Genomic DNA, 66780 nt, shown 5'->3' with positions numbered 1-66780 from the left:
CAGGAGCGGACAGGTGGAGACAGGAATGGACAGGAGCGGACAGGAGCGGACAGGAGCGGTCAGGAGGGGACAGGAGTGGGCAGGTGGGGACAGGAGGGGACAGGAATGGACAGGAGGGGACAGGAGCGGACAGGAGCGGACAGGAGCGGACAGGAGTGGAGAGGAGTGGACAGGAGGGGACAGGAGGGGACAGGAGCGGACAGGAGCGGACAGGAGCGGACAGGAGCGGACAGGAGCGGACAGGAGGGGACAGGAGCGGACAGGAGGGGACAGGAGGGGACAGGAGCGGACAGGAGGGGACAGGAGTGGAGAGGAGTGGACAGGAGGGGACAGGAGGGGACAGGAGGGGACAGGAATGGACAGGAATGGACAGGAGGGGACAGGAGCGGACAGGAGGGGACAGGAGCGGACAGGAGGGGACAGGAGGGGACAGGAGTGGACAGGAATGGACAGGAGGGGACAGGAGCGGACAGGAGTGGACAGGAGCGGACAGGAGCAGACAGGAGCGGACAGGAGGGGACAGGAGGGGACAGGAGGGGACAGCACGTCTGTCCCCGAGCTCCCCCCGTGCTCGGGGGTGGGCACCACGCCTGGCTGTTCGCTGCCAGGCTGGGGTGCCCTGGGACAGGGGTGCCCTTCACTTCTTCAGACATTCCCAACACATCCCTATGAGCTGATGACTGGAGCAGGTCACAGTGCTGTGTTTGTCCGAATTACAGGAAATAATACCCTTCAGTGGCTCCCAACCTAAGGGCACAGCAAGTTTTCCAAATACTTACATTTTGGAGATCTTTGTTTTCTAAAACTCACTGTGAAAACCATTATTTTTTGACAGAAAGTTTAATCAAGTGTTGGACTGTCCTGTCCCTTTGATTTCAAAATATTTGAAGAGAACATCTCTTTCTCAAAGAAGCAACATGAGAAATGAATCTCCAGAGATACCTGGGCTGCAGGTACAGACGTGTGTCCTTGTGCCAACCAAGGACAGCCCAAAACTCACCAGACACACAGAAAATATTACCTTTGGAAAAGGAGTTACCTGATGAGTCGTGCTGTCGATTTCCAAACTGAAAACGTAAAATAAAGTACAAATTAAAACACCCAACAGAGGTATTGCTAGCACGTGGAGAAACCGGAGCCCAGCCAGAAGAGAACCCCAGAACAAAGGGAGAGTAAGAGCTGTAGCATTTACGTTACTGAGTACACGAGGAACTTTTACCATTGTCACATAAGTTTTGTATTAAAACATGACTTTTAAAATTACATTAAATAGCCGCCTGGAATTAAAACTGTGTTAAAGAAGCAGAATGAAAATCTTACCCACGGAAACTAAAGATTTCTCTCCATTTGCTCAGATCAGAGATTCTGCTGGTGATCTCCTCCAGCTCCGTCTGTGCAGTGTGCTCAGCCTGCCGGTCACCCATGGAGCAGCGGGTGATGCTCTGCGTGATGAGCTGGGAAATGTTCTGGGTGATGAGCTGGGAAATGTTCTGGGTGAAGAGCTGGGAAATGTTCTGGGTGAAGAGCTGGGAAATGTTCTGGGTGATGAGCTGGGAAATGTTCTGGGTGATGCTCCAGGCAATGCTCCAGGTGCTGCTCCAGGTGATGCTCCAGGTGATGCTCCAGGTGATGCTCCAGGCAATGCTCCAGGTGATGCTCCAGGTGATGCTCCAGGCAATGCTCCAGGTGATGCTCCAGGTGATGCTCCAGGTGATGCTCCAGGTGATGCTCCAGGCAATGCTCCAGGTGATGCTCCAGGTGATGCTCCAGGCAATGCTCCAGGTGATGCTCCAGGTGCTGCTCCAGGTGATGCTCCAGGCAATGCTCCAGGTGATGCTCCAGGTGCTGCTCCAGGTGATGCTCCAGGCAATGCTCCAGGTGATGCTCCAGGCAATGCTCCAGGTGATGCTCCAGGTGCTGCTCCAGGTGATGCTCCAGGCAATGCTCCAGGTGCTGCTCCAGGTGATGCTCCAGGTGATGCTCCAGGTGATGCTCCAGGCAATGCTCCAGGTGATGCTCCAGGTGATGCTCCAGGTGATGCTCCAGGTGATGCTCCAGGTGATGCTCCAGGTGATGCTCCAGGTGATGCTCCAGGCAATGCTCCAGGTGATGCTCCAGGTGCTGCTCCAGGTGATGCTCCAGGCAGTGCTGTGGGGGCACTGGAGCTGCTGGCCAGCCGCCCTCCGACCCTCGCTGCTGAGAGGCACCGAGCTCCCTGCCCTGGCCGGGCTTTGTGGGCAGTGCCCCTGTCACAATGTGATGGAGCTGTAGGAGAGCCCGGCCCTGCTCTGCTCACTGTACAGCAGCATCAATGTTTAATGATGAATTTAATAAATAAAGAGCAGAGTGGGATGACGGCAGCGGTGGCTGCTCAGGGGGGGCTGGCTGAGGGTGGCAGGAGTGTGGGGTGGGAGCAGAGGCATTTCCAAGGACACAAGGAGGTCCAGGGACCGTGCAGGGGCTCCCCCAGGGTCTGTTCTGGGGTCCCTCAGGGTACATGATTGGGCTCCCTCACAGTTTGCATTGCACAGACCACACCTGCTCTTTCAGCCAGTCAAACACACAAACATTGGCTTAATTTTATTTTGCTGGTAACAAGTTGTTGTTTGCCTTAGAAAGAGCTGGTGCTGGGGTGCAGGGTGAGATGTGGGGTTGGTGGGGCCAGGCTTTGGGCATAGTGCTCCTGTGAGGACACCCAGACCCCAGGCTGGGGCTGCTCTTGCCTGCACAATAAAGGAATGTGTTTGGCTTTGCTGTGTAGTAAACAATACCACGAGATGCAATACGAATTATGCTTTAAAAACACACATTAACATTAGGAGGAATATGCATATAGATTAAGAAGAAAATGATGAAAAAAGCTGGGAGTTGTGCTGACTTGCAGAAGCCCTTCCACACTGATAAAATCCAGGGAGATGCAGAGGCAGAGTACCTTGGGAAAGGATACAGCTGACAAACCTTTACAATAACCCAGCAGTGTTTTGCCTTTCACAGTGAAAGTACAAGAAATGACATCCAAGTCAGTAATGCCTCATGGGCTGCAGGATGCTGAAGCACAGAGGGCTGTGATAGCTGGGTCTGAGCTGTACCTGGGGACTGGGTGGATGCTGGCTGCAGCCCTGCAGATAAATGGAGCAGGGGCTCTCCCCCCGTGTTTGCTCTGAGGGCTGTTTTTGTGTCCTGTGGGGACCATCTCATCTCCAGGGCACCGAGGTGACCCCCGAGAGGCAGTGTTTGGTGCTATGGTGCTCTGCCTGGGGAAGCAGCTCTTGCTTTAGCTGCCTTGGGGATGCTCAGGGGGCGAGGCCCGATGTGTCTGTGTGTTCTGGCTTTCCACCCCAGACCCTCCTGTGTCCCTGCTGAGCTGCAGCCTGAGTGGGAGCCTGTCTCTTGTGTTATTGCTGCCCTTTGCCAGAGGTTCTGACTTGGTTTATTGGCATTGTGTGATGGGAACTTGCAGGGCCGTTCTCTGGAGGTACCTGGGCTCACTCCTGTGCCTCTGCCCTGGGAAATGCCCTTTGCCTGATGTGCTGCAGAGGGTTCATTCAGTGCTGCCAAGCCTGGCTGCCTCCCTCAGGTGAGCAGGAGCACGTGGCATCTGCCCTGCATCTGTGCTGTGCCAGCTTTGTGTCCAAGCTGCAGCAACTGCTGGGAAATGAGGGCTCCCAGGGCTTTGGGTTTGGTTTGTTTAGAGGAAAAACTCCAGAGAGTTTCACAGAGAGAAATGATGCTCTTGCCATGTGTGTGAAGCCAGACCAAAGTGTGTGTGTTTGGGTGTGCCCTCTGAGCTCTGCACACCTGAGCTGGAGTCTGGGGAGGGTTGGGGCAGAGCCTGGGCCCTGTCCTCTCCCTCACTGGGTGTCCTTGGGCTCTGACACGAGCTGCATCCCTGCCTTCACCAGGGCTAAGGGCAGAGCTGCTGCTGCAACTCATTGATTGGACTGTCCAGACTCAGTGGAACACTACTGAGATTCCTATTTTTTTTCTTCATAGCCACTTTTTAAACAATTTAAAGGAAAAGATGTCATAATAAGATCTTACCCCAAAAAAGAAGGCTTTTCCATCCAGACATTACCATACAGCACGTTTTCTTTTGTTCACTGCTTACACCATATTGACACTTATTTGAAACTTCCCTTTTTTCCCCCTTCTCTACAGCTAATAATTCACAAGTTGGTACATCTGGTCATTGTTGATGCAATAGTGACAAATTTCTTTACTTGAAATGTCCTTAAATCCCATCATTTTAATACATCAGGTCAGCTGCTCCTGTGATTGTCCCTGAATCTTTTGGTTTTGAAAAGGGAAAGTCAAATCCAGCAAATCTGATCAGCAGGGCATTGAGGAAGTGCACCAGGGAGCAAACCAGGATGGTCCAGAAGGAATTCGCAAACTGTTCACTGTGAGTCTTGAAGGTAAAAGTTCCCTCTTTAAAATTAGCAATTTTCTCTGAAAGGTGGTGGATCTTCACCTCTGAGGAGAACAGAATCATGATGAGGCAACCACAGGAACCTGCAAGGGAGGGGGAGATGCTCATCACCTCAGCAATCCCTCAGCCATGCTGTATGATGTATGCTGCAGCTAAAAACCACATGGAGAAGGTTTGTATGGCCACTTAGCTTTAACAGGGATTATTTTTGGAACCCAAGCCAATGGCTATTGAAATGGGTAAGCTTTCCTAATTGAATTTGGCCCAGGAGCAGGAATATTTAGCACTGCTGCTTTAGTGCCCTGAGTTAGTGAAATATCTGTGCTCAGCTTCCTGTTGCTCATTGTCCCATTGAGCATAACGGGGCTCCCTGCGTGCCTGAACATAAACACCTGCTGAAGTCCTTTGTTAAATTATGATTGTAACGTGTAATTCCTTGTAGTGTCAGGGTAAATCTGCCTGTCAGCCAAGCCAGCAGCCCAGAGAGTGTGTGTGTGGCAGAGGGACAGGACCCTCTGTTATCCCAGCACGGCAGTGGCTCCTCTCAGAGACCACGAGCTGCTGCCAGCCTCTTGTGTGTGTCTGTCACCCTCCTGTGTGTGTCTGTCACCCTCCTGTGTGTGTCTGTCACCCTCCTGTGTGTGTCTGTCAGCTCCTGTGTGTGTCTGTCACCCTCCTGTGTGTGTCTGTCAGCTCCTGTGTGTGTCTGTCACCCTCCTGTGTGTGTCTGTCACCCTCCTGTGTGTGTCTGTCACCCTCCTGTGTGTGTCTGTCACCCTCCTGTGTGTGTCTGTCAGCTCCTGTGTGTGTCTGTCACCCTCCTGTGTGTGTCTGTCAGCTCCTGTGTGTGTCTGTCACCCTCCTGTGTGTGTCTGTCAGCTCCTGTGTGTGTCTGTCACCCTCCTGTGTGTGTCTGTCACCCTCCTGTGTGTGACTGTCACCCTCCTGTGTGTGTCTGTCAGCTCCTGTGTGTGTCTGTCACCCTCCTGTGTGTGTCTGTCACCCTCCTGTGTGTGACTGTCACCCTCCTGTGTGTGTCTGTCACCCTCCTGTGTGTGTCTGTCAGCTCCTGTGTGTGTCTGTCACCCTCCTGTGTGTGTCTGTCAGCTCCTGTGTGTGTCTGTCAGCTCCTGTGTGTGTCTGTCACCCTCCTGTGTGTGTCTGTCACCCTCCTGTGTGTGTCTGTCACCCTCCTGTGTGTGACTGTCACCCTCCTGTGTGTGTCTGTCACCCTCCTGTGTGTGTCTGTCAGCTCCTGTGTGTGTCTGTCACCCTCCTGTGTGTGTCTGTCACCCTCCTGTGTGTGTCTGTCAGCTCCTGTGTGTGTCTGTCAGCTCCTGTGTGTGTCTGTCACCCTCCTGTGTGTGTCTGTCACCCTCCTGTGTGTGTCTGTCACCCTCCTGTGTGTGTCTGTCACCCTCCTGTGTGTGACTGTCACCCTCCTGTGTGTGTCTGTCAGCTCCTGTGTGTGTCTGTCACCCTCCTGTGTGTGTCTGTCAGCTCCTGTGTGTGTCTGTCACCCTCCTGTGTGTGTCTGTCAGCTCCTGTGTGTGTCTGTCACCCTCCTGTGTGTGACTGTCACCCTCCTGTGTGTGTCTGTCACCCTCCTGTGTGTGTCTGTCAGCTCCTGTGTGTGTCTGTCACCCTCCTGTGTGTGTCTGTCAGCTCCTGTGTGTGTCTGTCAGCTCCTGTGTGTGTCTGTCACCCTCCTGTGTGTGTCTGTCACCCTCCTGTGTGTGTCTGTCAGCTCCTGTGTGTGTCTGTCACCCTCCTGTGTGTGTCTGTCACCCTCCTGTGTGTGTCTGTCAGCTCCTGTGTGTGTCTGTCACCCTCCTGTGTGTGTCTGTCACCCTCCTGTGTGTGACTGTCACCCTCCTGTGTGTGTCTGTCAGCTCCTGTGTGTGTCTGTCACCCTCCTGTGTGTGTCTGTCACCCTCCTGTGTGTGACTGTCACCCTCCTGTGTGTGTCTGTCACCCTCCTGTGTGTGTCTGTCAGCTCCTGTGTGTGTCTGTCACCCTCCTGTGTGTGTCTGTCAGCTCCTGTGTGTGTCTGTCAGCTCCTGTGTGTGTCTGTCACCCTCCTGTGTGTGTCTGTCACCCTCCTGTGTGTGTCTGTCACCCTCCTGTGTGTGACTGTCACCCTCCTGTGTGTGTCTGTCACCCTCCTGTGTGTGTCTGTCAGCTCCTGTGTGTGTCTGTCACCCTCCTGTGTGTGTCTGTCACCCTCCTGTGTGTGTCTGTCAGCTCCTGTGTGTGTCTGTCAGCTCCTGTGTGTGTCTGTCACCCTCCTGTGTGTGTCTGTCACCCTCCTGTGTGTGTCTGTCACCCTCCTGTGTGTGACTGTCACCCTCCTGTGTGTGTCTGTCAGCTCCTGTGTGTGTCTGTCACCCTCCTGTGTGTGTCTGTCAGCTCCTGTGTGTGTCTGTCACCCTCCTGTGTGTGTCTGTCACCCTCCTGTGTGTGTCTGTCACCCTCCTGTGTGTGTCTGTCACCCTCCTGTGTGTGTCTGTCAGCTCCTGTGTGTGTCTGTCACCCTCCTGTGTGTGTCTGTCAGCTCCTGTGTGTGTCTGTCACCCTCCTGTGTGTGTCTGTCAGCTCCTGTGTGTGTCTGTCAGCTCCTGTGTGTGTCTGTCACCCTCCTGTGTGTGACTGTCACCCTCCTGTGTGTGTCTGTCACCCTCCTGTGTGTGTCTGTCACCCTCCTGTGTGTGTCTGTCAGCTCCTGTGTGTGTCTGTCAGCTCCTGTGTGTGTCTGTCACCCTCCTGTGTGTGTCTGTCACCCTCCTGTGTGTGTCTGTCAGCTCCTGTGTGTGTCTGTCACCCTCCTGTGTGTGTCTGTCAGCTCCTGTGTGTGTCTGTCAGCTCCTGTGTGTGTCTGTCACCCTCCTGTGTGTGTCTGTCAGCTCCTGTGTGTGTCTGTCACCCTCCTGTGTGTGTCTGTCAGCTCCTGTGTGTGTCTGTCAGCTCCTGTGTGTGTCTGTCACCCTCCTGTGTGTGTCTGTCAGCTCCTGTGTGTGTCTGTCAGCTCCTGTGTGTGTCTGTCAGCTCCTGTGTGTGTCTGTCACCCTCCTGTGTGTGTCTGTCACCCTCCTGTGTGTGTCTGTCAGCTCCTGTGTGTGTCTGTCACCCTCCTGTGTGTGTCTGTCACCCTCCTGTGTGTGTCTGTCACCCTCCTGTGTGTGTCTGTCAGCTCCTGTGTGTGTCTGTCACCCTCCTGTGTGTGTCTGTCACCCTCCTGTGTGTGTCTGTCACCCTCCTGTGTGTGTCTGTCAGCTCCTGTGTGTGTCTGTCACCCTCCTGTGTGTGTCTGTCAGCTCCTGTGTGTGTCTGTCAGCTCCTGTGTGTGTCTGTCACCCTCCTGTGTGTGTCTGTCAGCTCCTGTGTGTGTCTGTCAGCTCCTGTGTGTGTCTGTCACCCTCCTGTGTGTGTCTGTCAGCTCCTGTGTGTGTCTGTCAGCTCCTGTGTGTGTCTGTCACCCTCCTGTGTGTGTCTGTCAGCTCCTGTGTGTGTCTGTCAGCTCCTGTGTGTGTCTGTCACCCTCCTGTGTGTGTCTGTCACCCTCCTGTGTGTGTCTGTCACCCTCCTGTGTGTGTCTGTCAGCTCCTGTGTGTGACTGTCACCCTCCTGTGTGTGTCTGTCACCCTCCTGTGTCTGTCAGCTCCTGTGTGTGTCTGTCACCCTCCTGTGTGTGTCTGTCACCCTCCTGTGTGTGTCTGTCACCCTCCTGTGTGTGACTGTCACCCTCCTGTGTGTGTCTGTCAGCTCCTGTGTGTGTCTGTCACCCTCCTGTGTGTGTCTGTCACCCTCCTGTGTGTGTCTGTCAGCTCCTGTGTGTGTCTGTCAGCTCCTGTGTGTGTCTGTCAGCTCCTGTGTGTGTCTGTCACCCTCCTGTGTCCTGGGGCAGGCTGTGCTGCTCCAAGTGCTGACCTCGCTCACAGCATCTGGAACCCTCCTGCTGTGGGACCAGCTCCATCACTGGCATATTTTGGTGGGTTTTTCCTCCCTTTTTGTACTCTGGTGTGGTTCCTGGCTCTGACTGTGTTTGGGGTGCCAGTGATTCCAGCCCAGCTCTGGGGCCCTTCTGCCATGGCTTCCTGCAGCCCATTCCCATCCTGCCACCCACCCTGGTGTGGGATCTCCCCACTTTATCTCTCAACTTCAATTTGGAAACACGTGTTTGATATGGCAGAGTCGCCCTCCTTCCTGCCTGGCTCGCTTTTGCCAGTTTAGAGTGAGCCCAGCAGAGCTGAAGTCGCTCTCCTGGCTGAGCAATGGGTGTTGGTGAGCGCTGGCAGCCCCAGCACAGCCCGGGTACTCACAGGAGATGGAGCTCCAGAGGTACAACCCCAGCACAGCCCAGGTACTCACAGGAGATGGAGCTCCAGAGGTACAACCCCAGCACAGCCCAGGTACTCACAGGAGATGAAGCTCCAGAGGTACAACCCCAGCACAGCCCAGGTACTCACAGGAGATGGAGCTCCAGAGGTACAACCCCAGCACAGCCCAGGTACTCACAGGAGATGAAGCTCCAGAGGTACAGCCCCAGCACAGCCCAGGTACTCACAGGAGATGAAGCTCCAGAGGTACAACCCCAGCACAGCCCAGGTACTCACAGGAGATGAAGCTCCAGAGGTACAACCCCAGCACAGCCCAGGTACTCACAGGAGATGAAGCTCCAGAGGTACAGCCCCACGGGGCCGTGCAGCGTCTCGTAGGGGCTGCCAAAAGCATTGAACATGAAGAACCCTGCTCCCACCAGGGCAAAGACAATCAGCACTGCACAGAAGAGAATGACACTAACGTGGATACTTGCAGGGATAATTCTGAGCAAATCTGGAAAAACTGAAACCAAAACAAACACAACATTATTACACACATTAGACAAAGTTGTCTCTGATGTCAGCTGGTGGTTCCTGCTCGTTTGTGATATTTGTTTTAGTCCTGCTCTTCTAAGTGCAACCAGGTGAAGTAATTAACTAGAAATGGTTTTTCATGGATGTTTGGGGGCAGAAAAATTCTGTGACACTCAGAAGCATAGACTGGCCAGGAGAGAGAGAGACACCAGCTCCAGGGAAAGCCTCTCCTCCCTTCCTGAGGATGGTATTTGGTCCTTAATGTGAACAGCATCTTCTGGGCAAAACCAGGAATTTGTGTTTGAGGAGGCAGGTCTGGCACAAGGTGCCACCGAGGCCTCTCCCCGTGCCAGCACTACAGGGCTGATCTCCCTTGGCTGAAGGCTTGGCCCTCCGCTCTTCTCTGCCACTGGGACAAGAAATCTTTCTTTAGACTTTGTTTTCATTTCTGTTCATGAGGTCCCACAAAGGGTTGTGACATGGGAAAGAAAATTATGCTGTGATTATGGATGCACAAATACAGGAATAATTTATTCTAAATATTTTAATGCAGTTTTTAAGCTACTATTTCAAATTGTGGTCCTGTTTGTCTAGGACACAGGGATAGTCGTTCAGACAGCAAGAGAGAATGATTTATTAAAATTACCATTTGGCAAAGATGGGTGTTTTGGAAGGAAGTGTGAAATACCCTTCACTGCTCCTGATCCATGGGGACATGACTAAAGAGAGGTAACAATGCCTGGTGCTGCTTTGCTGTGGCTGCAATGTGTGCAGAGCAGAGCAGCCTCCATCAGAGACTCCTCCCTGTGAAGCCTGGAGCAGCAGACTGCTCGGCAGCTCCCTGCAGGAGCACCCACAGCACCGGGGTATCCAAAGTCCATTTATCTCCCTGAATAACTGAAAGGGAAGTCAATGAAACAAATGTCTGCGGAGCTCACGAAGCTCAGCAAGGCCAAGGTGCAGGACAGGACAATCCCAGCACAAACTCAGGCTGCTGGGGCTCAGCAGCTCCCCGTGCCTCGGCCAGAGCCCCCCGAGCCCGCAGGGTGAGCAGCAGGGGAGGGGGTTCTGCCCCTCACCCTGCTCAGGTGGGACTCCATCCTCAGAGCTGCCCCAGCCCTGGGGCCCCCAAAACAAAAACAACCTGAGGGAGTCTGGAGGAGGCCACGGAGCCAGGCTGGGAGAGCTGGGGGTGTTCAGCCCGAGGAAGGGAGGGCTCTGGGGAGACCTGAGAGCCCCTTGCAGTGCTTCCCTGTGCAGGATTCCAACATGGAACAGCACTAGTTCCTGTGACACTATCGGATGTTGTGGGAAAACGTGCAAAACCCTGCGTTTATTAATACAGTTTTATATGGTTTGTTTTAAGAAAACGGGTTATGGTATGGTATTGAATCCTCCCCTGGGCAGCTGCATCTACAGCTGGTTCTGTTGTTAACATTTTATATGTGATGTGTCAGGAAAAATTAATTCCAGAAACAATGTTGTCTTGAAAGGAAAAGGTTCCTTCATAGTCCAGAATGAACCCATGTGTGCTGTGTATGGCAGAGACCTTTAGAAAATGAACCACTGACCTAGAAACTGATGGGAATGAGTGGGAACAAATGGAGCAGAAGTTTTTCCCCAGCTGAACTGGGTTTGCTGGCAGAGCAAATTCATATTACAATTAAGAGATACAGTGGTCAGAAGGGAGCATTTAATGGGAACAAGCACAGAACTAAATAATTTAGCCTATTTTCCGTGTCTGCTGTCCTCAGACACGCTGAAGTGCAGTGAGTGCATTAAGCTATGGCTCTGTACTTTATAAGTTTGTCCTGCTTTCCAAAATGCTCCTGGTGAGCTTCCAAGGTACCAAGGTGATGGGAGGGGGCTGCTGAAGCCCCAGGGAAAGGGATCAGCATCTTGTTCTCAGTGCTCTCTGAGGTGAGTGCTCCTGACCCTCGCAGCTGTCACTGACTTGAACCTGTCAGCCCCAGAGCTGCTGGCAGCTGGACCAGCCCTGGCTTGTCTCACCTCCAGCAGTAAACCAAATCCTTGGGATTGCATAGACTGCTCTGAAAATCTGCCCTCAGTGCAATAACTGCACACTGGGATGGCACACAAAGCAATCAAAAGGGAACTTCAGCGGTATAAATAGACTAGTGATGGAATTCAGAGAGAACAAATACTAATACTACATTAAATTAGCTTGGTTTACTCTTCTGGGAGAATATTATATAGTAAATAATTTCTGGCAACCTTCCCTTGCATTAAATCACGGATTTGAGCAATTTGTCCGTGCTGTTGTAGCAGAACAATTATAAACTGTGTGCTGGAGTAATTAAAGAGAGGTATTGTACACACAGCAACTGAATTTTCTGCTGCCTGTTTGCGTGCTGCTGGATACAAATGTGTCTCACTTCATGATTTTTTTGAGTCATCTTCTTATCCTTGAATATTAATAGCTTATGAATGTAAAGTGAAGCCATTACTAATACTTTGATATTCTGTGTGTCAGGTACCAAGTCAGCCAGCATTCCCCAGACAGTCTCCCCCAGTCTTTCTTCCAATTAATGCCACAGATTACAAACTTTTGGGCTGCTTTCTATCTCAATAGCAGCCAGTGCCCCAGCTCTCTCCTGAGGTTTTTGCTGGTTTGGTTCATTCTTGACAGCACAGAGGTAATGTCGTAATGCTGGCACACAGAGGAAGGTGACAGAGATCAATTAAAGCCCCCAAACACTCTTCAAAAAGTAATAGTAAAAATCTTTTGGAATGTGGCTATCTGCGTTACTGCATGACAGATTTTTGAAGACATTAACCAGGCTGTGCTATATCATAAATGAAGTTAGTGGAGATCAGAGCCCGGCAGGGCAGCGCGGCTTGGCGCAGCCCGCAGCGGGGTTCGGTGTCAGGGTTCGGTGTCGGGGTTCGGTGTCGGGGTTCGGTGTCGGGGTTCGGTGTCAGGGTTCGGTGTCGGGGTTCGGTGTCAGGGTTCGGTGTCAGGGTTCGGTGTCAGGGTTCGGTGTCAGGGTTCGGTGTCAGGGTTCGGTGTCGGGGTTGGGTGTCAGGGTTCGGTGCCGGGGTTCGGTGTCAGGGTTCGGTGTCAGGGTTCGGTGTCGGGGTTCGGTGTCGGGGTTCGGTGTCAGGGTTCGGTGTCAGGGTTCGGTGTCAGGGTTCGGTGTCGGGGTTCGGTGTCAGGGTTCGGTGTCGGGGTTCGGTGTCAGGGTTCGGTGTCAGGGTTCGGTGTCGGGGCTGGATGTCGGGGTTCGGTGTCAGGGTTCGGTGTCAGGGCTGGGTGTCAGGGTTCGGTGTCGGGGTTCGGTGTCGGGGTTCGGTGTCGGGGTTCGGTGTCAGGGTTCGGTGTCGGGGCTGGGTGTCGGGGTTCGGTGTCAGGGTTCGGTGTCGGGGTTCGGTGTCAGGGTTCGGTGTCGGGGTTCGGTGTCAGGGTTCGGTGTCAGGGTTCGGTGTCGGGGCTGGATGTCGGGGTTCGGTGTCAGGGTTCGGTGTCAGGGCTGGGTGTCAGGGTTCGGTGTCGGGGTTCGGTGTCGGGGTTCGGTGTCAGGGTTCGGTGTCGGGGTTCGGTGTCGGGGTTCGGTGTCGGGGTTCGGTGTCGGGGCTGGGTGTCGGGGTTCGGTGTCGGGGTTCGGTGTCGGGGTTCGGTGTCGGGGTTCGGTGTCGGGGCTGGGTGTTGGGGCTGGATATTGGGGTTTGGTGTCAGGGTTCGGTGTCGGGGCTGGGTGTCGGGGCTGGGGACAGCCCGGTCCCGGCAGGGCTCTGTGACCCCCCCGAGCCATCGCTACTCACATGAGAAGTGCGAGGGTCTCCCCCCGAGCCCGCACTGCCGCACCCGCTGTCCGGAGAAGAGCCCGTACTGGATGTCGCCGATGAACTTGTGCAGCTCGGGGCCGCTGGCGTTGACGAGCAGCGCCCCGGTGGAGCAGAGCAATGTTCCCCGAACCCACAGCTGCCTGCCCACGGCCGCCGCCGTCCCCAGCGCGCAGGCCAAGCTCAGCAGCCCGGCCGTGCAGAAGATGAGCTTCTTCTGCTGCGCTGGCATGGCAGCACCCGGGGCTGCGGGGACGCGACAACAGCCCGGGAGGCGCTGCCCAGCTCCTGGGTACGGCAACAGCCCGGATACTGGAGAGCCCCGGCACCCGGCCAGCCCTGTCCCGAGAGCCCCGGCACCCGGCCAGTCCTGTCCCCAGAGCCCGGCCAGTCCTGTCCCCAGAGCCCGGCCAGCCCTGTCCCCAGAGCCCGGTCAGTCCTGTCCCCAGAGCCCGGTCAGTCCTGTCCCCAGAGCCCGGCCAGTCCTGTCCCCAGAGCCCGGCCAGTCCTGTCCCCAGAGCCCGGCCAGTCCTGTCCCCAGAGCCGAGTGCCCGGGCAGCCCTGGCTGGAGGATGCTGTGAAGGCTTTCCGTCCCTGTGCCCTTCTCTGTAGAGCTTTGCAGATGTTTCAGTGCATCCCCTGTCACTTGATAGCGAGGGTTTAGGATGACAGATCTCTGTAATTTGATGAGTGCTCTGCTCGTCCCAGCCCCCGGGGGAGTGGGTGAGTTGGGGGTTCAGACGACAAACTTGGCTGCTCCATCTGATTATCTGCTGTCCATAAAGGAAGGTTTCAGAGGGTTTATTTTTGCAGGGTTTCTTCTAAAGCCAGCAATGCTGAGCTGCTCTCTTGTATTTTTTGGTTGTTGTTTTGTTTTCTTGCTTTTGGGCTTTGTTTTTTCTTCCATCCCTGTGTATTTATTTTTTGCTGTTTTTAAGGAAATGCCCAGGTACCATACAGCACCCTGCCAAAGCAGGAGGCCCCTCTTCAGTATCCAGTTGCATTTGGGCACTTGCTTGTCCTTGCATTCCCTGCCAGGGCTCTCTCTGTTAAGCACAATGCTGTTTTGGCTGCAGCGTGTAGGACGCTCAGGCAAACTGCTCACTCCAGCTTTCAAACACACACAAATACATTTCCTCTTACAACTTGACAGAAGACCCAGCCCACCCCGAGGCTCAGGAACACACGGCACCTGCCTTGCTCTTCACACGGCGTCCCTGGACTGTGGCCAGGGCGAGTTCCAGGGGCTCCGTCTGCATCCATCCACCGACTGCCAGGGGCTTCAGCAAACACAGTTTGGGCTTTCTCTCAATCAGATCAGCTTACTGCTTTGTTAACTGCACGCACACGCTCTGCAGGTGGTTCAAGAATATTGTATCACCTGGGCTTAAAGACTGAGTCTAGTTAACTATGTGGGTTTTAAGGCAAACTTGAAATTAAAATGAAACAAGGCTGCGTAAAAAGGATTTACTGATTTGGTTTGGGGTCCCGTCGCCTCGTGTGCGTTTGTGCCAGATGCCTGTCCTTGCTGCTCAGTGAGGGGCTGAGCTGCCCACTCCCCTCACATCATCCCTGGACCAAGCAGCCCTCCCTTGGCAGTCCCAGCCCTCCCTGCTCGGATTTTCTCCGCTGGTGCATGGGCTCAGCCGTATGCTGCAGGTCGGTCACGGCTCTGCTGCTCCGCTTTCAAGGCTGTGGCCGTTCAGTGTGTTGGAGAACAGTGGGCTTTGGGTGGGGCAAGGTGTGCTGGCTGTGGTTTGAAATGTACCCGTGTCCATTCAAGGGTGAGGGATGTTGGGAGAACGGCTGGGGAGGTCTCTGCACCTGCTGAGGCACAACGGAGGAACCTCTGGAGAAGCTGCTGGTGTCGGTGTGTCCTCTGCACCCCTGCCGGGGGAAGGAGTGGTTCTGCTACCTGGCATGGCCAGGCTGTCCCTCTGGGATGGAGGGCTTGCTCCATGCATCTCCTCTGTTCTCCTCACCATGAACCTGCCCCCGTGTGCCTGCTGAGTGAGGCTGGGCAGTGACAGCACCAACCTCTGCGAGCTCTGGCCCGCCAGGGTTCCTTTGCTGTTTCCAGCCTGTCACTGATGCCTGGTGCCAGACACTTGGTGTTGGTTTTGTCAGATTTGTGAGCGGTTTATATTGCCTTACCGACTTCTACAGTTTTCACGACTGTGGAACAGAAGAGCCTGTTTGCTTTTGTACGTTGCTTGGCAATCACAGAAATAACAAGAGAGTAATTATTTTCCGAAAAATGACGAGCTGTGTTTATTTGCCTTCCTGAGCCCTGATCTAGTGAGACTTCTCCAAAGCCTGCTGCTGTTTGCTCAGTGTCTCCCCAGGGATTGCAGAGCGATGTCCTGCTGCTGGTACCAGGAGTCTGCAGATGCTCATGGGATCACAGCATCATGGAACAGGTCACGGACCTCTGCAGATGTCATCTGTGCCCTCCCTAGGCAGGGTCAACCAAAGCAGGTTCCCCAGGAGCATGTGAGGCCCCAAAGCTCGGGGCAGTCTGCTCCAGTCAGAGCTCTCCTGGTGGCAGCTCCCTCTCTGGGGGCTGCAGCTTGCCCTGGTTGTTGCAGTGCGGGAAGTCCAGAGCCCAGGGCAGGCAGGGCTGCTCCCAGGGAAGGTGTGTGGGGACAGTATCCTTGTCCCTCTCTGCTGAGGGGGCCTGAGCCCCGAGGTTAGATTCTCTCTGGTTCTCAGTGTGCCGTGACTTTTCTCCTCTTAAACACGGATCTGTTCTGGGAATGCTGCGTTTGTCTTCGTCCTGGGCTGTGCTGTGACCTGTGGCAGTGTCACAGTGGCTCTCTAGTGGCAACACAGCTGGTCACCTTCCTGCTCAGCCTCTTCTGTTTGGGTTTGTGTGTGCCTGTTGTGCTCTTTTCTCCCCCCTTTCCCTTGTGCCATCAGCCGTGTCTGCAGCTCAGCCTGGATTCAGACAAGCTCCCATCCATGTCCAGGAGCTCCGGACACACGGAGCCCCGGACAGACACACGGAGCCCCGGACAGACACACGGAGCCCCGGACAGACACACGGAGCCCCGGACAGACACACGGAGCCCAGGACAGACACACGGAGCCCAGGACAGACACACGGAGCCCCGGACAGACACACGGAGCCCCGGACAGACACACGGAGCCCAGGACAGGGATCCAAAGCCCCGGACAGACACACGGAGCCCAGGACAGACACACGGAGCCCCGGACAGACACACGGAGCCCAGGACAGGGATCCAAAGCCCCGGACAGACACACGGAGCCCCGGACAGACACACGGAGCCCCGGGCAGGGATCCAGAGCCCAGGACAGACACACGGAGCCCAGGACAGACACACGGAGCCCAGGACAGACACACGGAGCCCCGGGCAGGGATCCAGAGCCCAGGACAGACACACGGAGCCCAGGACAGACACACGGAGCCCCGGACAGACACACGGAGCCCCGGGCAGGGATCCAGAGCCCAGGACAGACACACGGAGCCCAGGACAGACACACGGAGCCCCGGACAGACACACGGAGCCCAGGACAGACACACGGAGCCCCGGACAGACACACGGAGCCCAGGACAGACACACGGAGCCCCAGGCAGGGATCCAGAGCCCCGGGCAGACACACGGAGCCCCGGACAGACACACGGAGCCCCAGCCCTGCCGAGCCTCCCCATCACCGCTGGATGTCGGCCGCTCCCCGCGCTCCGGCGATGTCACTGCGGGCACTGCTGGGGCCTCTTTTGGTCTCTTCTTTCCTTCCCTTAATGAAGTTCTGCTTTTCCCCGGCGGAAGAGCCGTCAGTCACAGTGCGCTGTTTTCGGCCGGCAGCTCATGCACGCCTGTAAGGATTTTTATTTTGTAAATAGGATGTCCACAGCTCGCACTGACATTGTTATTGTTGTTAAAAATGTTCTTTGAAGGACAGCTGTCTCCTGCCTGTGTTCTGATGTGAGCCCAGCTGAAGCACGTTTGGAACCTATCTCCTGTCTGTTTCTCCAGTTTTAATGTCTTGGTTTGAGCCTTTATCATGGATCACTCGTGTTTCAGTGGTGGGCTTGGCAGTGCTGTCTTAATGCTTTCACTTGATGATCTCAAAGCCTGTTCCAGCCTGAATTGTTGTGTGGTTCTCTCCCACCTGGCTCTGGTTCCCTCCAGGCTGTGTGCAACCCAAAACCCAGCGCTTGGTGTAGCTGACTGAGGCTCAGCTCCCTGTCCATGAAGTTTCAAATAATAATAGCAGTTGCTGAATTGTTTTGGGAAGGTCTGAGGGCCCTGAAAGATGTAACATCCCAATGAATACAGTGGCAGGGCTGCTGCCTGGTGAGGGTGGCTGTGAGCACCGAGCAATGAAAGGACCTCCTGTTTCTGGTTCTCTTTGACTTGTGTGGCTTCCTCAGAGATATGCCTGAGTAGGAGGACTCAAAATCTAGAAAACTATTCTGTGTCATAAAACAGTAAATTCACTTTCTTTTTAGATGGGATTGCAGAGAAAACAACTGACCTTTTTTCTGGCCAGAGATATTTTCCATGTGACATTTCCTTGATTCAAATAATCTCCTGTGCACAGCTCCAGAATGATTTTCACAGTGGTGATTATTGTGAAGGTGTAAATCCAGTAAACAGTCTGTATTGCTACTGTACAGTTTCAAACTGGAATACATTTTTTTGCCCCAGTCCAGACCTGGGGCCCCTGTGGCTTGTCAGGAGTCCCTGTGAGGGCAGGAGTCAATTTGGGCAGAAATAGAATGCTCAGAAGGGTGAGCTGGAAAATGCAATGCTGCCTTTCCCATGTCTGTAACAACTCCTCTGTGAGTTCACCTGTCATTTTCCTAGGGCTTAAACCCACTCCATTTTTTAACCTTTGAACTACACGTATTTTATTATCTATTATAGTCTGTCACAGATACCACTATGGAAGGGAACTGAGTAGCTTTTCACCTCTGTAGAGGCTTTTTCACCTCTGTATCCTTTCTAAGAGGTTTAGAATGGTTGGTGAGACTCTTGAACAGTCTGCTGTGTAGCAAAGTACAGCTTGGTTCAGTAGAGCCTGAAATACACCTCAGCAATGGGGGGACACCTGGTACGTGCAGCTTGGTAGCAGAATTTCCTACCCAGTGTGCAGCAGTGAATGGAGAACAGAAGGCAGTGATTGATTTTTAAGGACTGATGTTGAATTTCTTGAAATCACAATGTGGGATCCTGAAACTCCATGGATATTTATGCAGTTAGGGCTCTGCTTTTAAAGCTTAGGTCTCTGCACTTGTATCTAGTCTTGTTTCTGATGTTGTCTTTGAAGTCCATCTGAATTCTTATGATGCCAAGAGATGTTTTTCACTTTAGAGTGAAAGAGTCCTGTTCTGAATGTGGTTCTCACGAATGGGAGAAATGCAGAGAGCTGATATTTGTCTTTCTGAACTCACTTTTCTGGAAATGAAATAGACAAACAAAACTCCCCAGCCCACTGTGGGAAAGGAGCTCTGACGGGTCTTGGAGTCACAAAGCTTCGATTTAACATTTGTAGCTACGTGGGAGACCCAAATCTGAGTGTGCTGGGCTGCCTGACAGCAAAGAGAGACAGGATGAGCAAAAGAGTATCTGCAGAATCAGAGTGCTTCCCCAGGCACTGAGCAAACAGAGCATGTTCTGAGCAGTCTTGTAATCGTTTTTATAATGCATTAGCATTGCTTTGGTTGCTCACGTTGCTTCGGTTCCTGTCTGGGTGTTTTCATCCTTAACTATTTCAGGAAATCCAACACCAAGGTCCTGCTCATCTAAAGGAGTTAAAGTACAAAATCTTTCTGTAATGAAAAAAATTATTCTGTGACTTAAATAACTGATAGTGACCTTAGGAGGAACACACAGCTTCAAGCTTGCTTTTTCTTATGCCCTCAATGCTGTTCTTTGAGGTGGCTTTTCAAGCCCCTCTGAAGTGTGGTCTGAGCTTGTCCAGGCTGGACCAGCTGCAGGAGCAAGGCCCCAGGTAAGACAGATGCATTTTGACAGATGCATTCTGAGTGTGTGTGAGAGTAAATGTTGGATGGGAGGAAGCCCTGAGGTACAGTCTTCGTGAGACAGGGAGCCATGTGGCTCCAAATTTGTTATTTCCAGTCAAAAGCAAAAGAACCTATTTGATGGTCAGACCCTTCCCTTGTCTCAGCCACTGCCAGGGCCCTGTGTTCCAGGAGCCCAGTGTGTGGGGATGCTCTGGTGGTGCCAACCTGCCCGACCAAAGTCTGCATCAGTGGAGAGCAGATAAATTGTACCCAGATTTACATGGTTTGCAGAGCAGAACGACTGCAGATGCTGCAGTAGTTTAACAAGCTGGAGAAGGCAGTTTGTTCCTCGCAGGTGTCTCGTGCCCTGGACAGGCTGCAGTGGGTCTGGGTGAGGGCACTCACTGTCCCCATCCCTCGTGGCCAGGGGTACAAGCTGAGGGGCTGGGACCCAAAGCCCTGCTGCCACAGCCACGGTGGCTTCCCAAAAGCTCAGCCTGACCTCTGGAGCTTTTGGCACTCGGACTTTGGGCTGTTCATTCACAGAGATCTAAACAGGCTGTAACACACAGAGACTGAAACCACCTACCTGTCCTGGTGGCCTGGGGTCCTCTGGGCATTGTCTGCACGGGTCTGATGTCCCTCAGCCACTGCTCTCCCACCCCAGTGCTGTGTGACCTTCTGCCCAGGCTGCCTCTGCCTGCTCTGGTTTCCAAATTGATGATTGATGCAGTTAAACTCAGTAACTCAGTGCTCAGACAGCTGAATCATGTGGAAGTTGCCCAAATGAGCAGTGACAGAGAGAAATAAGTGCTCATGGACCAGGCCAGAGCTCCCTTTCCTGTTCCTGGGGGAGAGGCATGTGGGGTCCCTGGCATCAGTGGCTGCTCCTTTGCTTTTGTCTTCATAAGCCTGAAACTCTTTTTCACCACTTCCCTGCATATATCTCAATTTCAAATCTGTCTGAAATCAGGATTTTGCAATGTAGTTGGTCCTCATTAATTTTAATACTCCTGCATGAAATTCTAGGTTCTGGGAATCTCATGGTGTTTGTTTTAAAGTTGCACCTTAGTTGGCAGATTTGAAGACACCTTGGGATTCTGCTGATTGCAATGCACATTCTAAATCTTTGGCTATTTCCAAAGCACTATTAAAAATAAAAATGACACATTAGGGAAGTTGGGGAAATATTTCTTTTGTGTTTGATTGGTCTGAGAAACCATGGGAAAAGATCTGACACCATGCTGGGGGTGAGGTACTGACAGCAATACTGAATCTCCAACTGCTGGCCCTTGGCTGTAGTTAAGAATCCACAGGAAATGTCTGGGTTTAGGTTTAGTCATAAACTGAAAGTTCAGACCATATTTGTTAAAATGTTTGCAAAGCTTCATAATCTGGAATGATTCTGTGTCCAGTTGTGAGCAAACATCGACTCATTTTATTTTCTGCTCGTGCAAAGCTGATCTTCCTATACTTGTAGGGTTTTTTTAAAACCCAAACTGCAGCACTGGCAGCTGTTTCTGTGTGTCTCAGTCAGTTTCTCCTTTTCTGTAGAGTCACTTAACAGCTCAGGGAACTTTTCCAGGTCTATAAAGACAAAGTGATGGTTCAGTAAACCTTTACTGCATAAAGGCCTGCCCTTCCTGCAGAAGTGTTGTGGGAAGAGAGCAGATACTGGAATGTGAGTGCCCCAAGTGTGTGAGGAGCTTGCTTGGGGTGTGTGAGGCCTGATGTGCTGGGAAAGATGTAAAAGGATTTATTTACCCAGTCCTAAAAAAAACCTGGCCTCAGTTCATCCAGCAAAGTAAGGAACAAGGCTGAGGGGATGGATCAGAGGCTTGGTTTGATACTTGGGACTTGCCACTCACAGCGTGGGATTGCAGCAGGATCAGGGGCATGGGACCATTTCCTGCCTAGGGAAGCTCTTGGAGGAGGATTTTTTCGACATAAATGAAAAGCTGGAAATGTAGCATCCCTTTTGAACACAGGTTTTGATCACTATCCATCCCCCTGGTGCCTGCATATAGATTCTTGTCATTCTAATATCAATAATCTGGTATTAGGTGGTGGGGTGTGAAACGATTGCACAATATAAATAATTTTTTCAAAGCCTGCAAAGCAATTAAAAAGTTACCCAAATTTATATTGTGGAAGTGTTTTCATCTGTCTATGCCAGCAATCTTTCACAGCTGCAATTATGTAAATTTACGTAGGCAAATACCAAGGCCTGCCATGTAGGGAACCAAATGTTTTTGCCATAAATGACAAAAGATCTCCCACAAAGCACCAGATTCCCTTCTGCAGCAGCCTGGTTCCCTTGCTTGGAGGGCAGAGCCTGCAGAGCCTCAGTTTGACAGAGTCAGGGAGCTCTGAAAGAACCATATAAATATCTTTTATGTATTTTCTTTAACAAACACACCCAGAACACATTCTCCTGTGTAGTCCTTGTGGGCAGGTTCAGGCACTGGGGCTCACTGGCACCAGGCTGGAGCTGCTCTGCCGGTGGCTGGGAAATCCCTGGAGCTGAAATTGCTGCAGGAGCTGTGTGTGCAGCCAGGGGAGGTGTCCAGAGCCTCAGCTGGAGCACAGCCCTGGGCAATGGGACAATCCTGCTGGGCTGCTGCTGCTGACCAGTGCTCTTGGATCAAGAGAAGTCACTCACAGCCTTGGAGAAGATGAAAGGACCAAATGTTTAAAAATTTTTCCCCCTTAGATCTGTTTGGACTAAAATGAAATGCAGTGACAGAAAGGTGAAGGACTTGTTATTTCTGTTCCTATAGATACTTTGTTAAGTAAAACGAAGACATTCAGCTCCAGAGCTACTGTCGAAAGCCTTAGCAGGTACTTTAGGCCCCGGTGTGTTTTCCCTGTACAATAATAAAATCAATTAAAATCAATTTAATCAATTTTAAAAGATCAATTGAAATCAATTTAATCAATTGAAAAAATAAAAAAGCTGCTCTGAAAAAGAAAGTTATAAAAGAGATTATATTTGCATGGAGCAGGTTGGTGGCTTTCAGCTGTTACCTTGGTACAGACAGAAATACTTCACTGAGGTGTAAAAATCATGGGAAAACCAGCAAGCCATTCTTTCTAGATTTAAATGTCCCAGAGTTTTCAGACAGCTGTACTTGTGTGTTCCCAGATGGCTCTGTGATGTTCTTGCCTCCTTCTGCACCAGCAGGAGGGCGTTGCTGCAGTTCAGTGCAGACACGTTCATGTGAGCCCAGGGAAGCAGACTGGTGTGGTTCTGTTCATGTGAGCCCAGGGAAGCAGACTGGTGTGGTTCATGTGAGCCCAGGGAAGCAGACTGGTGTGGTTCTGTTCATGTGAGCCCAGGGAAGCAGACTGGTGTGGTTCATGTGAGCCCAGGGAAGCAGACTGGTGTGGTTCATGTGAGCCCAGGGAAGCAGACTGGTGTGGTTCTGTTCATGTGAGCCCAGGGAAGCAGACTGGTGTGGTTCTGTTTCTGTAAGCCCAGGGAAGCAGACTGGTGTGGTTCTGTTCATGTGAGCCCAGGGAAGCAGACTGGTGTGGTTCATGTGAGCCCAGGGAAGCAGACTGGTGTGGTTCATGTGAGCCCAGGGAAGCAGACTGGTGTGGTTCATGTGAGCCCAGGGAAGCAGACTGGTGTGGTTCTGTTCATGTGAGCCCAGGGAAGCAGACTGGTGTGGTTCATGTGAGCACAGGGAAGCAGACTGGTGTGGTTCATGTGAGCACAGGGAAGCAGACTGGTGTGGTTCTGTTCATGTGAGCCCAGGGAAGCAGACTGGTGTGGTTCTGTTCATGTGAGCCCAGGGAAGCAGACTGGTGTGGTTCTGTTCATGTGAGCCCAGGGAAGCAGACTGGTGTGGTTCATGTGAGCCCAGGGAAGCAGACTGGTGTGGTTCTGTTCATGTGAGCCCAGGGAAGCAGACTGGTGTGGTTCATGTGAGCCCAGGGAAGCAGACTGGTGTGGTTCTGTTCATGTGAGCCCAGGGAAGCAGACTGGTGTGGTTCTGTTCATGTGAGCCCAGGGAAGCAGACTGGTGTGGTTCTGTTCATGTGAGCCCAGGGAAGCAGACTGGTATGGTTCATGTGAGCCCAGGGAAGCAGACTGGTGTGGTTCTGGGTCTGTTGGACACTCCTCTCAGAGAGCCACTGCCTGAAGCTCCACACTGTGCTGTTCAGGGACTCCTCTCTCTGTACCTGGGACCCAGATGGGATCAGATGCAATCAGGGCATCGGCTGAAACAGCAGGTAGTGAATATATTGGCACATGCAATTCTGGGTTCAGACAGAGAAGCAGCAGCTGGTGCTGTGCTGAACCCCTCTCCTGTTAGTTGCTGGTTGTCTCTGTTTCTTTGGGACATCTGCATTCATGAATAACTTCCTGAAATGTGCATTACTGTAGAGACACAAACCTACACTATGTTTATACTTTCCCCAAGCGTATTTGATCTTCTGGATTTAGAAATTTCAACCTCACTTGAAGCTTTCAGCTTGAGATGCAGTTTTTGATACAGCTTTTCTCTGAAGGGGAGGCAGAGGTAAAAATAAATAATGGGGTCGAGGCAGATGTTTGCAGCAGACAGCACCAGAGTGAACTCCTTGGCGTAGAAGAGCGATTTCTGGGACTGGCAGGTGAAGTGGGAGCTGGTCTGGCTCAAGGTGTACGGGGTCCTGCAGAGGTGGTAGGGCACAAAGCAAATGACAAACACAAACATGATGGTGAATATGTTCCGGCTGGTTTTCCTCTTGGCCATGTCTGAGCTCCTGTGGAATTTTTTGTAAGAGCTGTATATTTTTTTGGATATAGAAGTGTAGAATACGATTAGCAGGAAGAAAACAATCCAGAAAATCCCTGTGCAAATATAAGTTGTTGCTTTGTGCCATTGTCTGCCAAGCTCACTTTTAAGACCTATACATTTTCTGGAGTCATTGTCTTTAGTGATTTCATTAGTTAAAATCATATTTGGAAATGACAGAATCATCAGTAACAGCCATATGATTATGGAGACCACCTTGCTGTAGTTAACTGTGTGAACAAAGGAGGTGAACAAAGGCTTCACGATTTTGTAGTACCTGTCAAACCCTATGAGGCCAAAGAAGGCGATCCCGATGTACATGTTCATGTAGAACACAACCGCCGAGTACCTGCACACCAACAGGTTCAGCCCCACAGGGGCAATTTCTGAATCTGCAAGGATTTTGAAAGGAAACGTCAGGCTCATGAGGAGGTCGGCCACAGCGATGTTCTTGAGATAGACAATAAAACTCTTTGTGCTGGGAACGTAGAGGAAGACCCAGGCTGCCACGGCGTTGAGCGAGAGCCCTGCGAGGAAGATGAAGCAGTAGAGCAGCGGGATGACTCTTGTGGTTATCACCGTGCTGTGGCTGCAGTTGTTCCCCCAGGGGCTGCTGCTGGAGTTGAACATCTTGCAGTATCTTCATTCCTAGAAGCACAGAACACAGTATCTCAGTAGGACAGCGTGGTGCTGGGCTTTCTGCTAATTACTCTAAGTTTTCTACCCTCACTTCCAAACGAGCTGGGTGTGCCTCTCAGAAATGAGCACGTTCCCACACCTCAGCATTCCCAGCAGAGAATTTTCTGAGCGGTGCCATCTCACTCCCTGGGGATGTTCCAGGGCACGTTGTTGCTTTGATCAGAGGATCCATTTGTTTCTCTGTCTGACTTTAACCCGCTGCCCTCCAGCCCAGGGCTGCCCCTTTCCTGCAGGCCTGAGCCCACGTGCTGTGAGCTGGTGACTCAGGGTTAATGAGATGTGTTAAAGGACTGGTATTTTAAACATTGATTTACCATGAAACATCAGGAATATGAATATTCCTGGCCAAAGCATTCTGTAAAAGCTCCTCTTCTGTTGGTCAGGACTGGAGATACGTTGCCATATGCTGGGCATCTCCAGGTTCCCTTGCAAGGAACTTGCATGTGCAGCTGGCAGAGTTTGCTCCAGCAGCCCAGCACACAGGAGCGTGCCTGTGTGCTGGTTTGTCATCTGGGAGCTTGAGTTGGCTTCTCAAGTCAGTCAGATTTATATTTTAAAGGATTTCCAAGAAGAAATCACATCTGCTGTCTGCTTTTCTTTGCCAGAATGTTTGTGGGGGTGGATTATACTCTGTGGGGAGGGCAGAACAAATATAGATATAAATATAATGCTGCTGTATTTGGCAAGTGAAGCCCTGGGCAACTGGAAAATATGTACTTAGAAGCTGGGAAAAAACCCACCTTGTCTTTTAGAAAATAATTTCCTTTTATCCCCATTCTGAGTCAGTAGCTGATGTCTCTGTGGGGCGGGTTGGAGCCCGAATGCAACCTTGCAATAGCCAGAAATGGACATTTTTTCTCAAATAGGTAAAATGGTCTTCTTTGGTGTATTGTTTTCTGTACCTCTTGCAGATGGTGTAAAGGCTGATCAGCTCAGGTGTGTTCTGGAGAGGAGCACGGGGCAGGTGTGATACCCTGTGCACACCCAAAGCCTGCACTTCACCTCCTCCTGGTCTTTATCCTGCCAGAGCAGCCATCCTGTCTTTGTGTTCCAGCTCCATCAAGGCATTTGTTTTTGTTTGCTGGGGTTTTAAAAGAAAACAACGGTTTGGAGAGTGGGCATTAAACTACCACATGAACAGATGTGTTTGAGCTGAGGTTATGTGGGTAGAGCTTGGGGTGATAATGCTGAAATTAGAAGCATCTTCTGGAAAGGCACTAATAGCAAATGGCATTTTAATGTAAATAGTAACACACTGTATTTAAAAACTGTTCTCTTCTGCTGTGTCCCTGTTCACTTTCTCCCTCCAGGCTTTCTTATCAGGACCCTCTCTCTGCACATAGTGTGTTAAGAACCTGTCCCCAGCCAAGAACACACAGGTGGGTCTTTCTGTGCTTGGATTTGGGAACAGGTATTAAATTAGAAGTTCATGAAGTATATTTTGTGCTGAGGCATCATACAACAAAGGATTATTTCAGAACTGTGTGACTAGAGATGTGGACATCTAATCTTTGTAAAGTCCATTGAGTCTGTGCAGCATGGAGGACACCCTAGACAAATTTCACATTTGATACCAGCAGATTTATCAGCTGCCTGTCACTGAGAGGGAGCCACAGGCCAGGCCAGACTCTGTACATTTTCCACATCATTGGCATGCCCTTACCTTCCCTCAGCTCTGCTGTGGTACTTCGCTGCAGGTCCAGAGCGCTGTCCCTTCCCAGGCACGGGGCCTCTGCTCTTGCTGGGACACCTGTGGGAGAGACAGAGATCCTGGCTCCTGGCAGTGCACCCCTGGGGGCTGAGGGGCTCCCACAGCCCAGCACTGAGCAGTGCTCACACATGGCTCCAGATCCCTCGGGGAGCCTCAGGCTGCTTAGGGACAGATGTGGAGCAGCCGTGTTCAGGCTGAGCCCTGTCACTGCTGGCTGGGGCTGGGGGCTCCCCTGTCCCCTGCTGCTCTTGTCCTGCTGCTGTGAGCAGCCCAGCAGTGACAGCAGGCACTGCCACCTCCCTGGCCTGTCCCCTGTCCATGGAGCCCAGGTGGCTCCTGTGCTGGCAGGAGGCAGAGGGGACGTGCCAGTGCCAGCGTTTGGCAGGGCTGGCACACACACAGCCTTTCACACTCCAGCAGCCTTTCACACTCTGCTCTTGCTGGACACTTGGGCCAGCCTGAAGTGTGAATAATGTCAGCCAGTTGTGCAAAACCAGCAAACCTGATTCACCAGATGACTGAGACTGATTGGGTAAAACATAGAAAAGTTCTGAAGTTTCTCAGCGTGCAAATCATGTTGTCTTGGCACAACACACAAAAAGGAAGCTGCATAAACCTTTAGAAATGCTCAGTCCCTTCTGAGGTCAGACTCTTGTGCTGTCCCCTGTGACTCTTCCACAGTAGCATTAAGGCAATTCTTGACTTCTGTGACATGGCTGTCAAGTTTCAAAGTTCACCCTGCTTTACTGAACATAAGAATAATATTTATAAGTTGTGTTATTTGTTTATTTACCCTGAATTTACCAGAGGTTGTGCAGTTCCAAGCACACATTTTAGCTATTTATGGAAACTAATGCAGCTGTTTATTAAATATGTAATATAGTCACTGGGCCAGGAACTGGTGACAATGGTCACTATCACCAGAAGCTGTTTTTTAAATGCAAAATGGAGTTAATCAGGGGATGTGATCACGCTGGATGGTACCTCTGACGTGAGGGGGAAGATGGAGAAGGAGGAAGCGCAACACACTCCACAGCCATTGCAAGTCGTGCTGAGTGTGCTAAAAGAAGAATCTTATTTTAAGATTTTCCCTCTAATGTGGCAGGAATGTTGGTCCTGGTGGAACTCGCAGTGCTGTCCGTGCTGGTGCAATCCGGTGGGAAAGCTGCAGCGGGTGTCCCTGTGGGGCAGGAGGGTGCTGAGGCTCAGGAGCTGTGCTGGGCACTGGCAGGGGCTGGCTGAGCGTGCTCAGGGCTGCTCTGACCCTTCTCTGTGTCCCCAGCGAGGAGCCCAGCCTGGCAGCCTGTGGGGTGTGGGCTGCCTGGAGACACTCCCCCGGCTGGAGCTGCTGCTCTCCTCTGGAAGGCACTGCTTGCAGTAACTCTGGAGATATCTTGGTATATTTGACGTGCTGCAAGCTTGCCAATAGACTAAAATTTTGTTATTTATTGTTCTTATTATGACGTTTGTCGTAAGGCAATGTCTGTTTTTTAATACTTAAGAGAATAAAAGTATGCAAAATATACTAAAAGGTTATTTTAGCCTCTGGAAGTGGCATGCTGGCTGGTAAGTCGTTCTTGTTTGTCATGGAATGTAGTGGAGGAAAATGGGATGAATCCCAGAATTAGGATGGCAGAAGAAATAGGTGTCATTCCCATGGCAGGAGGCAGCTGGGGAGGATGTGCCCTGGTGCAAGTGGGAGGAATTAGGATGAGCAGGTGGCACTCCCGTTGCAGGAGGCAGGAGGATGCAGCGTTACCCGGGTCCCCTCCTCCAGCAGGGCTCCAGGAAGGGCTCGGTGGGTGCAGCAGTGACCACGGGAGTGCCTTGCCCTCTCCTCCCAGCTCCTGCTTTCCAGACCCCCAGGAGTGCTGTGCAAGGACAGGGGACACAGAAAGCCGTGGCTCTCCTCAGCTGCTCCTTGGCTTGCCTGTGACAGTGGCTGAGAAGGGACGTGTGGCCCCGTGAGCCTGGTGGCACTGGGGGTGTGCTCTGTCTGCAGCAGGAGGGGAAGGACAGCTGGGTGAGCCCTCTGTCCACATCAGCAGGACATCCACTGCAGATCCCAACAGGCCAAATGCAGGATGCTGCAGCGAGGTGAGCGCAGGTATCACACAGGTGAGACCATCCTGATGTTCTCCTGGCAGCGGCAGTGAGCTCCTGCTGCTCTGAAGGACACGGAGAGGAGAGCCAGCAGCTACACACAGCACAGGAGATAAGGTTGTGTATTTTCCATCAGGGCCATGGGCTCCTTTGGCCACGGTGGCAGGACACCTCAAGGGCAGAATTGTTTATCTGTCTTGCAAAAACCACCAGGAACTGTTCCATTTCTTCTTCCTGTCCGGCAGTCTCCGTGCTCTTTTGAATCTGAAATCTAACAGCTTTGTCTTCCTGAGAAGCTAAATCTTCCATTCTCTTTTTATTTCTGAATTTTAGACAAGAGCATGCATTATTGTAGTCTGTGAAGTATCTGTGCAAAGCCTGGTACCCACCTGATGCTCAGATGGAACCTTGGGCAATGCTTTGAGCTCTTTGCACACAGCATAATTCCAAATACCGAGGTTTTAAAATTAAGTCTCGAAATTCCCCCACTGAGATCTCACATCAGTTATCATACTGGATTTAGGGAGTTGTGGATGTGAGAGGAAATGTTAGGTCAAGTAATAGTTTAAGAAGTGAATAATAATAATAATAATAATTATAATAATAATAATAATAATAATAATAATAATAATAATAATAACAATAAAACTTGCAATGAAGGAAAATAACAAGGAGAGCAATAAACCCCAACAAAAACAAGTGGATCAGCTTTCCTGGTGTGCCCCTCTGCACTGGCAGGGCATGTGAAGCTGGGAAATCCTTGACTTGGTGCAAGCCCTGCTCAGCAACAGCTAAACCATCAGGGTGAAATCAACATCGTTCTCATCCTAAATCCAAACACTTTTCTGTACCAGCTACTGGGAGAAAATTAACTCTATCCCAGCTAAAACCAGAGCCCTGGGTCAATAAAACATTTCATTGTCCTAAAACTGGGTTTTAAAAGTAGTAAAATGTGGCTCAAGGGAGTTTTCCCCTTTATTATTATATTTTAATAGTAGTAAAATAATATATTTTAATAGTATTTTAATAGTAGTATTAAAATAGTATTTTAATAGTATTTTAATGTCATTCAAATATTTTATTTTAACTTCTGTTTTCTGATGTTTTAAACTATGAGTTTCATATAGTTACATTTTCTCAGTCATAAATTAAAACAAAAGTAGTTGCTTAAGAAAAATATATTTTTTAAAGCAGATGAGAAGAATCCTTGCCTGTGGATCCTCCATCTGCTGGCACAGCTGGAGCTGCTCCATGGCTGAAGCAGTAGTTTCTGTACCGCTTTCTGTAGATAGTTGTTTAGTTAAAACTGCTCACTTGTGCTATTAGGTGTTAGTAATTTGCAGAAGGCCTGGATGCTCACCTTATTTGCCGATTTTAAAAGTAAAATTGCGGTGGCAGCTACTTAAAAATACTCGGGGATGTTCGAGAGCGTTTGCAGGGGACAGGAGCAGGTGTCTCACCTGGACAGGGGGGTGGGATGGATGCGTGGTCCCTCTTCTGCTGCGCCGCACCCAGAGCTCGCTACCTCGGCAGCTGCACGGGATGGTCCTGGCCCTGGGGAACCGGTCCGGGATGGTCCTGGCCCTGGGGAACCGGTCCGGGATGGTCCTGGCCCTGGGGAACCGGTCCGGGATGGTCCTGGCCCTGGGGAACCGGTCCGGGATGGTCCTGGCCCTGGGGAACCGGTCCGGGATGGTCCTGGCCCTGGGGAACCGGTCCGGGATGGTCCTGGCCCTGGGGAACCGGTCCGGGATGGTCCTGGCCCTGGGGAACCGGTCCGGGATGGTCCTGGCCCTGGGGAACCGGTCCGGGATGGTCCTGGCCCTGGGGAACCGGTCCGGGATGGTCCTGGCCCTGGAGAGCCGGTCCGGGATGGTCCTGGCCCTGGAAAGCGGATCCGGGAATTCTGCTGTCTGCCGGAGCCGGTCCCGGAATTCTGCTGTCTGCCGGAGCCGATCCCGGAATTCTGCTGTCTGCAGGAGCCGATCCCGGAATTCTGCTGTCTGCAGGAGCCGATCCCGGAATTCTGCTGTCTGCAGGAGCCGATCCCGGAATTCTGCTGTCTGCCGGAGCCGATCCCGGAATTCTGCTGTCTGCAGGAGCCGATCCCGGAATTCTGCTGTCTGCAGGAGCCGATCCCGGGAATTCTGCTGTCTGCCGGAGCCGGTCCCGGAATTCTGCTGTCTGCCGGAGCCGGTCCCGGCGCTGCCCGCCCGCCGTGCCCGCGGCCCCGCTGCTGCCAGCGGAGCCCTGCGGGGACTGAGGAGCAGAAAGGGGAAGGGCTGGCGAGCAGGGCCGTGCCCCTGGCCGGCTGTGGCCGGGCTCTCAGCCTGCAGCCGGCCCCGCAGCTCCTCGGAGACCGGCGCTGAGCGGCTCTCGGGAGCGCAGCCGGCACAGCAGCGAGCGGTCCGAGCCGCCGGGCCGGAATTTGCTTTTCCCAAACTGTTCCCAGGGCTGGCTGCGACCTTTGGTGTGACACATCCTGCCCCGAGAGCTGCGGCTCTGTGATGGCAGGTTTGAACTGCAGCCACGGGCTCGCGTGGTGCCTGCTCAGGCTGGGAGATGGGTTCTGGGGATACGTGATGGGTCTTTGCTGTTTGGCTGTTTCCTTTCTCTTCTTTTTCGTGACCATCTTCTATTTTAGCCTTAAACACCTGCTTGGCTTCCTCCCTTCCTCTTCCTCCCAAAAGTTTTGAGATCAAGTACAGAATTAACAGAAATGTATGGTAACGGAAGAGCTAATATCTTCTCTGTGGATATAGGAAAGGAGCATATTCTGAGGGAGAGCTGAGGTTTGGGGAGATAAATTGAGGTTTAAATGTTTATTTAAAAGTATGAAATATGTACATTGTGTACCTTAGATCAAGTAAACATTAAGTGCAGGACTTGAGCTCTGCTTGCCAGTGTGTCACCTAAACCCTATGGAAAATACACAATTCCTCATGGACTTTGCTTCTGTGGGGGTTTATCTGTGTAGAAGAAGGGCCCAAAGGCACGAGGAAGCACATGTATCTTCTCCCTGCGTGTTGCTGCCACGTCCACATCCTTCACTTGGGGCCATTGTGAGTTACCCTGAGTCTCTAGGCCCTTCCTTCCCCCAAATGTCTCTCAGTGCAATAAGGGGTGAGTATTCTTGAGAGGCAGAATTGTCTGTACATTCTTGTCAGTACTCTTGCCCCTCTCTCAATCCTGAGACTCACAGCTCAAAGCTGTAGTGGTCCATCCATGATTTTGGAGTGCTGGGTTTGGGTGTTGGTTTCATTGACAATTTCATACTTCCCCTATGGGTCAGGCAGAACAAACAGTGCACGAGGCTTCTCAGATGCTCCCCGGAAGGCACCGGTCAGCCAAGCTTTTCCTCTCTTTCCATGCACCCTGTGGTCATTTCTTGAAGCAGGGATGAGAGGAATGGATCAGATAAGGCTTTGCTTTAAAATCTGTGGGCTCTCTAAGATAGCTAGGAGCATGGGAAGCCCCAAAGAAGAGGTAGTGCAGTGTTTTCCAGTGCAAGATGCCAGCCTGTGATGGATTAAATGTTGCAGCACAGATAATTTTTGCAGTGAGAAGTAAGCAGTTGTCCAGGGCAGAGGATTAAGGGCTTAAGAGTGGGTGGGGTGGCTGAGCTCTGTGTACAGCTTCACCCCATTGGAATGACTTGGGCCAGCAGGGCAAACCGAGGGGGAGCTCTGTTGTACAAACATGGGTGCTTTTCCAAAATGCCAGCCAAACCCCAAATTCAAGGATCCCAAGATATGGCTGCTGTTTCTAAAGGGTTAGAAAGAGGCAGTGAGCATGGTCACTAGAGGGCCCTGCACTTCACCATGCACTTTAGGTGGCTTAAGAACAAACTGATAATGTATTTTACCTTTAGCCATACAAGTCTGTTTCTTCCCTCAAAATCCAAAGTTCCCTGCTGCTGGCTGTTTTATGAAGAGAAGATGTTAACACTTTGTCTGAGCTCAAGGCCTAGGAAGGGAATCCTTTCGCAGGATCCTGCTGTTGGACTTCTGTCCCAGAGCCAGAGAGGGGCAGCACTGCTGGTGCGTCCCAGCTGGTGACAAAACCACTGGGGGTGATTTGGTTCTTCCCGGGGCTGCTGCCAGCAGGGCAGGGTGGGGTGGCAGCTCTGCAGCCTTTGCTGACAGAGGTGGGGCTGATGGCTCCTGGCTCGAGCTCTAAATGCAGGATCCTACAGCACCAAGGCACTGCCATGTGGAAGGGGTACCTGTGACTATGGGTCTCTTCCAGACCTGCTGACAGAGCTGTCAGTGCTTCCAGCCCTTCCACTGGACATGAAATCATGCAGACTGTAGGGTACCAGTGGCCAGCTCTGGGAATTGCTACAAGCAGGATGAACGAGACAAATATTTTACTAGGATAATCCCCCTAGAAGGCCAGCTAATTAAAAAAGTATTGCAGGACTTCTCGTTGGGTTTTTACCCTGTCAAATCTGCCAGCAAATGTTTTGTGCTCAGTTTTGTTTGGGTGATGGGTGGATGTCTGTGCATCTCGTGGAACAGCCTTGTGAGGCCTTACAAGGATGTGTTTGCAGCTCACTTGTCCAGCCCATGCCACGTTCAGGTGGCACCAAACACCACACAGATGTTTTGCCCTACGGGGTGGCAGGAGAGGGGTGCTGAGGGAGGGGACTGTGCTGGGCTGAATTAGAAAATGCTTCATGTGGGATTTGATGAAGTAATTTTCTTTACTTAGTCAAAGTAGGCTTTCCTGCAGATTGTCTCTCTGCCACAGACAGCAGTTTTTCTAGTTGCACATTGGTACTTCAAAGACCATTGGCCTAACCTTTGCAGTTTCTCCTGTGTCTCTTTCTCAAAAGACAATTGTGTTTAATGCACCTCATTTTCTGACTTCAGACTTCAGACCTTTTCAGGAAATGGGGAACTTAAATAACTCCTGTGTCCTTTTCACTTTTTTATTATTTTTCTTTACCTTTTTCTCTACTATCTTTTTCTCATCCTTTCACCATTTCTGGTCACAAGGTTAATATCTGGTCACAATTATCCTGATCACAAGCCTAATATCTGGCTCAACAGTCAGCACAGATGAGGACAAAAAACTTACCAAATGGTGTCTCTTCTGGGGAAGGTGAGGAGGACAAGCCCGTTGATCTGTCCCTGCAATTTTGTGTTGAATTCTCATCCCCCAGTTAGATCCAAAATTGGGATTTTATACCTGAGTAACCACTGATGTGCAAAGTTCTGTGGCTGTGGCTGTACTCAGACCTTGCACTGTTTGTGGGTGCATTTCACAGAACAAATGAACATTAGGGGGTGGATTGGTTTACAGAGCATTTCTTGCTAACACAGACCACAAGACCACTGCTTAATCCATTTTGAGAGGCTGGTGGGTGCAAATGCAAAGACAGATTTTTAGAAATTTGGGTGAGTTTAGTTTCCTTTTTTAGGATTCCTGTGAAGCTGCGCTGGTGAAAAGTCACAGGAAAGATCATTACTAGAGAAACCACAGAAGCAGAGTGCAAAATAAATGTAATGACAAAAGTCCTGCACCAGTAGTGATCGGGAGCTGGCTCTGAGTACAGGTTTAAATCACATTTCTCCCACAATTACACCCTGCCATGGAGAGCTCTGCCTTGGCTATTCAATCAGAGTATGTAAGATAGAATTACATTTGAGTTACAAACACTGTAATGCAAATCTTCCTGAATGTAAAAAATCCCAAATATTTATGAATTGTTCAATTGTTCAGGAATTGCTCCTTGCATTCTTGGGTCAGATCTGCTGTTGTACTTCCACCCAGAAAACTGTGTTTCCTCTTAAAAATGGGACTCTGGGACTGCACAGCCACAGTTTCTATCCATGTCTGCCCTGATGTGGCTCTCTGAAAGGGCAAGGATAGGTCAGGGCCTGAGATTTTCTGTACAACTTCCTTGTAGCTTTTTCTTTCAAGATTAACTTTTAGAGACCAAAATTCCATGTCAAATCTGGATAAATGAAATGTAGTTATCTGGTATTTGGGGATTGGGATATTGTTGTATAATTCATTTTTAGCTCTGGGAAAATACTTCCCAAACAGCATCTTCAAAGAGCTGTTGTGAATGTGAGTGTGTGCACAAACCAGTGATCAGGACTGTCACAGACACACCCTGTCAAGCACAGGAAACTGCTCTGGGGGTGACTGTACAGTGAAGTGTTGTCTGCACCAAGGGCTCAGGCTGCAGTGCCTGTGCTGGGAGTGCATGGCTGCTCTTCCCTGCTCAGATTTCACACGGACATCACTGCTGGGACACTTCCCAGAAACTACTGATTGCTTTAACCCTTTGGTCCCTGGAAAGGGGGCACCACGCTCCAGGCTGTGCTTTGAAGGGCAGCATCCCAGCACTGGAGTGGGAAACAGCTGGGTCCCCAAGGGTGAGTGGGGTAACAGATCCTTCGGTGGAAAGCGCTCATGAGGGATCAGCAGCAGTGTCTCTCCTAGCAGGAAACACCATGAAAATGCATCCTTTAGTTCCAAATATGTGTGTAGTGAGAAAGGTGGCACGTGTGCGTCCTGCCAAGAGGGCAAGAGGGCACACAGCACACTGAGGGATGCAGGTGCACATCTGGGGGTGTTTTCAGCCACCCCCACACTGCACCAGCAGCTCCACCCTGTGCCAGGACCATTCCCAGAGCCTGGTCTGCTCCACCCTGTGCCAGGACCATTCCCAGAGCCTGGTCTGCTGCCTCCTCTCCTGCCTTCAGGGTCCTCTGGCTAGGGACCAACAGGAATATGGCCCCTGAAGTGGCTCTTTGGTGGGCTTGTGTGGGAAATCCACTGTCCACTTGGGAAAAGGTCACTGTGAATTTAACATGGCAATTATCAGGCACAGTTTAACAAGCCATAAACCCTTGGTGATTTACACTTATAAAAGGGAAACCAGAAGCACTCAGTCTTGATTTGCTTTAACCATATAAGACCTAAGAGGACAGTCTTTGGTTAGGAATGTCTGCACGCAGAACTGATCTTCCAGTCCTAAATACTATCATTCCATTTAATTTGGTGCTTGTGAGAATTTAAACTACGCAACCAAGTCTCTAAAATGCTTTTCTTAATATGCTTTTGTATGTGCATGGACTGCTTTGGGTGCAAGATGGCAGATTTGGTCCCAGAACTTGTCTGGTGTGTGTGAACAGTTTTCTACAGAGATGATTGGGAAAGAGGGTTTATCTGTGGCATTTTAGCCATTTGGAGTATTTTTATTTAAAGTAGGATAAACATCCAAAGTATACTGTCTTTCCAGAAATGTTCTCCCCTGATCATGTAAATGGCTTCATAATACTTGCATTAATCCAAATATTATCATACTTACATTTCAACTTCTTAATTATTTATAAACCAAAATCGAAACCTAAACCAATAGTATTAAAAAAAAATAGAGAAGAAAGAAACCTGTCTTTCAGTGGAAAACTTCATGAAAGATGTTCTCATGCAGAACTTAATCTTGTTATTTGAGTGCTGCATTTTCAGGGTTTTGTTGTCAAACCCTTTTTTTTTGTGTATTAAAGGGAAAGTCCTGTGTGTAAGGTGCTGGCTGATGGACTGTTGCCATCTCCTGCTTGTGCAGCTGCACTGCATCCCGGGCTGGCTGGGAGCACAGCCTGCCCAGGGCACCTGCCAGCTCCTGCCAACCCACCTTCACTGGCTTGCTTATCTTCTGTCCGAGCAGCTTTTGCTCGAAACAAATCTGATTTGATCCCCAGTGAGTCCAGCACAAACTGATCCACATGAGCATCACTGGCTTGGGAGGATTCAGTGCAAGCACGGGGTGAGATGGTGTTTGAACTGGTTTCTGAACCAGCCAGCCAAGCTGCCTACCTACCAGAAGAGCCCCGAGCCCCGCGGAGCCAGCCCGGTCCCGCGGGGATGGGATTTGAGGTGCACGTTGGTGAGCTGACACAGAAAAGCTGAACACAACTGCACATCCCTTAATGAGCCTCCATGGTCAGAGACATACAGAGACATTTATTTACATGATATACAAGCACTCTCACCAGCCAGCAGAGTCTCTGCAGGTGCCCTCAGACGTCAGTGTACTCGTGGTAGATGCGCACCTCCGACCTCCTGACGCTCTGGAGGGACCTGATGCTCTCGCTCCTGGTTCTCATGTTGGATTTCCTGAACAGCCTTCGTGAGAATGATCGACACATGAAAAAATAAATGATTGGATCCAGACAGACGTTGCATGCGGACAGGAACAGTGTCATTTCCTTACAATAATATAAGATTTTATGTGCAGAGTCATCTAAAATTTTGTCCAGATGACTAAAAGTAAAGGGTATTCGACACAAATGGTAGGGCAGAAAGCAGGTGAAAAACACGGCCACGACAACCCTTATACTCTGGTTGTGCTTCCGCTTTCGGCTGGACGAGCTAATGAACTGTTTGCTGGATTTATAGATGTACCTGGAGATGGCAATGTAACACCCTATCAGCACTACCAGCACCACCACGAACATGCAGGTGTTGATGTAGATGACAGCCGAGTGCCACTTGACTCCCAGGGGAGACTTCAGCTTCAGGCAGTCGTCGACGTTTCTCTTGGTGGGGTAGCCGTTGGTGAGGATCAGGTTTGGCAGCGCCAGGAACGCCATCACCACCCACACACAGGCTGACAGGATCTTGGTGAAGGTGATGCTGTACATCCTGGAGTCTCCAAAGGGCTTCACCACCTTCAGGTAGCGGTCGATGCTGATGAGCCCCAGGAAGACGATGGTGGTGTACATGTTGGCGTAGAACAGCACCGTGGTGTAGCGGCACAGGAAGGAGTTGAAGTGCCACGGCCCCAGCCGCGAGTCCTGGATGATCTTGAACGGGAACGTCAGCGTCATGAGCAGGTCTGCAACCACAATGTTCTTGAGGTAAAATATGAAGCTGGTTTTGTTTCTGATGTGGAAGAAGATCCACACTGCCAGGCCGTTCAGCAGGAGGCTGGCCAGGAAGATGACGAGGTAGAGCACGGGCAGGACGATGGTGGTGAACTCGTCACGCGCGGAGCGCCCCAGGGAGCTGGCGTTGGGCGAGCTGCTGTTGTCTGGGCTGAGGTGATTGTCTGTGGGAATGAGGGAAAACAACAGGTTAAAGCTCTCTGGTGTTTTACAAACGGGGCCAGTTTAGAGCTGTCCTCTCTCTGGGCAGTCTGAGGCTGTTCGGGGGAACCATAAATCACAACTGCAGGTTGTCAGCTCCTGCATTCTTGACAGAATGCGACTTGTGAGCCGAGATGTTTGTCATGAGACAGGGCTCTGGAGAGACTCCTCAGGCCTATCAGAGCGCTCATTTAAACTTAGTTTACTTAAATGTATTTAAAAATCACAGTCTCTGGGGGATTTTAAGATTTCCTATGTAAATGTTTGTGAAAAACTTATAAACGCTGCCATAAAATGACAGTACATTTTGTTTCATGTTGTTTATGCTCTGACCTTGGCTGGTGAGGCAAACCAGGCTGGCTGTGGGGCAGTGCTGGGCTCTGCTCAGGCAGCCCATGCTGGAATGACTAATTTCTTTCAAATGTTGGTAGGAACTGACAGTAATAAAATAAACACTTATCAATCACTTATATTTACATTGCTATTTTACCTGGCAGTTTTCCATAGGACAAATTGTACCCCATCCTTTGCACTGCTGTAGGTTTTCAGCTGAAATGCTCTTCAGAAGTCCCACTGGCTGCCGTGGATTTGGGATGCAGCAGGGCCTATGCCAGGATGATGTTCTGGTAAAAAAAATTCCAAATTAAAACCAAAGCAAAATAGGAGAGCCCACCTTTGTGTTCCCTGCCTGGAGAGGAGCTTTGTGAAAGGAGCTTCCACTGGAATTCCCAGTGAAGGGCTGGCTGAGGGCTGGGTACTGCACTGTGCTTCTGTTGTCAGGTCTTCATTCTTTTCTCGCTCATTTCAGTGATGGATGACCATGAGTGGATTTTTTTTTTTTTTAAATCATCACTCACTTCTTGAAGTAAAAAAGTTTAATCAGGAATTATGATACTTGTGTGTAACTTCATAGTGTATCCCCCACACCGGGGTGGAAATGGTGGAAATGGCAAGTTCCTGTTCCTTTTCTATAGAAACTGGCACACAAGGAACACTGAAACCTGCAGAAACTCATTTATGCCATGATGGCATCGTGGTGTGTGACATTGTTGAGAGGGATTTTGCCAATACCAGTTTTAAGGCTGTGCTCCAAATAGTTCTTTCCTCTATCAATATGCAAACACAGGAACTTTGCTGGGACTCATATTTTGCTTACAAGTTTTGATAGGAAAAGTGGCTAAATGGTTCTGATCTCACCAATTCCACTAGACCTGGCTGTTCTCATGGAGATGAAGAGAGGATGGAGCTCCTCCAGCTGTTTTGCAGATCAGAACCTGTTTTAGCTGCCATGCCCATGTAGGAACAGTGTTGTGTGGCACTAGATGGCACCAAAGCAAGTAATGGTGTGTGAAAGCATCAGTAAATACTTTAATTTGGATATTTTAACCTCTTTATCAGTCTGGCTTCTTGGCTGGCCCTGTTTGCTCTGACAGTAAAAAGACTGCCAAGGGTGTTGCAGGTATTTTGTTTTCAGTGGGTCTGAGCAGCAATAATCCATCATGCTTTGCTGCTGTTGAGGATCTGCAGCTCTCTTTTCTGCCCAGGAGGCACAGAGATCAAAAGAGGACCTGATTTTATGAAAAGATGCATATCTAACTCCTTATGTAAATAAGGTGCTTATTTCCCTTCTTTTCAGAGTTTCTTTTAAGTCTGCATAATTCCTGGCCCCTGGAAAACTCCTCGTTCTCAGGCTCTTCGGGCAAGTGCTCTACTAAACCCTCAGTCCAGAGAAGTCAGTGAGGTATTGGATGTGTGGTCTGGGATTTGAGTCAGAGCAAGAGGTGGCTCCTGTGTCCTCTGTGGGGCTGGGGATGGATCTGTGTGGAGAGGACTGCACACGTGCTGCACTGCACAGTCCCAGCCATGCCACTTGTGTCCCCTGGTCCGTGAAGGTGTGACGCCCTGGGATTGCCCAGGGACATCCAGACCTCTGGGAAGCCATCCTGGGAGCTGTGTGCTGCTGTGCAGGCCACCTGGGACCAGCCTTGGCATGGATGTCTCTGTGTCTTCTTGTTCCTGATGCTTTTAATGTCAAAATAGGTTCCAAAATGATCTCAGAAAACTGTGGATCAGAACGAGAAAGCAGCAAATTCTTCACCAGTGTAACCTGTGCCAGCTGAGCTTCGGGCTGTGTGCCCTGCCAGCACTCCTGACCTCAGCAGAGGCTCTGGTGAGTGCAGGGTGGAGGAGAGAGGCAATACCTGCGACTGTGTGCCCTCCTTACACACCAAAGGCTCTCCTTGGTGCTGCTGGAGCTCAAAGCTTTAAAGGCTTCACCAAACAGGTCTGGGCAGACGTGCAGGGCAGTGCTGCTGCGATGGTCCTGCTGCACAGAGCTGCTGTGGGATGGAAGGTGAGGTGCACAGCCATGGTCCTGCTCAGACTCAGAGCTCCAAAGGTGTTTCCAGCAAAGGTGCTGTGGTGGGCAGAGTACTGAGAGCAGTGTGGCTTCATTATTTACATACTGGGGTAGGTGATCAAGTGTAGAGCTGAGGTATCTGTACTCAGTAGTTTCATTCTTTCTGACAAAGCCTGCTATATTGCAGGCTCCAGGAGTAGGAAAAAATATTATATGGAGAATTCACTCTTTTTCATGTGTTTTATTGCACAGGAGATAAACTGTGTTCTCTTTAAAGAGTATTCATGGGTATTTTGTAAATGCTCACTGACTGCATACTCTAGTTGTGGATTTCTCACTTGTCTGAATACAGTATTTTTGTGTTATAACGCTCTCTTGTCCAGTTACCAGGTCACTTTCCTCATCCATTTCACCCTAAACTGCTGTCTCAGTCTGCTATACAAACACATTCTGCTTGGGAGTCTTTGAAGATGCCTTATCCAGGCAGCTTTGTAAACCAGAATACTTTTTACTTCTTGTAGCTTCTGTATTTTGTCCATGGTTGGTGAGATAATCCCTTGCTGCTGATGTGGACAGGCTGGTTTATGTGCATGACTGATGTAACCTCAGAGAAGAAATGAAATAACAGGCTGCATGGCAGCCTTCAGGGTCAGGTGGGTAGGGAATGACTGCAGAGTTTTTCTAGTGACTAAGGCTCTAAGTTGCCTTCCTGTTTAAAGAAATTGTATATCCTCAAATCTAATATTTTTTCATCTTATTTAAAACTTTTTAGAATTAGGAAACTCTCTTTGTGACCTAGACCAGCTATTCTAGGTCATGGGGCTGCAGAGTCTTAAGTAATAGTTTTTATCTGAGCCCATAACTTGTTGATGTCTGCCTTCTTGCCAGTCCCTCTGCATTTGTCACCATAATGTTGGGTAAATGACAGAGTTAATGTAGCAATAGACGTGTAAGGCAGACAGTAAACTTGCTGTGGGCTGGCTGCAACGCTGTTTGTTCTTTTCCGTTGCCCATCAGAACCAAATCACAGAGCTGTTTGTGAAGATTTAGGAGGAAAAAACATTGGTGCAGGGTAAGAGCATGAAGCAGCTGCAGGCAGCCATGGAGCCTGTGTCACCCCACACCTATCCTGTGTCCCCTGAGCCTGCTCCCATCCCATGCTCCCTGAGCAAGCCTCGATGTTCTGGTTTTCCCTGCTTGCATCTCTTTATTTTTGTGTTGTCTCTCGTTCACTACAAGTCTGGTCCCAGTAGCCAGGGCACTGCCACCTTTCCCTTCCTTGCAGGCTTCTGTCAAAAATGGTCCATCTACCTTTTGGTGAAGTAATATGTTAATGTGCTGGTAATGCACCGTGGAATAACCTGAAATTCCTGTTTGAATTGCTGCCTACATCAGTGAGCTACCCTTCTGCTGTCTTGTGCTTCGCACACTCGAATGGCTCAGGTGTGTTTGTAGCCAGTGCATCCTGGTGCTGGCCCTGCCCTGGTGGGGTGGGAGCTCCTGGGGCCCCTGAGCAGTGCTGGAGCCGGCTGTGCCCCCTGCTCTGGCTGAGCACGGGGGTGTCAGAGGCAGCCAGGGGCACGGGTCCCTTCCTGCAGCGGGCAGAGGGGAGAGCAGCCCTGGCCTGGCCGTGGGGCCAGCTCCGGGCTCCAGGTGCCAGCCACGCTGCAGAGAGGCTGCAGGGAAGGGCTGGGGTAGAACCGTCCCCAGCTGTGGCTTATGGTGCCTGTCTTCTCAGTCCTGGCCAGAAATGGGAACCTGCTCAGAAAGCTGCTCGTCTGCTCCAGCATCTGGCACAAAACTCCTTCTGCGTTTTCAGGTTCCTCCTTGAACTTCCCCCCTTCCAGCCCAGCTCTCCTCTCACTTGTTTCAGAGCAGAGTTCTGCTCGGGGAAGCTGCTGTGCTGCCGGCTTCTCTCTGCCTTCGGCTGCTGTCCCCAGGGCTCTGTCCTGTCCCTGTCCTGTCCGTGTGTCCTCAGGAGAGCCGGGAAGGGCAGTGGTGAGGGCGCAGACCCGCGCTGACATCCTCGCTGGGATAACACGGGAGCAGCAGGCTCTGTGCTGGGACACGCTGCTGGCAGCAGCTGCTGCTGGCAGTGCCCGCTGTCCCCAGGCTCCTGTGGCCAAGGGGAAAGTCACCTGTGAGCTGCAGAGCCCCGCACGGGCACCGACAGCACGGGCTGCTCTCCCCCAGCGCCCTGGGACAGGCGGGAGTGCCCGGGCCGGGTGTCCCTGGCGTCAGGACAGCCCCAAGGTGTGCCCAGCATCAGGACAGCCCCAAAGTGTGCCCGGCATCAGGACAGCCCCAAAGTGTGCCCAGCATCAGGACAGCCCCAAAGTGTGCCCAGCATCAGGACAGCCCCAAAGTGTGCCCAGCATCAGGACAGCCCCAAGGTGTGCCCAGCCTCTCCCTGTGCTGAGCTGAAACCTCACAGCCTGCCTGCACCTGTAGCTTGTTGTACGGTTGTACAAACAACCGGCATAGCAAAGCCCTGGAGTAAGCATTTGATAATGCCATCTAGCATGCAAAATTCTCATTTTGGGGGAATATGCCCTTAGGATTACAGGATTTCCTCACTTTAAAAGGAAATAGTAAAAGCACAAATCTAACTTTCCCAAAACCACTTTTGGGATATTTTGTCCAAATGTAGCCATTAATTTTTTTCTCATTTCAAGTGAATTATTATGAACTCTAATGATCCCCTGTGTGAGATAGCTGACAGGAGATTTGTTTGAGCTGTCAAGTTCTTTTTTTTTTTTCCTGTCTTTTGGACTGCTCCTGGCTAAAAGTTCACGGATTATATTACCTACTTTGAATTGGATTTTCTGTGCAGAGTTTGCAAGATCTAGTAACTGTTGTTAATTGTTGCAGCAAGACTGTTTTTAAGGTTATTTGCAGAACCTAAAGCTGCATTAATTCTCTTTCCCCTTGCATAAGCACCATAGCTCCTGGGTGATGCTGCTGGAGCTTCCCACTTTGCTGCATTAATGACCAGGACATGCAGTGTGCACGGCCAAAGGCAGGAGCTACCTGCAGTGGTTGTTGTGAGTCTGCTCAGGTGTGCTGGGCTGTGGTGCTGTGTGCTGGGCCCAGCACCTCACTGCCACCTCAGACGAGGTGGGGTTGGAGTGTCGTGGCAAGGTACAGCTGCAGAGCTCCGGGGAACTGCAGTGGGTTTTGCATGAGAAGCTGAGAGGTCTGCCAACAGCACTGCTATCGCCTGGGCAGCAGGGGAGCAGCTGCTCTCGGTGCAAGAGAAGCTGGGTTGCAATTGCTGGCTGGATTTTTGCACTTTTTTGGGGGGATAAAAAAAAAAGAGAGCTCAACACAGTGGTTGGCAGGGCTGGGATAATGAATGTTTTCTCAGTAAGGCAGCCTCTAATTAGCAAGGAGGAAAGGAACTCTGGAATGTTTCCTTTGCTTCTTTCTAGAAGATGCTGCTGGTTGGTCGTGGTTGCCCAAACCTGCGGCAGTGGGAGCTGTGCAGCCCTGCAGAGAGGCTTTCCTTGGGCCCCCACAAGGATCCACCACGAGAGGTGCAGCCCCTGTGCACGACCACATGCAGGTGAGGGTGCCAAAGCTCCCGTGCAGGTGAGCAGGTGTGCCCCTGGTGCCACGCTGGCAGTGCCATGGCACTGGTGCTGTGTGTCACTGCCATGGCACTGCACCCACGGGCACAGCCATGCTCTGCAGCCTGCCAGCAAAGCCACAGCTGGGGTGTCCAGCCTTGAGTCAGGGGTTTTTACTGAAAAGATCAGCTTTTATGTTTGATTATTGTACTGTGCAGTGAAAAGCATTAAAAATTTCAAAATGACACTTTAAAAATAATCAAGATGTCTGGAGTACAAACATAAAAATGCAGCTTTGTAGCAATGCATTGGTAGCACTGCACCTTCATCTGTTGGACCTGCATCTGTTGTGCCTCTATCCCATCCCTCAGGAGCCACCGTGAGAAAATATATTGGGAAATCAAAATAATTATTGGTATGTGCATGTAGCCAGCATCATTTAAGTCTTTCAGTAATTCCAGTCTAACTTTCAGGCATTTTTTTTTGTGCTGAAGCAATTTCTATTGATTTTTTTGTATGCAATCCTAATTCACATCACAGAAGCACCAAGAAATCCTCGTGTGCCTGTGTCAGTTGGCTTCTCTGTGCTCCAGTACATCCTACTGCCACACGGTGCTCTGTTTGCTACTTGCAGCAGCACCACTGCTTGAAAGAGGAACAAAAAGCAGAAAGCCACGGGGATTCTGGGGAGAAGTCCAGCCTGGTGCAACACTGTTCTTTCATGCACAGTCCGGAGAGTTCCCTGCCGCCTCTGGGGTGAGCAGGCTGCTGTCCTGGGCAGGGCATCGGCTGCAGGAGCTGCTGCTGCTCCTGCCCCCAGCCCTGCTGCCCGAGCTCCTTTCACAGCCCCGTGCTGCACTGAGGGTGACAGGGGCTGATTGCAGTCCCGTTTGTGCTGCTCAGCATCAGCTGTCCCTTTGGTATGTCACAGACACTTTCCTGGGAACCAGCAGCAGTGGTTGCTGCAGTACCTCGTGTGAAGTTCATTGTTGGTCAGAAGTGGAAACCCCAACTTCTGATAATCGACAGTGCAATGTTTTAATTTACTGAAGGTGCTATGGTAATCTTTTATGTTGGAAAGGATTCAGACTGCTGATATGTAGGAATGGATGTTGCCTCCTTCCTCTAGAGTTTTCCTGGCAGCCCTGGGGTTGATGTCTGCTGCAGCCTGGCTCCGGGGCAGAAGGTCTGGAGCTCACGGTGTGTCAGCTGCGTTTTCACTCAGCTCCAAGCTGCTGCTCAGTACTGCACAGCTTGAGCTCAAGGCTGTAGCTGGACCACAGGGGGCTCGCCTGGCTTCTCCTGGTGCTCACTGAATCACAGAGGACGTTCTTTTTGAACTTTGCTTTGTGAAGGCGAGCGAGGGACTGGTCACAAAATGAGGAGCATTCCCTGTCACTGTTTCCTGGCCTGTCTCATCCAGGGCTCTGTGCCGAGTGGGATGGAGCCTGTGGCCTCTGGAGCGCTCCTTGGTGCGGAGCAGCCCGGGTGGCTCCTGCCTGCCCCGTCCCGGTGCTCATGGCCCGTCCAGCCGTGCTGCCCCGGCCTGCAGCTCGGCCACCCTCCCACGATCGGGGCTCTGCGGGCCCTGGCAGGGTGCACACAGGGCTGGGGGAGCAGCTGCTGGGAGAGCTGGCCCCGCTCCCTGCCCGCACCGCAGGGCTTGGGCAGCCCGGGAGGGAGCGGGGCTGAGCCGGGAGGGAGCGGGGCTGGGACCGGGGCTGGGGCCGGGAGGGAGCGGGGCTGGGACCGGGAGGGACCGGGGCTGGGGCTGAGGCGCTGGGGCTGGGGCGCTGGGGCTGAGGCGCTGAGGCTGGGGCCGGGGCTGAGGCGCTGGGGCTGAGGCGCTGGGGCTGGGGCCGGGACTGAGGCGCTGGGGCTGAGGCGCTGGGGCTGAGGCGCTGGGGCTGAGGCGCTGAGGCTGGGGCCGGGGCTGAGGCGCTGGGGCTGAGGCGCTGGGGCTGAGGCGCTGGGGCTGAGCCGGGAGGGAGCGGGGCTGGGACCGGGGCTGGGACCGGGAGGGAGCGGGGCTGGGGCTGAGGCCGGGGCTGAGGCCGGGGCTGAGCCGGGACGGAGCGGGGCTGGGGCTGAGGCCGGGGCTGAGGCGCTGGGGCTGTGGCCGGGGCTGAGGCGCTGGGGCTGGGCCGGGCCAGGCCGGGAGGGAGCGGGGCTGGGGCTGGGCACGAACTGGCTGCGCAGCCGGTCGAGAAGGAAGGCTCACGGCTGATGCCGCTGCGATGTGCTGATTTTCTCTCCCAGCCCCTGATACAAACACGAGGTTTATGTGTGTGAGATCCCCTCACAGCCTCCGTTCTCTCCCCTCTGCCCCCTCCTGCAGCTCCCGTTTGGGGGGCTGCCCCAGGTGCTGCATCCCCACGGAGTGCGGGGGCAGGAGAGGCTCTGCTGCCCCAGGGCTGCTGGCCCAGCCTCAGGAGAGGAGGGGAAGCTTCTCCCAACCACAAAGACAGTGGCTTCCATGCTCAAGGCCAGTGCCTGCTAGTGAATCAATGACATCAGCCAAAGGTTGCCTGGGTTTTCTGGTTTCCCTTTCTAAAAAGGGTTGCAGAATTCTTAAAAAATATGTAAAGAAGCGTGAAATGCTGCCAGTTTCCAGAAGGAGCACACAGGAGAGTGGCTGCAGGTCCTACAGTGCACGAACAGGTAATTTTTTAACAAACCCTTGAACTGCGCTGCTGGTCCTGGTGCTCCGTAACCAAGAACAACCTTTTCAGTATGAAATCTCCCTAAAAGACAGAGGTTTTTGCAAGCGCCTCAGATATTTCCCAAGCTGTGAGACTCATCAGATCTAGTCTGCTCATTCAGAGCTATGTGGTTTTTCCAGTGAACCTGACAAGTTTTAACATGACTTGAACAAAGTACAAAGGAAGAGAACATTTATTTTGTTCATATAGTGAAAAGAGCTCAAGCTTGCTTTCCTGTACTGAAAGAGGTGAAAGGGAATATAGTACAAACCCTTTTAAAGCAAATTCAGATCTTTTAGTTACTGAATCTTACTTTATATGAGTTAAACTGTCAGGAGGCGAGTTGCTGAAATAATGGACCCACCTGCACTTTGAGTTGTATCTTAAAAGGAAGGATTAGTACAAACTGATTTTTTTTTTTGCCACCATCAATACTATGTATGAGTGAATGAAAAGTTGGTAAAGGCACGCTGTTTTGAGAACTTTCCACGCTTTGAATTGATCCAACATTCAGTTAATGGTTCCAAGTCTGGCTATCAGCAGCTATAACTTAATTCCTGTTTCTTCACCCAAGGGTGAGAAAGTGTTAGCAGATTCACTGAGCAACTTATGGAACGCTTTTCCGATGGTCAGAGCTCACTTACCTGTCACCATCGTCGCCTTCCGCTTGTCTCGGAGCTGCATCCCGAAAGTGCCTCAGACTCCTCCAGAACGCATCTTGGAACTACAGAAGGTAGAAGAGTATTTCCTGGGAGAGGGTAGCTGAACGAACCATGTCTGGCAGTAAGATTTTTGGGTTTCCGATGGATTTTTTTTGGTAATACCTGATCAGAGACCCAAAATTCCCCTGGCCAGGAGCAACTGGAGCAACTGGCTTTCTCATTCCTGGGAATGACTCACATGCCAGGGTAGGTGAGCGCGCTCCCGCTCACTTCCTGGCTCCCGAGCAGCTGGGGCGCCCAGGACGCAGACAGTGATTCACCTGGAGGTGGGTTGGTGCTGGGGAAGGCAGCAGCCTCTGCGGGGAGACGCTGCAGAGCCTGCAGGGTGTTCACTGCAGCCCTGCCTCTGCCCCCCAGGCCCTACGGTGGCTTCAGGCTGCGTGGGGATTTCATGTGAGCCTGAAAAATCTGGTGCTGGATAGATGCAAATGCCTGCTAATCGAGATTATCTTGTCAATTATTAATTTGATTATATTTAGATTGTCTTTAGTGTTGTGCTTTGAACAGATCCTTCCTTCTAAACAATGTGTAGGATGAAAGTTGAATGCCAAGTCTGTCACTCAGTGTTGCGGCTAAAACGACCTGAGTGTCTGTTTCCTGCCATGGCTGAGCCCACTGGCTCTCACAGCCCTGACCTCAGTGGTCCTGGCTGTACATATGCTTACAATCAGATTATTTAGTGCCTTTAGAGCACTGAAATTATCATAGGATAAAATTGGGACATATTATATTGGGACTATTCTACTGGGACAAAGTTCTGCTTCATGTCAGTGGAGCATGAAGTGGGTAATTTTCCATGTCTGCTGCCTTCTTTAAAAGAAATCAAATTATTATCTCTCTCGTTAAAAATTCAGAAGAAAGAATAAACCAGTGGCTGCCAAGGCCATTTTCTGTCTGTTCTGCCTGGACTGTTCCATAGACATTTTAAATTTTTTTTCTCAAATATCTGAGGGGCTGAGCCCCTAGTGCCCCTCTGCTCAGGGGCCCTGTCAGCTGCACAGAGCCTGCGAGGGGCCAGGCCAGAGCAGAGCCCACCCGCTGTCCCTGCAGTGCTGAGCAGCCTCCTCTGGCCTCTGTCCAGGGAGCCCTGTGCTAAATCCCACATTTCTGCTTGTGGGCAGACTGTAAAATTTCCTCTTGCCTCGGGATCTCTCCTTTGAATCAGGCACAGTCCCCGATCACAGCTCGCCTTTGAAGACCAGCTTTTGCAAGGCAAAGCAAACCCATGCAGATGAAGCTGCAGAAACACAGGTTCACTCTGTTTTCAGCTTTATTATCACAGGCTGCCAAACTCATGCCAGGATATCCTGACAGTAGGGAATGGTCCCTGTTCCAGGCACATGGCACCCCCTGAGGATGGAGAAGGCTTTCCCTGCAGGTAAGGAGAGGAGACTTGACAAAGCCTTTGCTTTGCACGTGGCTGAGTAGGATGGTGTGTGCCAGCTTCCACTTCCCCTCTTTCTGCTGTCCCTTGTGCTCCAGGGTTTGGCAGCTGCCTGTTGGAGCTGGGGGAACAGAACTCAGAGGGTGTGGAGGGGTTTGTACACTCCTGGAACAATCCCCTGCACGAGGCAGTGAGCTCCAGAGGCAGCGTGTGGAGCACAGCTCCTGCATCCCTGCTCGGGGAATGGCTGGGTTCAGGGGTATGGCTGGGTTCTGGGGTATGGCTGGGTTCTGGGGGGATATGGCTGGGTTCTGGGAGAATGGCTGGGTTCTGGGGGGATATGGCTGGGCTCTGGGGGATATGGCTGGGTTCTGGGGATATGGCTGGGTTCAGGGGTATGGCTGGGCTCTGGGGATATGGCTGGGTTCTGGGGGATATGGCTGGGTTCTGGGGGGATATGGCTGGGTTCTGGGGGATATGGCTGGGTTCTGGGGGATATGGCTGGGTTCTGGGGTATGGCTGGGCTCTGGGGGATATGGCTGGGTTCTGGGGGGATATGGCTGGGTTCTGGGGGATATGGCTGGGTTCTGGGGGGATATGGCTGGGTTCTGGGGGATATGGCTGGGTTCTGGGGGATATGGCTGGGTTCTGGGGGGATATGGCTGGGTTCTGGGGGATATGGCTGGGTTCTGGGGGATATGGCTGGGTTCTGGGGGATATGGCTGGGTTCTGGGGGGATATGGCTGGGTTCTGGGGTATGGCTGGGCTCTGGGGTATGGCTGGGTTCTGGGGGATATGGCTGGGTTCTGGGGGATATGGCTGGGTTCTGGGACACAGCTGGGCTCAGGGAATGCAGCTGCTCCTGCAGTCTCAGGCCTGCAGTCCAGGCACGGCACAACAGCACGTGTTGCCCACATTTGTGCTGCTGCTTTTCAACACTGCCATTGCTGGTGGTCTCTTGGGCTGGGGTCTAAAAACCAGTGCAGCAGGATGTGCTGTGGGGAAAGAGCAAAGAAATTGAAAGTGAAAACCAAAATGTTTTAAAAATGTAATTTAATTGCTTACAGCGATTCGAGTGTTTAGGGGTTGGCACTCTGGGAGTAGAGTTTACACACCAAAACTGGTGTGTTAATAATGGTCAAATAATAAAATCTGCACCAGAATGGGGTTTTAGTTTGTGTCGTTTTTGAATATGGTGCAAAGGCACATTACCTTTCATTTAAAATCTTGGTATTTTGGTGTATCAGTAAGACATAATGGGTTTGAAGCAGTGCCCTGGCATCCCCGAGCAGGCTCCAACACAGACGTGTTGCTGGCTGCTCCCAGGCTGGAGCAGGTCAGGACGAGCTGACACAAGAAACACTGAAATGTAGGGAGATTGTCATAAAAACAGCACAGAAGAAATGTGAAGGTCTGATGTAAAGAGAAGCTGAAGGTAACCTGTAACTTAACTATTGTTCACATTATTTACAGGCTGGATGTCCCTTTTTGTGTTTTGGTGATTAGAGAGCAGCTCTCAGATTTCCTAAGAGCCCGAACCTTATTACAACAATTACTGTGTTGCTTCATTCTAAAACGTCTTCACTGCCATATTTAGCAATGTGAACTGCAAGGTTGAAGCAGATTCATCACCTGGGCAATGCACAGGATTGGCTGTTTCTGTTTTTGAAGCAGAAAAGTGTCAGCAAGATCAGAGCTTGCAACAAGGGAGGATTCCGCAGTGTTTCGGCTGCAGGTGTGAAGGTGGAGGTGCTTCTGTCAGGGGAAGAGTCCTGGAAGAGCTGACATTTCCCCCTTCCTGACGTGGATTACTCCAGTCACTGTGTGGTGCCTGTCACTAACAGGGAAGCAAGGAGGAAAGCATCTAATTAAGAACTGATTTTAAAAGCTCAGTGCTTTTTCCCTCTGTACTCTAGTTCCTCACCGTGTGCTGATGAGGGAGTGTAGTTCCAGTGTCTGGCTGAGCCTGTCCTGGTGCCTTCAGTCCCCCCTGTGCCCTGCTGGCTCTGTGCATGTGCCATCATGTGGGTCAGACCTTGGCTGCTGGACTTGTCTGCCCAGCTCTTGTTCAGGATGCAAATCACTGCTTTGCATTTCTAATTAATTGAAGCACTGTTGTGTGTTGTGAGAGTTTTCTGTGTCCTCAGAACTGTGGGAGCCTACATGGAGGGCTGTGTGTAGCTGGCCAAGGGTTAGGATGTCTCTGAAGAGCAGTTTGTCTCTGGGCACTCAGGAATTACCAGCCTGTCCTTCTGAGGAGAGGCAGTCCAAAGACTGGAGGGTGCATGTGTTAGGTGAGGCTATAAAATACTTCCTTTTTCTGAAACACAAGTAAAATAAAACATTTGTATAAGCATTTATGTACACAAATGAGTGATTTCCTATTAAACTCACCTGCTGAGTGCCCTGTAGTTCACTTTTCAGGAACCCAGTGACCTGTAGAGATGTTTATGACAAGTGTAGGTACCTTCTGTGAGGAGCTGGCCCGTGGGAGCTGGGGACAAGGATTTCTGCAAATGGGTTCAAAGCCTCGTGCCAGTTTTCAGTTTCTGGGTTGTCTGGAGTGAGGACAAGCCATGCAAGGGAACATTTTTCTGTGGGAAGGGAGAGCTGCTGCTGCTGCCTCATGGTGTGATGGGCTGGAGGGAGCACAGTAAGGTGGGAATGGTGCTCGTGTTTGCTGTCCTGTCCAGCTCCTGTATCAGGTGACAGTGAGGGCTTTGCTCAGGGCAGTACCAGCACATTCTAGGTTGGTTGGGGGGACAAATCAGGGGGTTTGGGTGTTTTTTGCTGTATTAAATATACTAGTAAACTTTGCTAAATTCCATAAATCCCTAGGCTGCCCTGAGGAATCTGCAGAGCCCAGCGAGGGAGCTCCATGGCACGCTGCTGTGCTCCCTCCCTGTGCTCTGGGCTTCTTGCCAGGGGAGACCTGCTCTCCAAACATGGTTCTGTTTGATCCTGTGAAAAACAAATTACTGCTTGGGGTGTTTTGTTGAACCTTAAAAAACAGAGACCTAAACTTCGAGGCATTTTAACTTCTGTTTGATTTCTACACCCTCTGTAGGCAGTGATCTAAAACTTTGTAGAAAAAAATGTGCAAGATCCCAAGTGCTAGAATTCAGGGACTTTTTTTCCCTAAGTAGATCAAGCAGGTGTTCTGTCCTTGCAGTCACCTTCACTTTGCTACACTTTGGTAGCTTTGGCTCCCTTTTACCTACCTAAGAAGCAATAGCTGAAAAACAGATGATTAAGACTTCTCAGAAACCTTTGGCACACCCTTTATTTAAGAACCAACTCATCCCATTTTGTGGTTACACCCACCCTAACACACAGGCTCTCAGCCCTGAGCTGTGTGAGCTGCCAGTGTGTGTGCACAGCATTGGATAAGCCTTGGTCACAAGCAGAAATCAGAAAATAAAAGAAATTTCTATTCTTCAGCATCTGCTTAGTTTCTCACTGCCACACTGCTCTGGAAGTCCAGAGCTGGATGCAGTCAGTGCTGGGATCCTTGGGACCTCTGTGTTTGCTGTGCTGGTGTGATTCAGAAGGAGGAGGGAGGACTGAGGTGCAGAGTTCTGTCCTGAATCCCTCCCCACTCTGTGTGAGATTTGAAAGCACAGGGTTCAGTGGGCAGGTGCTTTGTGGAAGGTCACGGCTGTAGCTGTTCACAGACCCTCTTTTCCCAGGGTTTAGCTCAGGCTCCTCTGTTAATTGTCATGCTGTCTCAACAGGTTGAGAGGAACACTTCCAGCCTCCTGTATTTTCCTCTAATCAGTTACTAAAGTGCTGGCTATTCCAGCAGCTAAGAATTTCCTATATTGTTAATCCTGTTAACAGTTTGTGTGTGCAGAGAGCCTTTAATGCAATAGTGTTTAATCTAAGGGGTAGACAATGGCTGAGATAACACTGGTTTATAGGAACATTCAGAACCAATTGAAAGCTGATTGGAGATTAGTTCAGTTTCCAGTTAGGAAGGGTGTTACAGCTGTGGAAGGTGTGTAACATGTCTGATGAAGAAGATGTAGTGGGTAGAAGTTGCTAAATAAGACATACATCTCCCCATATGGCAGAAGCTGGGGAACCCCAGAGGCTGATGTAATTAATGCACAGCAATGTAAAACAGCTTTGAAAATATCAGGCTGTATGGAGCAACCTGCTGGATTGGGTTAGGCTGCTGTAACCAATGAATTTCTAAAAATAGCAGTCAAGTGGTGATCAAAGTGTCTGGCACATGTGAAAGTGTAAAGCTGGCAGGAGAGCTGGAGGAGAAGGGGTGGCTGGGGATAAGGGACACTGCTGTCTTGAAATAGTGACATAAATTCCAGAATCTTGGATTAGAAAGTAGTTTCTGTCCAGGCACAGTCCCTGTGGGATGGCCAGGGAAGAACTCTGAGTGGTTTGGCGAGCTGGCTGGAGAGGGATGCTCTGCATGGGGAGGCTCAGGCTGTGTCCCCTGCTCCTTTCTCTTTGCCTGGTGCTGGCAATGCGAGGGGTGAATGTGCCACCAAGGGGGACATCTCTGGTGCTCCTCCCTGGTGGGGCCGAGCACCACATGGCTCTGGGGCCCCCTTTGTGGGGGATGCAGTCCAGAGTGCTTTGGTGACCCGGACCAGGAGCGTGTCCTGAGGGAAACTGGGATATTGCCTCCACCAGAATCCTGCTGGGAGCAGAGAGGAAGGATGGTGAAACTGTGAGTGTGAAAATAATTCCGTGTGTGAGAGAGGCAAGGAGGGGTGGGAAGGGACCGTGTCCTTCCCTTTGCTCCTCCTTTTCCCTACTCTGGATGTGCAGCCAGGCTGACACTCGGGTTAGGAATTACTGACATGCACAGTCAACAGCTCTGGGGTTTGCTCCCAAATAAAGCTGAACTGCCCTTTGGTGCAGCCAGAGCCAGTAAGCTGCTCAGGTGTTAGCAAGTGAGTTCTTTTAGTTTAAAGCAGATAGAATTAACCTGTGGATTTTCTCAGGCAGTTTGAGCAAGAGACTTTTGCCCATTAAGGCTGTGCAGTGAGTGTACATAGAAATCCATTTTGCTGCATTTATTGAGTGTTAATATGACTCGGCAAACACCCTTTTGTGTTATTCAGCAGAAGTAAACCAAACTATTTTTCAAGTTCTCTATGAACATGCAGAGTAGAGTGTGCTGTTGAAGGATCAAGACTCAGTAGGAGACACTCGTGTGTCCAGTTCAGTGTTTGGGTTTGTCTGGACTGTTCTCTGAAGAGCTTTTACCCTCCTGTACAACACCTTCTTCACAAAAGGCTTGCACAGGATCATGTAGATCAGGGGGTCCATGCAGACGTTGGTGGCTGCCAGCCACAGTGTGCTCTCCTTGGCCATGAAGAGCTGGTTCTGCAGGCGGCAGTCCATGTGGGCACTCGTTTGGCTCAGAGTGTAGGGGACCCTGCTGAAGTGGAAGGGGGCAAAGCATAAGAAGAACACGGTGAAAATGATGAATACTTTCCCCTTGATCCGTTTTTCACTTCTGTTGCCTTTCTTCTGTGTTTTTATGTAAGACTCATATACCTTTTTGGCAATAATTATATAAAATAGCAACATGAGGATGAGGACAGTCCAGAAGATGAACTGACAGATGTAGTTGATGGCTTCGTGCCATTTGAGTCCGAGGTAACTCTTCAAGGAGGCACACTTCCTCACAGACTGAGGCGTCGCTGTCTTGTTGGACAGGATCATGTTGGGCAGAGAGAGAACAAGGAAGAAGAGCCAGACCAGACTGGCCAGGATCTTTGCTGAGGTCAGATTTTGCACCCAGAACTTCCCAAAAGGTCTCACAATCTTGAGAAATCTGTCGAAAGCAATGAGCCCGAGTAGCACTATGCTGATGTACATGGTGTCATAGAATATTATGGCTGAGAAGCGACAGACAAAGGCTTTGAGTTGCCACAGTCCCAGGCCAGAGTCTGTCAGGATCTTCAGAGGAAGCATTAGGGTCATTATAAAATCGGAAACTAAGATATTTTTCAAGTAGACAATGAAAGTTGATGTGCTTGGAATGTGGAAGAAAGCCCAGCAAGCCAGGCTGTTGAGCACAAGCCCCAGGAGGAAGATGAGCGTGTACAGCGCGGGGAAGAGCAGGTGGGTGATGGTGGTGTCACGGGGACACTGTGCAGAGGAGGGTGCTCCACTGGTGTTACCAACACTGCTCGTGTTTGCAGAGTCTCCCATCGCTGGAAACAGACTTGGATGGAAAAGGAGGGAGAGAACACAAAACACAACCTCCTGTATGTAGTGTTACATGTTCCTTACAGTAACAGCAAGTTTGCAAGAACAAGCACAAAACCTGAGCGTCTGTTAGACACACCAAATTCCCTTCTGATTCATGGAAAATCTAAATCTTTGCTGACATTTAAATTCTTTATAAGCTAACATCCACTGAAGCGTTAAAAGGGTTCATACTTATTTTGGAGGCCCAGGGTAATGTCATAGCAGGGTATAAGAGCAGACTTCCTGGAGTATTGTTGGTTTTCCCATGGAAATGTAATTTAGCATTGAATAGAAATGTTAGAGCCATTGCCCAAAAGCCAGACGCTTCTGGGTGAGTGACTTCTGGTAATTCTTTCCAAGCACCCACTGTTTTCCTTTCTCAGCACAGCTTTACACAGCATTTCTAAGACAGATGTGCACAGGTGGCTCCCAGCCCTGAGCACCAGCTGCCCAAGCACCCCCTCACACCCCCAAACACCCCCAAACACTCGGCCCCTGCAAGTACCTGGGCAAACCTGCAGCTATTGCAGAGGTCTCTGTGGCTGTCCCCATCTGCTGTTCCTCTGCCAGCAGAACCCTCCAGTAAAGTGTTAAGAGTGGGGAAATGTGTAGAAAGATGAGACCTTTTTCTGTTGGTGCGTGGTTTCCTTCCTCATTTTGACTTGTGGCCTGAGTTAGTCATGTTTGCTATTGCTTTTGTCTCTTCCCTTTCCACATCACCTTCTCATAAACTAGAAAAGGAAACCTGACCCTGTCTCTCAAGACAGACACATTTCTGTGTCTGTGTGTGTGGGGGGCAGAGCTGCTATACCTGGACTGGTAGGAGTTTCCTGACAGTGTTCCAGGATAACCCTCGACTGTAGCTCCTAGCTGTTGTTTGTGTGTGAATTCCATGTTCTGGATGTCACCAGTCATTGCCAGCGTGTTACAAGGGTCTTCTCAGAGCCACCTTACAGTGGGGCCCCAGCTCCAAAGCCATGTGCACCAAGGTGTGCCTGGTGTTACTGACACACGCACCTGAGCTTGGCTTTGGAGCTCCAGAAGGGATTCCCGAGTATCCAGGGGATGCACTGTGCTGCTTACAGCCACTTCTGGTCCTGGAAGGAACTACTGCTGCATGGAAAGCTGTGGGTTGGTGATGTGTTTGTTTGGTATAAGGCTGGATTTTGGTGCATTTCTCTGTGAACAGAGCTGTTTGTGTAGGGTTATTGCTGCCTGCTGGTGTGACAGCTGTGGCTCAGGGCTCGCTGCCATGTGGGCAGTGGCTCCTGTGCAGCTGTTTCCTGGGGCAGGGTGGATTGCTCCATGAACTGCTCAGGCTGTAGCTGTGACAGGGAGTTTGTGCATCGATACCTGGGACATTTTGGTTAATGTAGGTGCCGGTGTCAGTGTTGAATGGCTGCTGAGAGCAAACAGCCTTGAAGAGGGCTGGGGTTAGGTCACCCTCAGCACTGTCACCAGTGTGATGTGTCCCTGGCTGCCCAGCCTGCCTTCTGTTCACCCATGGTGACCACTGAAGGGTGTCAGTGCATTGTGATGCCCCAGGACTGATGGCCATGGCAGTACCTTCCATGTTCCTTGAGCTGTTGATGCTGTTCCCAGGTGTCAGAGGCAGCAGGTACCAGGTACCTGTGCACTCCCTGTCCGTGCTGGCTCTGGGGCACAGGCGTGTCTGTTGTCTGGACAGCTCACCTGATCAGGGAAAGCAGCTCCTGGGTAACTGCCACTCTCTCTCCGTGTGTAGGTGCAAAAAATGTGTGGAATGAGTCAGGTCTCAGGTGGGAGTGGGGCATTTGGCACTCCCCTCCCTGGGCATTAATGGGAACTGGCCTGGCCTGGGGCCTGTGGGCTGGCGGGGGAGCAGGACCAGGGTGGCTGGACACTGTTTCCAAGGAAATTCTGCTGCCCTGTGCTCTGTGGTGGACCCCAGCTCCTGATTGTATCAGCTGGAGCAGGGCACAGAACAGTTTGTGGCAGGGTGAATTCATCCCAGTGGGTTACCAGAGATGCACAAACCCCAAGGCTGAGGGTGGCAGTAAGTAACAAGGGAACTGCCTTTTAACTTCTTAGGAGATTGGATTTCAGTTGTAGAAGTGCCCTGGCAGGCAGGGACACGTCCTGGGAAGGATGGACAGGCAATGGCTGTGGCAGGATGAGCTCCTGTGAGATGGGGACACACACTGCTCAACTGGAGCTGTTCGCAGAGCTGATAAATGAACCACAATTTATTCCAGTAGCCCACAATCTATTTCACATGCAATTGCTGTGATACCTCAAAATGTCATGTACTTGAAAATACTTCCCTGGTTTTTTCCAAGTGCAAAAAGGGAAGTGGTTGAGTATTTTATATAGTGCAAAAAGCTGCCCTTAATCATCAGTGGTTACCATGAGCCTGTCTTTCCCCAAGATCTCAGTATGATGTAAATTGAGTGTTTGTATGTTTTCTAATATAATGTTCTCTGTGAAAACATACAGTTTTGTTTATTTATGTAGTAGGGGGAAGGATTTGGAGATTTGATTAATACCAAGATAAGCCTGATTATGAAATAATTTCCTCTGACATACAACTATTAATTACTGGTCAGTGGATTAGGAACTGCAAGCACAGAATGAGATAAGCAAAGTGTAAGCAAAAATCTGCACAAATGACTCCTCTACATCTGGCCTAGGTTTCTGTTTGTCTGCCAGTTGCCTACAGGGTGACAGCTCCCTGTATAGAAAAAGCACATCTGTGGATTTTATCTGCATTTCTCAGGTGTTGTCATGGACTTTACTCTGGCCCAAGTTTAGCTATTTCTGCAAAATCTTTACTGAATTTTCATTATATCATCTGTAGCATTTCATGATTCTGTTTTAAATTTTTTCCTCACAGTTCCACTTTTAAGTTCAGACTTCTTCCCAGCAGTTCTGACAGACGTGGAGGTTGGGGTCAGGGGAGCTCCTCTGTTATTTAAGCTTTCTGTTTTTGCAGGCAGTGGTTCCAGGGTGCTTGTGCTTCATCTGCAGGACTACTTTTAAAGAAGTCAGTGAAGTTCTGGATGCTCTTCATGGACTTGTGCTCCTGCCACCCTCAATAAACACGTGTGGCCAGGGAGGGCCGTGTGGAGTCCTGAGATCTAGAGCGGCGTCTCGTCAGTGTCATCCCCCTCATTCTGCCCCTTTGTCTGTGCCCTGAGCCCTGACACTGCCCTGTGCTTGCACAGCATGTCTAGCAAGGATTTCCTAAATGACTTGCAAAGGAAAAAGTATATGAATGGATCCAGGCAGGCATTGAGGGATGTCAGCCACAGCGTGGTCTCCTTCAGGTAGAACAGGGTGCTCTGAGCAGAGCAGTCAAACACATCTCTCGTTTGGCTCAAGGTGTAGGGGATCCTGGTAAAGTGGAATGGCACAAAACAAATAAAGAACACAGCAATTATTATGAAAACCTTGAGATTGACAGCCTTCTTGGATGCCTTCCCTGCGCATTGTATCCTTTTGTAGGATTTGTACAGTTCCTTGCTGATAAGGATGTAACATACCACTATGACTGCTAAGTTAACCCAGAAGATGAGCTGACAAATGTAGTTTACAATTTCATGCCAGACTAAGCCAAACTCGGATTTCAGGAGAGCACACTTCCTTACACTCTTGGGTGTTTTCTTCTTATTATTTAAAATCATGTTGGGTAAGGAGAGAGCAAACATTGATACCCAGATTGCTGTGGACAGGATCTTGGCAGCTAAAAGGCTGCGTGGAGTTGATGTTCTGAATGGGGAAGTGGCTTTCTGATAGCGATCAATAGTTATCAGACCAAGAAACAGGATGCTGATGTACATGGTGAAGTAAAACACAACCTGGGTGACCTGGCACACGAACCCTCGCAGCACCCAGGATACCAGCTTTGCATCACTGAGGATTTTAAATGGAAAAGTCAAGATCATGAGGAAGTCAGAAATGACAATGTTCTTCAGGAAGATGATGAAATTTGATTTACTGGATATTTTAAAGAAGACCCACATTGCCAGGCCATTCATAGTGATCCCCACCAGGAACAGAAATGTGTAGAGTAAAGGGAAGATGACTTGGCTGATCCTGCTGTCGCTGGTGCAGTTGCTGTCATTCCTGGAGGAGCTGAATTGGGCTGTGGCTTTCATTTGCATTGTAGTATTCTCTCTCACTGGAGAAACAAACAGAAAAGAAAAAAAAGAACAAATTGAGAGTTTTATCTCTTATGAGACTTCAGCCTTTTCAGTCAGCTTTGAATTGTTGTGTTGTGAACAAATGCTCTCAGCTGGCGGGGCCCCAGCTGGGCCAGGGCAGCTCTCTGGTGTGTGCTGATGCAGTTGTTTATGTGACTGTATCTGGGCTCTGCCTGTGTAAAATGGGCACTCAGAGGAGGTGATGTGCTCTCAATTGATGCCCAAATCCCTGACAAAGATTTATTTCTTCCTAGAAGGTAGAAAAAATTGGCTTTTGCTTTGAAGAATGGAACAGGTTCATCTGGCAAGTCCGTGCAATGGAAGGAGCCCTTGCAGAGCAGGGACACGTCCCCCTGGGGCAGGGGACCCGCAGGGGTGTGGCTGTGCCCTGGGCACAGGCTGCTCTCAGCCAGCAGCTCCTTGGCAGCCCCTCCAGCTCTTCACCATGGGACTGGGCAGGAGTGTTCCTGGGGAATCCCTCGGAGCAGGCAGAGGCAGGAGGAGCAGCTGAGCATCCCAGGCCTGAGCCTTAGACCATCCTCTGCCTGTGAGCTGCTTTCTTAGTCAGTGGCAGCTGCAGATTCCAGATGATGCACTGTTAGCTTCTGCTTCTGTTTTCTGTAGAAACGAGAGAGAAATTAAATTTTAGGAAATAATTAGCAGTTTGCTTCCTGCCTTTGACTGACTCCCAGGGGCAGTATTAGAGGGAGCAGGGATTTGTCAGATTGTAAAACTGAAACAATGGGATTGTTTCCCCTCGGTTTCTGCAGGTGATGGCAGGGACAGGCAAAGGGACTTCACTTGCATCTGCTCTTTTCAGGATGAATCTTTGAGCCATGAGTGTAACCAATTCCTGATTCTCCTTCGTGGTGTGGGTGAGGAGCGTGATGAAGCAAGGCATCAGCCAAAGAAGATTACCAAAGACATCCTCAAAATCCAAACAGGAAAAGCACTACAGAAATGGGTGGTAAATGCTCTAACACTGCTGTTGGGGTGCTGGGAGCGAAGCTCACAGGAGCTGGGAGCTCAGTACATTGACTGGAGCCATGCACATCATCCTGTAATTTGGTTTTCCTCTGCTTGGCAGTCACTGGGAGAGAGGCTGAGCTGCTGCCCTGCCCATGGTGCCTAGGGTTGGTCAGCAGCCACCACAAATCCCAGTTTTCCATTGCAGCAAGTGGCTGCAAATGCTCGTGTTGGGCTGGAGCCTGGAATGGGAGTGATCCATGTCCCTTCCCCTCCTGGGAGCACTGAGTGATTGCTTGCAGCTCTTCTGGAGTGTCACCTCTTTTTGCTGGGATAAGCTCACAGTAGCTTTGACAATGTTTCATGCTCCAGTGTATCTGTCCCAATTATAATGGAAAACTGGGGCAAGTAGGGTTTGTCTAGTCATGAGTAAAACTTACTAAGATTTTTATTGTCTTTTAAATCTGTAACAATGGAAACCTGCTAGGGCTCCATTAAATATAAAATTACTCGGGTAACCTTTTATATCTGCTCAGTTGAAGATGAAGGACAGAAGCCCAGGAAGACCAAACCAGAGGCATTTCTGACCCTGGAGACTGTGTTCACAAAGCTGCAGCAGTTGTCCTATTTCAATCAACATCAGGTAGTGTGGCACATGGTGACCTTCAGAGTGCTGCTGTACCTGAGGAGCCCTCAGCTGCCTCTGACTCTTGACGTTCCTGTTCCCAGATCTCCAGCAATGTCTGGAGCGGAGCACCAGCTTTGCCTCAGAAATGCTGTACCACCTGCCCCACCACATCCAGCTCATCTTTGACCTCATGGAACCAGCACTGAACATCAGACTTTGCAGGACACGTGAGCAGAGTTAATTTTGGGGAGTTATGTCAGGACAAAGCTGCAGTAAGTTTTCTGTGAAGCCAGAAAAACCCCAAGATCTGGACTGCAAATTCCCCAGATTTGATGCCATGTGCTTGCATGTGTTTTAGTTTCCTGTCCTCTGAAACAGAATGCCAGGCACTTCCCCATTCTCTGGTATGGTGATAGTTGTGGAGAATCAATACAGGCATTTTATTTTTAAATCTTCCAAAAATAATAAAATTCTAGATTATTTAAACACAAAGGATTTTAGGATGGGGTTTTGCTGTTTTGGACTGAGCCATCATATTACTCAGTAACACATCTGATTGCCTGAAATACCATGGATTTCTGAGGAGTAGCTCTGAGGGATAGTTTTTCTATTTTAACCGTTTATTTAGCTCTTCTCCTCCTTCTCTAGTGAATAGTGAATTGCCTTTTTGTCTGCCACACAGTTTATCCTTAACGTTTTTTGATTTTTTTTTTTTGGCTCCTGTTTTAGGTGCTTGGGCATTTCTTTCAGTCTGTCATTTGTGTGTGTATTCTCAGCTGCTGAACGAGCTGAGTGTGGTGGAGGCTGAGCTGCTGCTCGAGTTGTCCAGCCTGGCTGGGAGGCACAGGACGGGGCTGTGTGTCTGTGGCAGCAGCACTCCTGCCTGCTCCTCAGCTCCGAGCACGCTGCACGGCTCTTGGAAGGGTTGGGGTCACCTACGCCTCTCCAAAGAGCGATTTTGGTCTCCAGTTGAGCAGAAAAAGCCTTTAGGTTCAGGTAGCAGGTGTTGCAGTGCTGGTGGAGGCTGTAGGTGAGCTCAGGGCAGTGGGGAGGATGATGTGCCCCACTGCCAGGGCCGGCTGCGACACCCACCCTTTGTAGCCTTGGCCAGGGAGGGGCTGTGGTCCTGATCCCCTGCCCCACTGTGCCCTGGGCTCCCTCTGCCACAGGTGACACCAGATGTCACCAGCTGTCAGCCTGCTGAGGGTCTGTCACGTTCCCCAGCTGACAGAGGGGTTTGCACGCTCTGTGACAGTATGGGACACGTGGCTCGGCTGCATTGGGGCAAACCTGGCATGGTTTTGTTTGCAGGTTTTGTGGGGTGATGAGGAATGTTGTGAATCCCTCTGAGTGTTCTTCCACAACAGCTTACCTGTGTGACCTGTACGTGTCTTGCAGGCACCTAAGCAGCAAGTCTGGAGAGCTGTTCATGTGGTTGGTGAAGGAGTTGCTGTCACCCTGCTGACACACTGATGCAGGCTGCTGGGGTTTCCTTTTGCTTTGCATCCCGTGGAGATCGCCAGGGCTTTTTCAGCCTTCGCTTCACTGCTGCAGCCGCTCTGCCCGTGCCAGGGCAGCGTGCGGTGCCGGGCGGGGCAGATCGCAGCCTCGGGTGGGGTGTGCGGTCCCGGGGGATGTTCTGTGCCCGGGGGATGTTCTGTGCCCGGGGGGATGTTCTGTGCCCGGGGGATGTTCTGTGCCCGGGGGGATGTTCTCTGCCCGGGGGATGTTCTGTGCCCGGGGGATGTTCTGTGCCCCCGGGAGATGTTCTGTGCCCGGGGGGATGTTCTGTGCCCGGGGGATGTTCTGTGCCCGGGGGGATGTTCTGTGCCCCCGGGAGATGTTCTGTGCCCGGGAGATGTTCTGTGCCCGGGGGGATGTTCTGTGCCCGGGGGGATGTTCGGTCCCAGGGCTGTGCGGTCCCAGGGATGCTCGGTCCCAGGGGATGCTCGGTCCCAGGGATGCTCGGTCCAAGGGATGCTCGGTCCCAGGGGATGCTCGGTCCCAGGGGATGCTCGGTCCCAGGGCTGTGCTGTCCCAGGGATGTTCGGTCCCAGGGATGCTCGGTCCAAGGGATGCTCGGTCCCAGGGATGCTCGGTCCCAGGGATGCTCGGTCCCAGGGATGCTCGGTCCAAGGGATGTTCGGTCCCAGGGATGCTCGGTCCCAGGGATGCTCGGTCCCAGGGATGCTCAGTCCGAGGGATGCTCGGTCCCAGGGGATGTTGGGTCCCAGGGATGCTCGGTCCCAGGGGATGTTGGGTCCCAGGGATGCTCGGTCCCAGGGATGCTCGGTCCCAGGGATGCTCAGTCCCAGGGATGCTCGGTCCCAGGGATGCTCGGTCCCAGGGATGCTCGGTCCCAGGGATGCTCGGTCCCAGGGATGCTCGGTCCAAGGGATGCTCGGTCCCAGGGATGTTGGGTCCCAGGGATGCTCGGTCCCGGGGCTGTGCGGGTCTGTGCTGCGGGGAGCAGGGGCTGAGCCCGCTCCCCTCTGGGGCAGTTCCGGGGCTGCTCTGCCCGCAGAGATCACCTCTCGGTTCAGCCGTGCAGCATCGGATCCCGCTCAGCCCGCTGCCTTGGCTGGGGCTGCGTGTTCGCTTCTGGGGCTCCTCGGCTGCAGTTCAGGCAGTGCTGGATGGAAATCCTGCAGAACCTCAGCTGCCGCAGCTGCAGCGCTCTGTAAGGATTTCTTTTGATGCGGGGAGAGGCACAAACATGTTTGAGTTTGTGAAGTTTTATCCTTGAATGTTCAGTTCCTTGATTTTTAAGTTAAAAAAGAATTCGGTTCCCGTATGCCATATTTTTGGCTTTTACTTTGTAAAAGAGGAGTGGAAACCTTTCAGATGCAAATCCACATCTTGTGATACTCACAAACTGCCCCAGTTGCTGTTTTCCTTCCTGGTTTGTGTCCCTAGTTGGGGGCTGCATAGTTTAGATTTGTGGTTTCATTTCACAGGGAGCAGGAAAGTATTTTGCAGTAATAATATTTTAATAGATTTACAGACACCTGGCAGCAATAGCATTTAGTCAGAAACACTGGGAAAAAGGAGTGGGAAATATAGAAGGACTACACAAATATCTGAGCTCTATGTTAATTTCTTCTGCTTAGAAGCTAAAGTTCAGTAACATAATAAAAATAACAAGTTTTGTTAACGTTACTCTACAATAACAAATGAGAGTCTAGTAATAATACAAGGTATTAAATAATTTGTTAAAGATATGATACGCAGAACTTGTTTGGAAGCACCTTTTTTTTATCAAGTGGAGTTAGAAATTCCTGAAAACTGTTAATAGAATTTATGTATACATTTTGAAACAGCTATATTTAAGGTAATAACATTACATTTATGTTGGTCTCCTTGCTACATTCAAAACACTCAGCCCCACTGCATGTTCACAGAAACATTTTCAGCTCCTTTCTAGCCTGCTGTAAGCCCAGCTGTTTCTCTCAGTCAGTTTGAAGCAATAATAAATTACAATTCACAAATGCTCACATTTAGAGATGCACCCTCTGTGGATTGCTGTGCTCTGCTCTCCTCTGCAGTGTCTTCTGAGTGTGTCAGTGAGGGAGGGGTGTGTTTGGTTTTGTGTGCCTGGAACAGTTATCTTCCCTAAACTTCCTCTTTAAATAGTTATTTCACTTTTTAAAAAAATTCTGTCTCTTGACCACTCCTTCAGCCTTGTTTCTGGTGCAAGCACTGTCTCAGAGTGGAACACTCCCTGGATTTCTGTCTTTGCTGTTGCACTGGCTGTCAGAGCAGAGGGGTGACATCAGGCACTGTCCTTCTTGTAATTAATTACCCTGCTAATGGCCTTGTCCTGCTGCCCTCCTGCCGTGGGCTACAGATGAGCCCGTGCTGGCTCTGTGGGCTCTGCAGACATTTCCTTTCACCTTTGGGTTCTGTGGCCTGTTTTTGCAATCATTTTCATTTTCACCCCTGTTACTGGAAGTGCATTGAGTCCAGCACTCCGAGCTGCTCTGTTCAGCCAGTGTGGGTAGGTCAGCAGGAGGGAGGGAGGAGCTGCAGGCACTCACTGTCAGTCAATAATTTGGTATCTGCTGCTGTGCTGTTTCAGACTGAGCAGCTCAGGACGATCTTTCCTTCTTTGAAGTCTGGAAATGAGGGAAGGTTCTGCATTAGGTCATTGCCCCCTGTTACGATGGGTGTTTCATTAATTAAATGTGTAATTTATAGGTAATGGATTTTGTCCGCATAGATTTTTGAAAATTCTGGTTTTTAAAAGTATTAAGAGTTTTTATTGGGGGAATGGCTTTAAACTGACAGAGACTAAGTTTACATTGGATATGAGGAAGGCATTCTTCCCTGGCAGGGTGGGCAGTGCCTGGCACAGGTGCCCAGAGCAGCTGGGGCTTCCCCTGGATCCCTGGCAGTGCCCAAGGCCAGGCTGGACAGGGCTTGGATCAACCTGGGATAGTGGAAGGTGTCCCTGCCCATGGCAGAGGGTGGAACAGGATGACCTTTAAAGCTCCTTCCAACCCAAACCAGGCTGTGACTCTCTGCAGTGTGGTGCATCCTTGGCAGGGCAGAGCAGCTGAGAGGAAGCAGTTTTGTAAAAGCACAAAAGGGAACATCTAAATGCAGCCAAACAAGTTTCACTCTGGAACAGAGAGAAAATAACTTGCACTGGGGTGAGTCAAGTCTGCTGTTTCTTAAACTGTTACATAACCCTGAATCATGCCCCAAATCTCACATTACACTGTATAGGATCTCTGAAATCAAATTCTCAAGTGCCAGTTGATTTTGTGGCTTGTCTCCCTCCTGATGGCTGTCAGAGGGAAGGCTCCTGCAGTGGCTGCCACAGCAGCACGGAGCTGAGGAGAAGTGCCTCACACACCTCTGTCCCTGGGGCTGCTGCAGGAGAGGTTTTCCCACTTCACCACGGAGTAGCCGTGGGGTATTTGAATAGTGGCCTAATCACACTGCACATAAACACCCACCTTGAGTAAGGAAACACTGCTTCTGCTGCCAAGCAGTGCTCTGCTTTGACCTAAATATTTATTGCTTACAAGGGTTCTGTAAGAGTGTTGCTGCCCTGGCAGGATGGGTGGCACTGGGAGCCTGTGTGCGGAGCTGGCAGCGAGCTGCTCCCCTGGGCTCGGCTGGGCGTTGGGAGAGCTCTGTGCTGCTCTTCAAACCATGTCTGGGGCCTCAACCACTGAGCTGCAGTGAGGATGTAATTCAGTGTCTGCTCAGTGCCTGGGACACCTATTTACCAGGTTTCCTTACAAAGGTAGGTGGGCTTCCATTCCACATGAAATGTGAAGTACAAATTCAGTCTTGTGTCCAGCTGAATTTTTAAGTCTTTTAATGAGATCCCTGATTGATTTTTTTATTAGTTTTTGCATTTTCAGGATTAATATAAACCTTGAGCAGTTCTTAGGGTTTTCTCTTTGCAGCTTTTTTGCTGTCTCTCTGACGGGATGATGCAGAGTCAGTCCTCAGCAGGAGCAGGCAAAGCCGTGTGCTTTTCCCGAGAGGCTGATGGATGTGTAGATAACTGTCTCTGTTCTAAGGACCATGTTTTGGTGTTGGGCCCTCGGTTGTAAAAGGGGCACTATGCTTGGTTGTTTCTTACTCACTTGGTGTTGTTCCCAAAGCCCCTTTAGAGCCAGCAGGATTGGGGTGACTGATTTGATCCAATACCTGGTTCCATATATTTACCCTCAGTTTGATGGCATTTGCCTTTGGGAGCAGGTTGAAGCTGTGTCCATGGGGACATTCCTGTCCTGAAGCTGAGGAAGGAGTCTCAGTGTTACCTGGTTTTATTGAATGATAAAATTTCCTGAAGCTTTTGTAAGGTTTATGGTTTTTATTCCAGAATTTTGGTTTTTCCAGTCGGAATTTGTTGAAATTCAGATAAGAGCTGTCAATATTTGCCATAAAATGCTTGGGGAATGCATTAAAAGGTACAAAAGGGACAAGTGCTTATGTGTAAATGTGCTGTTCATTGCATGAGTGAATTCCTCAGTGCTTGTGGCGAGGGTGTGCGCGCTGTTGTGCGAGGCCCTGCAGCGTTTGTCCTTCCAGGTGAGTGACCTGTCCTTCCACCACTCCCTGGCCACGTTTGTCACCGTCCTGATCGCCCACAGAGCTTCTCCCTGGAGGCTGTGTCCAGCACCTTGCACTGCCTCACTGCTGGTAACACAACTCCAGGAGAAAAACCCAGCATGAAAGACTCGAGAGTGGCAGAGAGGTGTCAGGGCTGGGGCAGGCGGTGCCTGGGGGAGCTGTGCCTGCAGCTCCCGGGGCTGTGCCAGCCCAGCCCTGGGCAGTGTGTGCAGCCTCACCCGCTGCTCTCAGCTCCTGCCTGCTCCCTGCTCTTGCTTACCCAAAATCTTGCTGTTCTTCCCCTGGTTTTTAATGACTCGAGGCCCAAGTGCCAATTCCTGTTGCTGAAATCATTGCATTTCCATTTTAAATGGGGCTGTGAGGAAGAACATTTCCAGGCCTGGTGCTGGGACTCGTGAGGTCCTGGGCAGATCCTTACGTGCATCTCCCATCTCCTACAGCCTGTGGGGACCTGGATGCCCAGCCT

General features: G+C 50.8%; 6 protein-coding genes across 12 annotated transcripts in view; all 6 read right to left on the bottom strand.

Moving 5' to 3' along the window:
- MINDY4B (MINDY family member 4B) overlaps positions 1-1547 on the bottom strand; it is an 8528-nt gene extending 6981 nt beyond the window's left edge. The window contains exons 1-2 of the mRNA XM_088060777.1: positions 1321-1547; positions 1040-1067 (exon numbers count right to left, since the gene is read on the bottom strand). Coding sequence (XP_087916903.1) covers positions 1040-1067; positions 1321-1424 — 132 coding nt within the window. The 5' untranslated portion in view covers positions 1425-1547. The remainder of the gene's footprint in view (positions 1-1039; positions 1068-1320) is intronic.
- A 2575-nt stretch (positions 1548-4122) lies between these two features.
- CLRN1 (clarin 1) lies at positions 4123-13318 on the bottom strand. Of its 3 annotated transcripts, XM_088061184.1 has the most exons (4): positions 13066-13318; positions 9077-9271; positions 8233-8253; positions 4123-4512 (listed from the first exon to the last, which is right to left on the bottom strand). In XM_088061184.1, exons 1-4 carry the CDS (start codon positions 13316-13318, stop codon positions 4247-4249), a joined length of 735 nt encoding a protein of 244 aa, XP_087917310.1. In that variant the 3' UTR covers positions 4123-4246. The 3 variants fall into 3 exon arrangements, with proteins under 3 accessions (XP_087917310.1, XP_005525209.1, XP_087917311.1); XM_005525152.2 differs by lacking the exon at positions 8233-8253 and having other exon boundaries at positions 9092-9271; XM_088061185.1 differs by lacking the exon at positions 8233-8253 and having other exon boundaries at positions 9092-9205.
- Positions 13319-22913: 9595 nt separating this feature from the next.
- On the bottom strand, positions 22914-30514 carry P2RY14 (purinergic receptor P2Y14). Of its 3 annotated transcripts, XM_088061076.1 has the most exons (4): positions 29839-30514; positions 26228-26314; positions 25467-25645; positions 22914-24513 (listed from the first exon to the last, which is right to left on the bottom strand). In XM_088061076.1, exon 4 carries the CDS (start codon positions 24493-24495, stop codon positions 23482-23484), a length of 1014 nt encoding a protein of 337 aa, XP_087917202.1. In that variant the 5' UTR covers positions 24496-24513; positions 25467-25645; positions 26228-26314; positions 29839-30514; the 3' UTR covers positions 22914-23481. The 3 variants fall into 3 exon arrangements, with proteins under 3 accessions (XP_087917202.1, XP_087917201.1, XP_005525272.1); XM_088061075.1 differs by lacking the exon at positions 25467-25645; XM_005525215.3 differs by lacking the exons at positions 25467-25645; positions 26228-26314; positions 29839-30514 and adding an exon at positions 25305-25376.
- A 5900-nt stretch (positions 30515-36414) lies between these two features.
- Positions 36415-46888, bottom strand: GPR87 (G protein-coupled receptor 87). Its single transcript, XM_005525150.2, has 3 exons — positions 46757-46888; positions 37973-38105; positions 36415-37445 (listed from the first exon to the last, which is right to left on the bottom strand). The coding sequence occupies exons 2-3, from the start codon at positions 38004-38006 to the stop codon at positions 36415-36417; spliced, it is 1065 nt and encodes a 354-aa protein (XP_005525207.1). The 5' UTR covers positions 38007-38105; positions 46757-46888.
- Positions 46889-53245: 6357 nt separating this feature from the next.
- On the bottom strand, positions 53246-55028 carry P2RY13 (purinergic receptor P2Y13). The gene is made up of 2 exons (XM_005525214.3): positions 54952-55028; positions 53246-54420 (listed from the first exon to the last, which is right to left on the bottom strand). The coding sequence occupies exons 1-2, from the start codon at positions 54996-54998 to the stop codon at positions 53376-53378; spliced, it is 1092 nt and encodes a 363-aa protein (XP_005525271.3). The 5' UTR covers positions 54999-55028; the 3' UTR covers positions 53246-53375.
- A 1673-nt stretch (positions 55029-56701) lies between these two features.
- On the bottom strand, positions 56702-63778 carry P2RY12 (purinergic receptor P2Y12). Of its 3 annotated transcripts, none has more exons than XM_005525149.3 (2): positions 63717-63778; positions 56702-58605 (listed from the first exon to the last, which is right to left on the bottom strand). In XM_005525149.3, the coding sequence occupies exon 2, from the start codon at positions 58586-58588 to the stop codon at positions 57563-57565; it is 1026 nt and encodes a 341-aa protein (XP_005525206.2). In that variant the 5' UTR covers positions 58589-58605; positions 63717-63778; the 3' UTR covers positions 56702-57562. The 3 variants fall into 3 exon arrangements, with proteins under 3 accessions (XP_005525206.2, XP_014109775.1, XP_014109774.1); XM_014254300.2 differs by having other exon boundaries at positions 56702-59245; positions 63717-63756; XM_014254299.2 differs by lacking the exon at positions 63717-63778 and adding an exon at positions 61594-61848 and having other exon boundaries at positions 56702-59245.
- Positions 63779-66780: the final 3002 nt, after the last annotated feature.

The sequence above is a fragment of the Pseudopodoces humilis genome, chromosome 11 (genome assembly GCF_049639895.1).
Source record: "Pseudopodoces humilis isolate 2021_Gansu_Grassland_sample_001 chromosome 11, ASM4963989v1, whole genome shotgun sequence".
Taxonomy (NCBI): Eukaryota; Metazoa; Chordata; class Aves; order Passeriformes; family Paridae; genus Pseudopodoces; species Pseudopodoces humilis.
The sequence above is the reverse complement of the archived record's forward strand: the minus strand, read 5'-3'. Positions and strand labels throughout refer to the sequence as shown.

What these genes read in the sequence shown, in the direction of transcription:
- P2RY12 (XM_005525149.3), bottom strand. Translation starts at nt 58,588, where the DNA reads ATGCAAATGAAAGCCACAGCCCAATTCAGCTCCTCCAGGAATGACAGC.
- P2RY13 (XM_005525214.3), bottom strand. Translation starts at nt 54,998, where the DNA reads ATGGGGACAGCCACAGAGACCTCTGCAATAGCTGCAGGTTTGCCCAG. An exon ending in ATAGCTGCAGGTTTGCCCAG is followed by an intron (nt 54,421 to 54,951) that starts GTACTTGCAGGG and finishes TTTCCATCCAAG; the next exon opens with TCTGTTTCCAGCGATGGGAG.
- GPR87 (XM_005525150.2), bottom strand. Translation starts at nt 38,006, where the DNA reads ATGGGGTACAATTTGTCCTATGGAAAACTGCCAG. An exon ending in GTCCTATGGAAAACTGCCAG is followed by an intron (nt 37,446 to 37,972) that starts GTAAAATAGCAA and finishes TCATTCCCACAG; the next exon opens with ACAATCACCTCAGCCCAGAC.
- P2RY14 (XM_088061076.1), bottom strand. Translation starts at nt 24,495, where the DNA reads ATGTTCAACTCCAGCAGCAGCCCCTGGGGGAACAACTGCAGCCACAGC.
- CLRN1 (XM_088061184.1), bottom strand. Translation starts at nt 13,318, where the DNA reads ATGCCAGCGCAGCAGAAGAAGCTCATCTTCTGCACGGCCGGGCTGCTG. An exon ending in GAGACCCTCGCACTTCTCAT is followed by an intron (nt 9,272 to 13,065) that starts GTGAGTAGCGAT and finishes TTTTGGTTTCAG; the next exon opens with TTTTTCCAGATTTGCTCAGA. An exon ending in CTCCTGTGAGTACCTGGGCT is followed by an intron (nt 8,254 to 9,076) that starts GTGCTGGGGTTG and finishes CACACACAGGAG; the next exon opens with CTGACAGACACACACAGGAG.